This window comes from Physella acuta, unplaced genomic scaffold (assembly GCF_028476545.2).
Source record: "Physella acuta isolate Inbredline_101_S28 unplaced genomic scaffold, ASM2847654v3 ptg000865l, whole genome shotgun sequence".
In the NCBI taxonomy this organism is placed as follows: Eukaryota; Metazoa; Mollusca; class Gastropoda; family Physidae; genus Physella; species Physella acuta.
Genome location: NW_026732382.1, coordinates 121,384 through 193,472, shown reverse-complemented (window position 1 = coordinate 193,472; position 72,089 = coordinate 121,384). Strand labels below are relative to the sequence as shown.

The 72,089-nt window shown below is 37.9% G+C and overlaps 7 protein-coding genes across 10 annotated transcripts in view; 3 read left to right on the top strand and 4 right to left on the bottom strand.

Moving 5' to 3' along the window:
- Positions 1–2,184: 2,184 nt before the first annotated feature.
- On the bottom strand, positions 2,185–5,220 carry LOC131952318 (uncharacterized). Its single transcript, XM_059314928.1, has 3 exons — positions 5,111–5,220; positions 3,654–3,785; positions 2,185–2,561 (listed from the first exon to the last, which is right to left on the bottom strand). Exons 2-3 carry the CDS (start codon positions 3,778–3,780, stop codon positions 2,359–2,361), a joined length of 330 nt encoding a protein of 109 aa, XP_059170911.1. The 5' UTR covers positions 3,781–3,785; positions 5,111–5,220; the 3' UTR covers positions 2,185–2,358.
- Positions 5,221–17,207: 11,987 nt separating this feature from the next.
- Positions 17,208–21,499, top strand: LOC131952314 (uncharacterized). Its single transcript, XM_059314923.1, has 3 exons — positions 17,208–17,352; positions 17,906–18,745; positions 20,784–21,499. The coding sequence occupies exons 2-3, from the start codon at positions 17,919–17,921 to the stop codon at positions 20,884–20,886; spliced, it is 930 nt and encodes a 309-aa protein (XP_059170906.1). The 5' UTR covers positions 17,208–17,352; positions 17,906–17,918; the 3' UTR covers positions 20,887–21,499.
- Positions 21,500–24,063: 2,564 nt separating this feature from the next.
- Positions 24,064–27,997, top strand: LOC131952312 (fibrinogen-like protein A). The gene is made up of 5 exons (XM_059314921.1): positions 24,064–24,202; positions 25,290–25,366; positions 25,683–25,802; positions 27,124–27,240; positions 27,555–27,997. The coding sequence occupies exons 1-5, from the start codon at positions 24,124–24,126 to the stop codon at positions 27,915–27,917; spliced, it is 756 nt and encodes a 251-aa protein (XP_059170904.1). The 5' UTR covers positions 24,064–24,123; the 3' UTR covers positions 27,918–27,997.
- A 3,495-nt stretch (positions 27,998–31,492) lies between these two features.
- On the top strand, positions 31,493–53,148 carry LOC131952310 (uncharacterized). 2 transcript variants are annotated; one of them, XM_059314917.1, is made up of 4 exons: positions 31,493–31,534; positions 43,339–43,529; positions 49,638–49,764; positions 50,351–53,148. In XM_059314917.1, the coding sequence occupies exon 4, from the start codon at positions 50,366–50,368 to the stop codon at positions 52,532–52,534; it is 2,169 nt and encodes a 722-aa protein (XP_059170900.1). In that variant the 5' UTR covers positions 31,493–31,534; positions 43,339–43,529; positions 49,638–49,764; positions 50,351–50,365; the 3' UTR covers positions 52,535–53,148. The 2 variants fall into 2 exon arrangements, with proteins under 2 accessions (XP_059170900.1, XP_059170901.1); XM_059314918.1 differs by lacking the exons at positions 31,493–31,534; positions 43,339–43,529 and having other exon boundaries at positions 49,596–49,764.
- LOC131952311 (kelch-like protein 40b) lies at positions 34,157–35,041 on the bottom strand. Its single transcript, XM_059314920.1, has one exon. It carries the CDS (start codon positions 35,039–35,041, stop codon positions 34,157–34,159), a length of 885 nt encoding a protein of 294 aa, XP_059170903.1.
- Positions 53,149–54,748: 1,600 nt separating the features above from the next.
- LOC131952320 (uncharacterized) lies at positions 54,749–60,798 on the bottom strand. Its single transcript, XM_059314930.1, has 2 exons — positions 60,741–60,798; positions 54,749–58,575 (listed from the first exon to the last, which is right to left on the bottom strand). The coding sequence occupies exon 2, from the start codon at positions 58,562–58,564 to the stop codon at positions 56,708–56,710; it is 1,857 nt and encodes a 618-aa protein (XP_059170913.1). The 5' UTR covers positions 58,565–58,575; positions 60,741–60,798; the 3' UTR covers positions 54,749–56,707.
- An 8,820-nt stretch (positions 60,799–69,618) lies between these two features.
- LOC131952315 (4'-phosphopantetheine phosphatase) overlaps positions 69,619–72,089 on the bottom strand; it is an 18,129-nt gene continuing 15,658 nt past the window's right edge. For all 3 annotated transcript variants that reach the window (XM_059314924.1, XM_059314925.1, XM_059314926.1), the window contains 2 exons: positions 71,498–71,667; positions 69,619–70,490 (listed from right to left, as the gene is read on the bottom strand). In XM_059314924.1, the coding sequence (XP_059170907.1) occupies positions 70,235–70,490; positions 71,498–71,667 (426 nt within the window). In that variant the 3' untranslated portion in view covers positions 69,619–70,234. The remainder of the gene's footprint in view (positions 70,491–71,497; positions 71,668–72,089) is intronic.

The window sequence follows — 72,089 nt, the reverse complement described above, 5'->3', positions numbered from 1 at the left end:
CAAAGACACACAACCACAGACTGCTATGGAAACAGTAACATCAACACACCACAGCAAGACGCATCAAATCACAAAGACACACAACCACAGACTGCTATGGAAACAGTAACATCAACACACCACAGCAAGACGCATCAAATCACAAAGACACACAACCACAGACTGCTATGGAAACAGCGAACACCAGCACACCACAGCAAGACGCCTCTAACCCTAAAAAAATTCGTGTCGCTTGTTTAGAATGTTGAACAGAAGGGCACATAACCCAACATGTCTCAATGTTTTATCCTACTCATTGCCCTACAACGTAGGTAGATTTGTTTCTCAATGCTCGTACCCATCTGTTATTTAAATAACTCACAAATAAACCACATAAACATACATTACAGGCGTAAAAACGTACGTACATTATTAATTTGGCTAAAAACAAAATGACTTAAACACGTGAAGGTTTTTGCCGATTTTTTACCACCCACCCCAACCCCAACGCACTGTGTGTTAACTAAGCGGTTACCATTTTAGAAGGGGATGTAACTAGGCTTGGCTTATTGTGTCGATTATTTTAATGGAGTTACTTCGCTTGACATAGAAAAAAAGCTTTGTAAACTGTTCACAACGATAAACATGTTAACAGGGGTTGTACTAAAATGATCCTAAAATAATGGGGTCGGGGGAGGGGGGGGGGGGGTCGGACTTGTATGGCGATATATTCCAATAGAGGGGGGGGGCAGGTTTAGAGAGTGTGACGTCACACTTCCATTTTAAAAATATTTTTACAGTTACTTAACATTTTTAGATTAGCTCTTTTGTAAATTATGTAAATATATCAATATATCAAACTTTCACCCAGCTCAATGATTTAAATCTTTTGGATACGCCGTTTAAGATAAAAAAAATTAAATGCAGGTGTAAGGCAAAAATGTGAGCGGGTGGTGACGGCATATTGTAATGAAGGAACTTCTCAATGAGTGAACCATCAAAACCTTATCGTGTGAGTTCAATATGGAAGTATTCCAAACTCACAAGAACAGCAGGACACGTCAGTGGATTCTCAACTGACAAGAGTTGTCTCAACCGACAAGAGTCGTCTCAACTGTCAGGAGTCGTCTCAACTGTCAGGAGTCGTCTCAACTGTCAGGAAATGTCTCAACTGTCAGGAGTTGTCTCAACTGTCAGGAGTTGTCTCAACTGTCAGGAGTTGTCTCAACTGTCAAGAGTTGTCTCAACTGTCAGGAGTTGTCTCAACTGTCAGGAGTTGTCTCAACTGTCAGGAGTCGTCTCAACTGTCAGGAGTCGTCTCAACTGTCAGGAGTCGTCTCAACTGTCAGGAAATGTCTCAACTGTCAGGAGTTGTCTCAACTGTCAGGAGTTGTCTCAACTGTCAGGAGTTGTCTCAACTGTCAGGAGTCGTCTCAACTGTCAGGAGTTGTCTCAACTGTCAGGAGTTGTCTCAACTGTCAGGAGTTGTCTCAACTGTCAGGAGTTGTCTCAACTGTCAGGAGTTGTCTCAACTGTCAGGAGTTGTCTCAACTGTCAGGAGTTGTCTCAACTGTCAGGAGTTGTCTCAACTGTCAGGAGTTGTCTCAACTGTCAGAAGTCGTCTCAACTGTCAGGAGTCGTCTCAACTGTCAGGAGTTGTCTCAACTGTCAGGAGTTGTCTCAACTGTCAGGAGTTGTCTCAACTGTCAGGAGTTGTCTCAACTGTCAGGAGTTGTCTCAACTGACAGGAGTTGTCTCAACTGACACGAGTTGTCTCAACTGTCAAGAGTTGTCTCAACTGAGCAGGACACAACACCAACTACTTCTCAAGAACCTGGAGACAGGGTGAGAACTTCAGCACTCGCTGACCCCTGTAAGGCTCACTCTTGCAGTGACCGCTGTTTGAGATACATTTACGCGAGAGCTTAATTTTTTTTAAAATGATGTACAGGGCACTATCTTTTCATATCAAATTTCGCTTTCAATTATCAGATTCAACTCCGCAACGGTTAAAGGTCATTGAATGTTTAAGCGCTTCACCACCCAACTTCAATTAATTAATTTTCGTCCTATTTATTTTATGTGTATCTGAGTGTTTAAGCTTTTTTCCTGTCGAAGATGGATTTAAGTAGAGGGTTTTGTTTTAGGAATGTGATTTGTTTGCCAATAGAATTAGATTAAAAATAAAATAGGAACTAAAATAAAAATGGTGGCCGTAGAACGTTTTTATTAATCAGACCACATGGGTGAACGTGCAATTAAAAACTGAACATCACTGTTGTCCTTGACTGGTAGTGTTACATACTGGTGGTGTCACAAGCTGGTGGTCTCACAACTCTATATTGTAAGCGTCGATCAGCTGACCTCGCCCACCTGTCCTTAAGCGTCGAGCACCTGTCCTCGGCCACCTGAGCGGATGGCGTTATACCTCTGCCAGCGTGAGTACCTGCTGCCCCTGTTGGTCTGCTGCTGGGGCTGGTCGCTGGCGTGTGGGCTGGCCACAAAGTGCTGGGCGGTAGCCCGGCGGAGTCTGGTCAACAGGATGTCATCGGTCAACTTCTCATCGCCTCTGAAGCTTGGGTCTGAAATTATGGGATAGAATTTGTCAGGTCAGCAGAATGACGTCACTTATTGAGCACGTGCCTGAAATTATGGGATAAGATTTGTGGGTTGTTTTTTTTTTAACTGCTGAGGGTTTAGCATTAGGGTTAGACTCCAGTCAAGTCATTCCGATCGGGTTACTAATTATAAACTGCCTGGTGATTAGGGTTTAAATTTAACTGGGCATTTAGTTAGGGTAAAGGAATTTAGGTAACTTGAAGACCCCGGAATTAATAACGTAATAGCTTAGATTACACAACTTACTAGCGTAAATTACACCATGTAATACCGTATATTATACCACACAATAGTGTAGATTACATCACACAACAGTGTAGATTACACCACATAACAGTGTAGATTACACCACACAATAGTGTAGATTACACCACACAATAGTGTAGATTACATCACACAACAGTGTAGATTACACCACACAACAGTGTAGATTACATCACACAACAGTGTAGATTACACCACACAACAGTGTAGATTACACCACACAACAGTGTAGATTACATCACACAACAGTGTACATTACACCACACAATAGTGTAGATTACATCACACAATAGTGTAGATTACACCACACAATAGTGTAGATTACAGCACATAATACCGTATATTATACCACACAATAGTGTAGATTACACCACACAACAGTGTAGATTACACAACACAACAGTGTAGATTACACCACACAACAGTGTAGATTACACCACACAACAGTGTAGATTACACCACATAACAGTGTAGATTACACCACACAATAGTGTAGATTACACCACACAATAGTGTAGATTACAGCACACAACAGTGTAGATTACACCAAACAATAGTGTAAATTTCACCACGTCATAGTGTAGATTACTCCGCGTCATAGTGTAGATTACACCACACAATAGTGTAGATTACACCACACAATAGTGTAGATTACACCACACAATAGTGTCGGTTACACCAAGTTATTTGAAACAATGCATATCATGAAGCAGTTATCTGATGTCACAGTACCTTCTCTAAACAATGCCAGACATACAAAATGTTTACAACTACAGAAGTTCCAGACTTACCCGAGTCTAGAGTCTCCGGTATGTCAATGTCAAAGTATTCTCCCTCTATCTTGACCATAGTTGACCTCACTGTATGAATGAGCAGGGTCATGGACAGACAGACGATAAGGCAACTTTTGGGAAACATTTTCTCTGTGGAACAAAACAGTGAAATCATATAACAATTTTTTTTTCAATACCTTAAACATTTCGATTATTTCAAGAACTCTACCAGAATTTTTTTTTAACCTGGCATTATTTTTGTTTTTAAATATTAGCAAATCTTCGTGTACAGAGGCGTTGGGTGTGGACAGCAAGGTGTGACACCCCACCTAGAGCTGCCACTTCACTTGGCTTTTTACAGAAAGTCAAATCTAGATCAACTCTCTAGCGTTTACTATTACAAATACGATTAGGACATTCGGATTTTTTATGACAAACTACATTGATATTTTTATTTCCAATCTCTTTAGGATATAAGTATCACTATCGTAAAGACTCCTATTTAACCTAACGATCCATTGGGCAGATGAAGTTCATATCTTTTTGAACTCGGCAGAGACAGCGTGGCCAACACTATGCCCAGCCAACTTTAATTTCCCTAACATGATTTAGGTACCCATTAGAGCTGGGGGGACTCAATGACGTTCTACTGACTTGAACCTGGATTTGAACTCTAGACTTCTGGATCGGCATTCTAGCGCTCTATCGCTAAGCCACGTCCGTAGTTATCACTATATTTGATTTAATATATTCAATACTGCAGGAGAACTATCTTTTTCGCTTTTTCAGCTTGAACTTAGTTCAATGAACTTAAACCTTTTCGTAAGCGATCAACGCTATTAATATTAATTAAAGGCAACAAATCGTCAGTCCAATTTGTGAATAAATAAATTGTGTAATGTTTCATTAAAGTAATCAGCTTAACTATAATGGATAAATCTGGATTCGATTGAACCTGTGACAGTTGGTACCATGTTTTGGTACCATGTTAGGTGAGGTACCATTATGATCAAGATGCTAAGTATTGTTGAAACATTGACCGGTAACACAGTTTTTTAAAATATTGAACCGGAGTAACAGATGATCATCTTAAAAGTGGACTAAAGGGTATAGAAACAACAATATAAAGCGACGATGTATCCCAAGTATACCCAAGTTTTTAAATTAACTACATTTCTGTTAGTTACGTTGTATTATTGAAATATCATTCTAATATATATATATATATATATATATATATATATATATATATATATATATATATATATATATATATATATATATATAATATTATATATGTGTAGTATATTTATAATGTAAAAGCATTAACTAGAACTTCAGTGGATTGAGTTATCCCCTCGATATAAACAATCTGTACGTTATACGGGAATCACGTGAACAAACTGCCTTAGGCTAGTTAAAAAAGGAACGTAGCTAAATATTAAGAAACTTGGTACAAACTTGAAAAAACTCACCGAATGAGGTTCTACTGTCTTCGTGGTCAGACAACAAAGGCTCTGTGCTATCGTCTCAACTCTGCTCCCTTTTTATAGGATAGCTGTATCATGTTTTTTTTTGTGTGAACCAACATAATCCCGACCCCCTAACAGAAATACCACACACACACACGTGAACACACACACACACACATGAACACAACTCACACACTTTCGCTTGGATCAAATGCAAATCGAGCTAAGGCCTTTAACCTGATCATGATCCCTGCCATTTCAAGCAGACAAAATAATTGTTTCATTAGAGCCTTGGCTTTAAGATATTTTAATATTTAACACAAAGTTTCATGTCGATATTACGATTGACATTTCTACGTTATTTCTCAATCAAATGCAGTTTTATTCCGGCGTTACCTCTCAATAGTATTCAGTGCAATACTGAAAAGCTTGATAAGTATCAACATTTAATCTCACGAAATGTGTAAATATTTAGTTTGTATTAAATATTACTTGTTACAGCTTTTAATTTACTGTTATAGTCTTGTTAAATTTGGGTTAAGGTTATGGTTTGGTTACATAAGTAGTTTATCATTTGGTTACATTAGGGGTCTAAGTTTATTGATCCGTTACAAAAGGGGTGGTAATTTTTCTACCTTCTTGCAAAAAGAACTATGCTTATCACATACGAAGGTACATAACTCCAATAATAGATTATTTAAGGGCTCCTAGATTTGTCGCACTTAATTGCAGCTTGTAAGGACTTTAGTTAAATCCCAAGTAACCTTTTGGAACAAAAAATAATGTGAGAGAGCTTGGGTAGAGGCTATAGTAGATTTAGGTTAAGGTAAAGTCTTAGGTATTGTGAGGCTAAAAATAAAACGTGTTAAGTCTAAAGGCGGTGAGTGCGTGAGTGCGTGTGTATGTGTTTGTGGGTGTGTGTGTCTGTTGGGTTTTATATGTCGAATTAGCACTTTAAAGAACTATGGCGTACTACTATAAATCACGGGCTTATTGTGTAATGCTAAACATCATGGGATAATTATGTGATGCTATACAATTTGGGATTATTGCGTGGTGCTATAAATCAAGGGATTATTGTGTAGTGCTATTTCTAGTGGGATTAATGTGTAGTGCTATTCCTCGTGGGATTAATGTGTAGTGCTATTCCTCGTGGGATTAATGTGTAGTGCTATTCCTCGTGGGATTAATGTGTAGTGCCATTCCTCGTGGTATTAATATGTAGTGCTATTCCTCGTGGGATTAATGTGTAGTGCTATTCCTCGTGGGATTAATGTGTAGTGCTATTCCTCGTGGGATTAATGTGTAGTGCTATTCCTCGTGGGATTAATGTGTAGTGCCATTCCTCGTGGTATTAATATGTAGTGCTATTCCTCGTGGGATTAATGTGTAGTGCTATTCCTCGTGGGATTAATGTGTAGTGCTATTCCTCGTGGGATTAATGTGTAGTGCTATTCCTCGTGGGATTAATGTGTAGTGCCATTCCTCGTGGTATTAATATGTAGTGCTATTCCTCGTGGGATTAATGTGTAGTGCTATTCCTCGTGGGATTAATGTGTAGTGCCATTCCTCGTGGTATTAATATGTAGTGCCATTCCTCGTGGTATTAATATGTAGTGCTATTCCTCGTGGGATTAATGTGTAGTGCTATTCCTCGTGGGATTAATGTGTAGTGCCATTCCTCGTGGTATTAATATGTAGTGCCATTCCTCGTGGTATTAATATGTAGTGCTATTCCTCGTGGGATTAATGTGTAGTGCTATTCCTCGTGGGCTTATTGTGTAGTGCTATTCCTCGTGGTATTAATGTAATGTTCAATATATCATGGGTTAAATGTGTACTGCTAAAAATCATGAGGTTATTGACCTTTGATGCTGATGTTTTTGTTGCAGTTGAAAATTTCAGGCCTTCAAGTCTCTGCTCGCTTCTACGTTATTAGTTTCTGTATCCACAATACCCATATTTTAAAAATGAATTTCATATTCAATCGTAAACGTTGCTGCTTTAATTAGTAACTAATATGACGTCATAAATGACATAGTTGCCACCCAAACGTCACTCAAATGTCACACAAATGTCAGAGACTAATCCTGTAATTCTCTGATTGTCATTTTTGGGCATGTTGATCAGCGACCTCAACAATTTTAAAGCTGATCCTAATCTCATTTATGTGAAGGGAGCTAACTGGTGGCACTAAAATAAACTAACGACAGAGATTAAAATAAGACACGCATTTTGTCCACATTCATTTCATTGTTGTAGTTTTTTTTTTTTTTTTTTTTTTTTTTTTTCCTCCTCGTGAATTGGCGCAATTTTTGTAACACGTGAGTTTGGCGCCTTGTGTTATGGAAGAAGTTTACTGAGTAGGTTAGTTAGAATTAGGTTTAATGGTAATAAACTAGGGTTAGGTTTTTGTGGTAAGGACTTAATCAATGGTCAGCTGTAATGGTGGGGTGGCGTGGTGGAGCTGTAGAAAGCCAGATTTCTTAACATTGAGCTTAGATCAGTCTACACTGGCTCTACTTTACACTTCATGTGTATACGTGGCCAACTATTTTCATAGAACTAGCCATTCTTCTACTGGCCACAACTATTCTAAAGGCATTGAACTGGTCATAGAACAAGCCAAACAATTAGTTCAGACATAGAACTTGCCAAACAGTTAGTTGAGACATAGAACTTGCCAAACAGTTAGTTGAGACATAGAACTTGCCAAACAGTTAGTTGAGACATAGAACTTGCCAAACAGTTAGTTGAGACATAGAACTTGCCAAACAGTTAGTTGAGACAGAGAACTAGACAACAGTTAGTTGAGACAGAGAACTAGACAAACAGTTCAGGCATAGAACATAGAACTTGCCAAACAGTTAGTTGAGACAGAGAACTAGACAACAGTTAGTTGAGACAGAGAACTAGACAAACAGTTAGTTGAGACAGAGAACTAGACAACAGTTAGTTGAGACAGAGAACTAGACAACAGTTAGTTGAGACAGAGAACTAGACAAACAGTTAGTTGAGACAGAGAACTAGACAACAGTTAGTTGAGACAGAGAACTAGACAACAGTTAGTTGAGACAGAGAACTAGACAAACAGTTCAGGCATAGAACATAGAACTTGCCAAACAGTTAGTTGAGACAGAGAACTAGACAAACAGTTAGTTGAGACAGAGAACTAGACAACAGTTAGTTGAGACAGAGAACTAGACAACAGTTAGTTGAGACAGAGAACTAGACAAACAGTTAGTTGAGACAGAGAACTAGACAACAGTTAGTTGAGACAGAGAACTAGACAAACAGTTAGTTGAGACAGAGAACTAGACAACAGTTAGTTGAGACAGAGAACTAGACAACAGTTCATGCACAAAACATACAACTGGCCAAACAGTTAGTTGAGACATAGAACTTGCCAAACAGTTAGTTGAGACAGAGAACTAGACAACAGTTCAGGCACAAAACATACAACTGGCCACCCTACACCTACAGAGCAGAGTTCACATAAAATCAATAATTCTAATGATCCTCTAGTTCTACCTAAAAATAGCCAGACGCGCTATTTTTAACTTTTTTGACAGTGTCCCGTGATCTGTTAGCACGTCAGGTCACATAAAAATAGGTCTGGTTGTTTTGTTTTGTTGTTGTCTATTGCCCATTGTTGTTTTTGCTGTTGTCTATTGCCCATTGTTGACTGTGTTGTTGTCTATTGCCCATTGTTGACTGTGTTGTTGTCTATTGCCCATTGTTGTTTTTGCTGTTGTCTATTGCCCATTGTTGACTGTGTTGTTGTCTATTGTCCATTGTTGACTGTGTTGTTGTCTATTGCCCATTGTTGATTGTGTTGTTTATGTTGCTTTGCGCGTTTCTTGACCTCAGCATATGAAGGGAAGGTGTGGTCAGCACATTGTACAGCCGCCTTTACTCTCCCTGGCATGGTAGGTACCTATCACAGTTACATGGACACAGGGACGTTCTACTGACTTGGCCCCGGATTCAAACTCGAATTTCCGAGTTAACAGCCTAGCGCTCTACCGCTTAAGCCACGACGTCTCATACTTACTATGTACGGTTATAATAAGCTTAGTTGGCTTTTGATAGCTACTTTGGATATGACATGCTAGGCCCCGATAAGGTAAATGAAAAAACAATGTTAAAAATAAATTGGATGTTGTGGGCAGAGAAAATTTTTAATGTTTTACCACTGGTATGGTTTATAAACGTTAAGATAAGGGTTACTCATTCTATTGAGGATGTATATAGGCCTAGATAATTATATTTATATATATATATATATATATATATATATATATATATATATATATATATATATATATATATATATATATATATATATATATATATACACATATATATATATATATATATATATATATATATATATATATATATATATACATATATATATATATATATATACATATATATATATATATACATATATATATATATATATATATATATATATATATATATATATATATATATATGTATATATATATATATATGTTACCTAGGCAAGTTGCATACCCTGCTCGCTGCGCCAAATGTAACGAGACTTATCCTGCTCGCAGAGCCAAATGTAACGAGTCCCCCGAGTCTATCCTGCCGACAACGCCAAATGTAACGAGTCTCTGGCTACCCTGGCGACAACGCCAAATGTGACCTTCCCGAGTCTAACCACTCATTCCACACAACATTGACCACAGCATAGATACTCGAAGATGCAGGTTCATTATTGATCCTTTTATTACATGAATCAAAGAATGCTTCACAATAATATAATGAATCAAGAGAGATGTTTCACAATAATAGTCTGAATCAACGGACCCCCAACAGTCCTCACTAGGCTTCATCTAACTGAATACACATGTCTAACGTCCTTCCTTAACACAATATAACCAACTTGATACTGCCACACAGACTCACTGATCGAAAGCGAGCGAGAGAGAGAGACTGACTGACTGCGAGTCTGACTGACTGCCTCAGAGACTGACTGACTGACCGCCCGACTGACTGAGAGAGACTGACTTTCTGAGAGACCGACTTTCTGAGAGACTGACTGAGAGAGACCTCGAGCTCAGCCGTCGCCTCCCTTATATCCCCTTCATAATCGTACTCATATTCGGTCCTATCATAATCGTATTTGTAATCGATTCTAATCGTTACATCAGACTTTTAATTACGCCGCTTCTGTCGTACAGTCCGATTTTAATAAGCCACCTGCATCCTGTCACATCAAAGTTGACAGACCGTCCCTCGTATCGCTTCCCGAGATACTACGCCTTGGCATCAGCCAACACCTGCACTGTGACGTCAGACTGTAACACGTTATGTCTCTTGGTAACTTCCCCTAGTTACATCCACCCCTGCCTTTTTTTGTGTGTTATCAACCACAAACAACGCTTGGCAGGTGCAGTCCTTCAAAGTCCATCGCACCACCGTAAAAAAAAAATCCATTGTTCCACTCACTGTCAATGTCGTCACATTCGTATAAGATTGACAGTTATCCCTATTTCACATATCCAATGTGTCTACATCATCTTCCTCAGACACAAAACAGTTCTAGAATTCACATCCACCTTTTTTCGTCTGGTGCCTTCACCAGTTCACTTTTATGACTTTTTGAACAGTCTGTTCTCATACCAGCGCGACCATGAAAGAATTGATGGTTGCTGACAAAAAATTTCGTATTCTTTCTGTTTCTCAAACTTCTCCGCGGACCACTTATCTGATGGTCTATTGTCTCTCTGCCTTTGGAGGGACCGGGATCCTCCTTGTTGCCGGTATCCTCCCCTTGTGTGTCGCTGTTGTTCTGTTGATGGTGACATGGTTCCGGGATGGGTATGAGAATTTCCGTTATAGTTTCCGGTTCCCTAATTGTCTTGGGTTTCCTTGTGTGTAACTGCTCTCCTTGACTATGACAATATTTCTTTAATTGAGCAATATTCGCCCACCGATCCGGTTTGGTGTGATCGATGGGTCTTATCTTAAAGGGGCCACCTGCTACTTTAGGCATCTCCACGACTTGCCATATCTCCTGTCCCCAGAGATCGTGGATTTTGTTTCTGCCTAACGGGTGGCTACGCAGTAATACCCTGTCGTTCAGTTTGAGTGGCGGGTCCTTTGTCTGTACCGGCGGTTCCCTTCGCCGTGCTTCATGTTCTAGTCTTTCCTGTACTACCCTGTACATTTCTCTAATTCGTCTCATATGTTCATTCACATATTCCAGTACAGTGTATGAGCCAGTCATACTCTCCTTTTTTCCTAGGAACAAGTCAAGGGGGAGTCGAGCCTCCCGTCCGAACAGCAACATGTATGGCGAAAAGCCGGTTGTGGCATGGGGTGTGCAGTTGTATAGATATACCAACTCTGGGAGAAAATCAGGCCAACGTTTTTTCTGTTCAGGTTCTAGAGTACGCAGCAAATCATGCATGCTGCGGTTGAACCGCTCGCACTGTCCGTTTCCTTTCGGATTAAATGTGGTTGTTCTAGATTTGTTGATCCCGTAGTGGCTGCACAGTTGGTTAATTACTTCTGACTCAAAGGCCCTTCCTTGGTCAGAGTGTAATTGTCTTGGTATGCCATATTTGATGAACCAATGTTCTATTAAGACCTTTGCCACTGTTTTGGCAGTCTGATCTCGTGTGGGCACCGCCACAGTCCATTTGGTGACAACATCAGTCATTACCAACACATGTTCCGTCCCATCCGATGATTGCTCCAACGACGTAAAGTCCATAGCCACAATATCTAGTGGTTTTGTCGCTAATAGGTGTCCCGATGGCTGTCTCATTTTGACAACTGGCATTTTCGCATGCTGACACCTCACACAAGCCTCACAATGGCGTTTGACCTCCATTTCCATATTGGGCCAGTAACACCTCCGTCGTAATATTTTGTGCGTCCTGTCCTGACCCTGGTGTCCTGCCCTGTCATGTGCCAACCTTAGCACTTCTTCTCGTAATTGTCCAGGCACCACCACCTGGTGTATTGTCCCATCAATTTGGTCATGAATTCTCCGCATGAGAACACCATCCTTTATACTGAGACGGTCCCACTGACTCAGTATTTTCTTTGTTTCTCGACCAAATTGTTCTCTTTCCCTTCTTCCTGGGAATTTTTGTTCCTGGACGTGTTTCAACAGCGGCTGTAAGCCACTATCCGTTCTCTGGGCATTTCTTATCTCTTTGTGATTAAGGCAACTAAAATCACCAATGTCCATATGTCCGGGCTCTGTGGAAATGTGCTCCACCCCGGTCTGTCCGTTCTGCCTCACTTGCACCCCGTGAGGGATATCTGTTGACGCTCTGACCTCACATATTCCTGTCAGCGTTTCTTCCTCATCGCCCGGTCTCTCGTAAGGATTCCTTGATAAGGCGTCCGCATTGCCATTGGACCGCCCCGGGCGATATTTTATCTCCAGGTCAAAGAGTGCCAATTCTGCTGCCCATCGCTGTTCGATGGATCCCAACTTTGCTGTCTTTAGGTGACTCAAGGGGTTATTGTCAGTGTATACCACACATTTAGCACCTAATAGATAGTCCCTGAATTTTTCCGTCACAGCCCATTTTAATGTCAAAAGTTCTAGTTTCATGGCGCTGTAATTTGTCATGTTCTTCTCTGATTCCTTCAGAGCTCGACTGGCATAAGCAATAACCCTGAAACCTTGCTTTTGTTGTTGTGATAGCACAGCTCCCAGACCTTTAGAGCTGGCGTCAATTTCTAGCCGAAATGGTTTGTCAAAGTCTGCGTATCCCAATATCGGCGCCTCTGTCAAAGCCTTTTTCAGTAGCTTAAACGAGTTCAGGCATTCCTCAGTCCATAATTCACCTATCAGTTGTGTTTTACCTTTCTTTTTCTCCTTACTGTGTTTCTTTGTCATTTTGTTTACCAAGTCATGCAATGGTGCGGCAATTTTTGCAAAACCAGGCACAAATTTTCTATAATAGGAAGCAAAGCCCAAGAATGATCTGACCTCTACCGTAGTTGTTGGCTGTTTCCATTCTTTAACAGCTGCAATTTTATCTGGGTCAGTGGCGATGCCATCCGACGAAATCACGTAACCCAAAAAATGTACCGATTTCAGACCGAAGCAGCATTTGTCTGGGTTCAGCTTTACTCCTATCTCCCTAAGACGGAGAAACACTTGTTCTAATCTTTCTAGATGGTCCTCCCAAGTTTTTGAATAAACTAGTATATCATCCAAGTACACCAACATTATTTGAAATAGAAAGTCACTCATAGCACTCTGCATTACTCGCTGGAATGTAGCAGGTGCATTAGTTAGACCAAACGGCATACGGGTCCACTCGTACAGTCCCAGTGGAGAAATAAATGCAGTCTTATGTTGATCGTTGGGGTGCATGGCCACTTGGTGGTAGCCACTAGCCAAATCCAAGGTAGAAAAAAATCTTGCTCCCCCCAACGCATCAAGACATTCATCAATACGAGGCAAGGGGAATGCATCCCTTCTTGTGATATTGTTCAATTTCCGGTAATCACAACACAGTCTTATCTCCCCTGACTTCTTTTTTACCACTACTATCGGTGCCGCATACGGGCTCGTGCTGGTTGTAATAATTCCCTTTTTTAGTAGATCGTTCAGGTGAGCTTTCACCGCAGAGTAGTGACTCGGTGGTAATCTTCGATAAGGTTGCGCCACCGGCTTGTCTTGTAGTAAGGGTATCTGGTGTTTTATTACTTCCGTGTAACCCAAATCACCCTCGTACGAGGCAAATATATCCCTGTACTTATTCAACAATTCATTTAGTTTTGGGTCCTCAGTTTCCGGGAATGTATATGATCGGCCATCCTCTTTCTTCACCTCGGCCGTCACATTGACCGACCTAATTGTTACTTCATTACTGCTGGTATTGCTCAGTTCGATGCACTGTGCCGACCTTTGTACCTCGACGTTCTGTGGTACTCCTACCAGAGTATTAGGCGGTATAAAAATTTCCTCATCCAAAACATTTGCCACTAATCCTTGAACTAGTCCATTTTCCGCTGATGTGTATGTCCGCAGTAACACGACGCCTGCCCTCAGTGCGGCGCCACATGGTTCTATCATCACATCACCATTCACACTTCTATCACCAATTTGTAATGTGATTGCCTTGACCGTGTTTGCCGGGACTGATATCCTTCCTCTGGTCTTGGCAAACCTGGCCAACTTGGATCCCCGACCTGGTGTGGTCGATCCGACCATATTTGTAAGAAATTCTGGCAACTGGCCAAGAATATTCATGCCCAACAGGCAAGGTATATTTGACACATTTGTCTCTAGGTTGTGTTTCGTAACGAACACCCCAACCTGCTTCAACCTATGTCCCGCCACCACGACATCCGCCAGAAAATAACCACAGTATGGAATGGTTAGTCCATTAGCTGCCGTCAGGCGCATGCATGTGTCAGACCTCAACCTATGGTCTTTTCCTTTCATCCATTTGGTGTAAAAATTTTCCGTGATTGTCGTCACCTGGGAGCCTGTATCCACAATTGCCTTCACCGCGATGTCCCCAATCGTAATCACCATTTCGGGACAGACTCCCATCATTTTGCTTCTTGGGCCATAACCTCGCCCCTCTGTAGCCTGGCCCTGCCTTACAGAGGACGACCGTTTCCCTGGCAGTACCGTGCCATATGTCCGGGTTGTGAACAGGACAAGCAAATTGGTCGACCGTCAGCCGTCCACCGGAGTGATGGACCGGCGGGTCGCGGCCGTCCAACCTGTCTCTGTTTTGTCCCGTTATTTTCCTGATTCTCAGCTGTTGACCTGCTTTCCAACCTCTCCAATCTTTGGTCAACCTTATCCAGGTGGGCCAACAGTTGAGCCGTCATGGTTTCCACCGTGCCGGTCCCCGTGGGTGGGGATTGTTTCTGTTCCGGCACAGAGACTTTGTCCACCGAACAGTTCGATTGGTCCTCATCCTCGGACCTGCGGATCGCTGAGTTCCTAACCTGAAGGAAGGTCAACTGCGGGTCTTTGTGGACCTCCTCTTTCAACTCTCTCCTTAAGATCGGGGTTGCTAGCCCCTCGATGAACTGGTCCCTCAGTAGGCGTACATCAATGTCAGGTGTTTTGCCCTTTACCGAATCAAAGGCCCTGTTTATTCGGTGTGAATACTCCATCACACTCTCCGCCATTCTCTGCTTTAAGCCTACGAACCCCGTTAGCAGTTGCGATCCCGACCGTCTCTCCCCAAAGGTCTCCATAATTAGATCCAGCACCTTATCTGGATCTGATTGAACGGTTTTATCGTGGCATTTGACCTCTGCCCTAACCGTCTCTCCTATACTGCCCATCAGCAGTCTTAATCTTTCCTCTGGTGACATGTTTCTCGAGGCCCAGGCCGCTTTGACCTCCTCACTGAACCTGTTGGTTAAAGTTGGATCACCGTCCCCGTAAAATTTGTTAATGTGGGACTCTCTGGGCAGGACCACAATATGGGTCTGCTTCTCGTCCAGAGTAGACATTTTATTCCTTTAGTAAAAAAAAAAAGAGTTCTTTCTTACCGTGTGTGTATGAAAAAAATTTTCCTCGTTCCTCAATTTTCACTGTTCCTGAATGTCCGAATTCACACACACACTAAACACAGTTATGAACTAGGTTGACTATGGGTGCCTCAAGCGGCAAGTCTCGTTGAATTCATCCTGATCGCAGCGCCAATTGTTACCTAGGCAAGTTGCATACCCTGCTCGCTGCGCCAAATGTAACGAGACTTATCCTGCTCGCAGAGCCAAATGTAACGAGTCCCCCGAGTCTATCCTGCCGACAACGCCAAATGTAACGAGTCTCTGGCTACCCTGGCGACAACGCCAAATGTGACCTTCCCGAGTCTAACCACTCATTCCACACAACATTGACCACAGCATAGATACTCGAAGATGCAGGTTCATTATTGATCCTTTTATTACATGAATCAAAGAATGCTTCACAATAATATAATGAATCAAGAGGGATGTTTCACAATAATAGTCTGAATCAACGGACCCCCAACAGTCCTCACTAGGCTTCATCTAACTGAATACACATGTCTAACGTCCTTCCTTAACACAATATAACCAACTTGATACTGCCACACAGACTCACTGATCGAAAGCGAGCGAGAGAGAGAGACTGACTGACTGCGAGTCTGACTGACTGCCTCAGAGACTGACTGACTGACCGCCCGACTGACTGAGAGAGACTGACTTTCTGAGAGACCGACTTTCTGAGAGACTGACTGAGAGAGACCTCGAGCTCAGCCGTCGCCTCCCTTATATCCCCTTCATAATCGTACTCATATTCGGTCCTATCATAATCGTAATTGTAATCGATTCTAATCGTTACATCAGACTGTTAATTACGCCGCTTCTGTCGTACAGTCCGATTTTAATAAGCCACCTGCATCCTGTCACATCAAAGTTGACAGACCGTCCCTCGTATCGCTTCCCGAGATACTACGCCTTGGCATCAGCCAACACCTGCACTGTGACGTCAGACTGTAACACGTTATGTCTCTTGGTAACTTCCCCTAGTTACATATATATATATATATATATATATATATATATATATATATATATATATATATATGTATATATATATATACATGTAGGCTATATATATGTATATATATATATATATATATATATATATATATATATATATATATATATATATATATATATATATATATATATATATATATATATATATATATATATATATATATACATACATATATAGGCTATATATGTCTGTGTGTTTGTCTGTTTGAGTGTTTGTAATAGTGTGTGTGTCTGCATGTTTTGTGAACGTTTTATATATAAGCACATCAGTGTATGTGTGTGTGTGCGTGTGTGTGTGTGTGTGTGTGTACGCAAGTCCGTGTGTGACCACTGGTGGGCACATAAATCTTTGCCATCCCCCCCCTTCACCACAAGCTACTCTACTATTGGAATAATCCATTGAATAATTAACCCGGTAACAGCGAAGCTTTGTCTTTGTTTATTAGGTCACGTTGACCACTTGGAGGTGACCTACATCTGAATGTACCGGTCCGATTTCACTCCCCTTACAACAGGTGAAGACAAGCAGACACTTCCGGAAAGCGGTTGTACCCATGAGATTCAGACGAGAAGGCCCAATGACATTTATAATCCGCGTATTGTTTCGTGTTTGTTGATTGTATTGTGTAACTTTTTAAACCAGGAGTTTCGATAAGAAAGACTGTTCTTGTTTAGAGGTAAGACTAAAACAAGGAATCACATGAGAAATGTGCGACATTTATTGAAAATGTAGAAATTTTCTGTTTTGCTTTTGATGCACCTGTTTCAGATGTATAATTGTATATATCTGTTTAAGTAGAGTTACTGTGAAATTCCGAAAAGTTAACAAGATATTTAGAATAATCGACAGAAAATAAAGCTTAGTTTACAAAAAAGAAATAATGTTAAATAGTCATAGAATTAACAAAAAAAAGTACAGTTGACAGAAAAGTTAAGAAGTAATAAAATTTATAAAAATTTATAATAAATTAATCAGAAAACTAATAAAATTAATCAAAATAAAGTTTGTTTTTTATAAATTGCGTTACGCGCGTCTGTGAGTTTAAAACTACCTTTTGTGAGGACCGGACAGACATATCAAATGTATGTCAAATTGTGGAACCTCATTTATATACAAACCAAAAACGTATGCTTTAAACGTTCAGCTTAGGAAAAATAAAACTACATTTGCAATTTTCTTATAATAGACTGATGTAATAAATTACTGATGATCGACTTAATTTTGTACAGGTTTAAAGACAAGATGGAGATTCATATATATATGTTCACAATCCTGTATGTCGCGATGATCGTCCTTGGCCTTTCTACTAACGTTTACCTGGCAAAGGTCATTTGGAAGTCTGGCACTGTGTGGAAAAAGATGAGAAACAAGATCCTCATGTCCCTCTGCGTCCTTCACCTACTGCAGACAACTGTGTCCATCCCTCTACGGATTGTAAACTACCTACTTCCTGTCTTCGTGCAGGAACCGGAAATGGATTTGCTGAGCTCAATTCACCTTCACCTTGAACGAATACCTAGCATGGTGGAGAGCGTGAGTCTTCTCGTCCTGATGGTCACCTACACGTGCAACATCTCCAACTGCCAGTGTGTTGTTGAGTACAGCTCCCTCGACCGTCGGTTTGTCGCCGGTCTTTGCGTCGCTCTGCCCTGGATCTTCTCGCTCTACGCCGTGCCCAGCATCATCCGGCACTTTGAAGTCTCGGCAAACGGCTACAGCGTCATGGAACGTAATTCCTCCTTAACGAAACAGGACTCCGTCATATCGGACTCCAGTTTCACGGAGCAATACTCCAGCTCGATGTTCATGGACGCCAGCTATTGGTTGAGCCGTCTAGAACTCGTGACTCTGCTGATCTGCGCAGCTTTGCTGTGTACCGCTGTTCAACTGAGGCGGAACGAGATGAAGTTTCTGGAGGGGCTACAACAGCACCATCCATTCTACGCCTCGCTGCGGCGGGAGGTGGACAGCCCTGTGCCGTATGCTGTTGTCGTTGCTGTCTCCGTGGCCCACGTGCTTGTGTGGGTGATTTGCATTCACCTGAAGTCTGACACATTGTCGACACAAACGTGAGTAATCGCTCGAGCTCTTGATCGTATGTTATTTTTTGTGAGTTACCTCCTTTGAATTATATATATATATATCATTGTTATGACTCTTGAGTGTGTACAGTGTAATGGGTCTTTGACAAATTCCCGAAAGACACTTTCCCGAATGCAACAAATGCCCAAATAGAAATATTTCCCCCATTCGAGCAAGTGACTATTTGCGCAAGTGTCTTTCGGGAAAACATTCGGCAATTGTGTGTAATGCGTGTGTGTAGTTGCGGCAGTAATTGAGACGTATTGCTCAGACGTATTGTCAACTATTGTTGTACACAGGCCTTTTAATTGTTTAAGTTGTTCTCATAGCTTTTCATGGTGTGTTCTATGTACAAATAGTTTAATTTAACATTGAATAAATTACCCAATTATCACATTTTGTGGTCGATGATAGAGCTATGATTAATAACGCGAAGGTCTCGAGTTCGGATCCCGAGCTTGACGTCTCTGAGTCCACCAAGCTGAAATGAGTACCTGACTCAATTTGGAAAAATAAAAGGGGGCTGGTCATTGAAACTCTACTTCATCTATCCAACGTGTGGGCACAACGCAAAAATATATTTTGTAAATATTACAAATTCTCCCTCGGCAGAAAGCACACAGATATATATACCCGCCCCTCCTTGCAACGTGCTGATTCCCACACCATGCTTTACTCAAACCCCAACCACTCAAACCCCAACCACTCAAACCCCAACCGCTCAATCCCCAACCACTCAATCCCCAACCACTCAAACTCCAACCACTCCAACCCCAACCACTCAAACCCCAACCTCTCAAACCCCAACCACTCAATCCCCAACCACTCAAACTCCAACCACTCCAACCCCAACCACTCAAACCCGAACCTCTCAAACCCCAACCACTCAAACCCCAACCACTCAAACCCCAACCACGCAAACCCCAACCTCTCAAACCTCAACCACTCAAACCACAACCACTCAAACCTCAACCACTCAATCCCCAACCACTCAAACCCCAACCACTCAAACCCCAACCACTCAAACCCCAACCACTCAAACCTCAACCACTCAAACCCCAACCACGCAAACCTCAACCACTCAAACCCTAACCACTCAAACCTCAACCATATAAACCCATCCAATCAAACCACAACCACTCAAACCCCAACCACGCAAACCCCAACCTCTCAAACCTCAACCACTCAAACCACAACCACTCAAACCTCAACCACTCAATCCCCAACCACTCAAACCCCAACCACTCAAACCCCAACCACTCAAACCCCAACCACTCAATCCCCAACCACTCAAACCCCAACCACTCAAACCCCAACCACTCAAACCCCAACCACTCAAACCCCAACCACTCAAACCTCAACCACTCAAACCCCAACCACTCAAACCCCAACCTCTCAAACCCCAACCTCTCAAACCTCAACCACTCAAACCCCAACCACTCAAACCCCAACCACGCAAACCTCAACCACTCAAACCCTAACCACTCAAACCTCAACCATATAAACCCATCCAATCAAACCCCAATCACTCAAACCCCAACCACTCAAACCCCAACCACTCAAACCCCAACCACTCAAACCCCAACCACTCAATCCCCAACCTCTCAAACCCCAACCACTCAAACCCCAACCACTCAATCCCCAACCACTCAAACCCCAACCACTCAAACCCGAACCTCTCAAACCCCAAACACTCAAACCCTTACCACTCAAACCCCAACCACTCAAACCCGAACCTCTCAAACCCCAACCACTCAATCCCCAACCACTCAAACCCCAACCACTCAAACCCCAACCATATAAACCCATCCAATCAAACCCCAACCTCTCAAACCCCAAACACTCAAACCCCAACCTCTCAAACCCCAAACACTCAAACCCTTACCACTCAAACCCCAACCACTCAAACCCCAACCACTCAAACCCCAACCACTCAAACCCCAACCACTCAAACCCTAACCACTCAAACCACAACCGCTCAAACCCCAACCAGTTACATAATGAGATCTTATGTTTTCTCCGCAGATCTATAGTGAAGATGGTCACCTACCTGCTCTCTGATGCTCGAGTTGTTGCCCCTGTTGTATGGCTGTTTCACAATCACGTGAGAGACGTTGTTCCTTCATGACCTGGAGCCTGCTGCTGTTTGCTGTCGTTACTGTCACTAGACAGTACACCACTTATAACTTGCTGACACCTTTATGACACCTGACATGACACCACTTTTAGACTGCTGGTACTGCTGACAACCACATGTATGTACCTGTGACAGAATTTAAAAATTGTAATAGTAAAATATTCACACATCACATAAGCTGCAACCATTGTTTTAACGTTGTACTGTTCAACTGGTGTAGCGAGTCCCCTGACGAAGTGCAATCATTCTAGAAACTAAAAATTAACTATAATAATTGTAAAATTATATATGTATGTATAAATATTTAGTAATGAATAACTAACAGTCTGTTTTAGCTGTTTTCAGTCATTTAATTTCCAAAAAAAAATTAATTGATGAATAAAAATTACGATTGCTTTCTACACTTTTAATCTATGTGACCTAGGACGAATCCAGACCAAATATTTCAGTTCTCATAATTAGCTTTACCGTTCTCTGGTAACTAATATGCCATGTATCTGTGTTCAGATAATATTGAGTGTACTGAGATTATATAAAAATTGATTGGAGGTCTAGAGAAGACTACAAATATTTTTGTAAAAATTAGGTGAAAATGCTGCGTATGCATGAAACAATAAAAGTAAATGAATACGATCTTGTGATGCTGTTGTGTTTGAGAATAACGTTGTTCGAGTCTCGAGGTTCGAATCATTGAAATGATCTATACCTCGTGAATGTGCAACATGGCTCTTCATGCGCTGGCTAATGATTAGCGTCTGATAGAAATTACATGCTACAACATGCTAGAACATGCTAGAACATTATAGAACATGGATCTACATTCTTGTCCATTTAACACCCTTTTGCCGTCTGAACAATTTATAAGGACGTATTTTATTTCCGCCCACGCATTTTACAACTTTTTATTTTGAAACTTTATTTCTTGGCAAAAATGCATTTCAAACGATCAACCTTATACAAAAGACTTGTAAACGTCTTGCTGAGTTGTGCGGGCCAGTCTTCAATGGCCACTTCCTGCTAAGTTTCCGTTTATTTGTTTTATATATCTCAGACATCTTTACCTGGGCTAGAGAAATGTGGGGTTTATGCTTCAAGGCTGCGGTTTTTGCACAACACTACAATAAAAGCTCTAAATAAAAGTTTAAAGAGTTCGCCCTTGAGGCTAGTGTTTAGAAACCCCACTCCGACGTCACACGCAAATAAATCACGTGATAGAGTGGGGGGGGGGGGAAGGCTGTAAACAAAAGTTTGTTGTGGTGAACTTTGTCAACGGGGAAACTGCTTGTGTTTTTAACTGTTAATCGATCATTATGAGCAGGATAAGCAACTATACGTGTAGTTTATGTAGCAGGCTATAAAAATATACGTGTACTTTATGAAGCAGGGAATAAGCCTCTACGTTCAACCTGTGAAGCAGGCTATAAAACTATACGCATAAACTATATAGGCTACCAGGGAATAAAATTATACGTGTAGCCTACGTAGCATTGAATAAAACTTTACGTGTAGCCTACGTAACATTGAAAAAACTATACGTGTAGCCTACGTAGCATTGAATAAAACTTTACGTGTAGCCTACGTAGCATTGAATAAAACTATACGTGTTGACTACGTAGCATTGAATAAAACTATACGAGTAGCCTACGTAGCATTGAATAAAACATTACGTGTAGCCTACGTAGCATTGAATAAAACTATACGTGTAGCCTACGTAGCATTGAATAAAACTATACGTGTTGACTACGTAGCATTGAATAAAACTATACGAGTAGCCTACGTAGCATTGAATAAAACATTACGTGTAGCCTACGTAGCATTGAATAAAACTATACGTGTAGCCTACGTAGCATTGAATAAAACTATACGTGTAGCCTACGTAGCATTGAATAAAACTATACATGTAGTCTATTTATCGGGAATATAATTCTATTATATGAGTGTAGGCTGTGTATCATTATATCGTTTAGTATTATATCATTATATCATCTATTATTATATCATTATATCATCTATTATTAGCAGACAGCCACATTAATGTCATTGTAAGAATCAGTGCATTACTAACAGTGTGCTTTTGTAAGCATCAGGATTGAACGTAACTATGTAACAAACGGTTTATGAAATATATATATATATATATATATATACATATATATATATATATATATATATATATATATATATATATATGGGGCAAATACATACTCATATGTATATGTATATCATTATATATATATATACATATATATATATATATATATATATATATATATATATATATATATATATATATATATATATATATATATATATATATATATATGGATAGATGTATTAACTGTATAAACAGATTTTTATATGATCAATCGTTTTTGCATTTTAATTTTTATAAGACGGACAATTTTATTGGCCAATAAAGATCTCAAAAAGTACTTTAATGATTTAAAAAAACGACCTGATATTATAATTTGGTGCTCGTTCTTTCAATGTGTGTGATCTAACAACTTGCCACATCTATTTCATTACAAAAAAAAGGGCTGGCAAAGATTGGCCATGTTTTTACCTTACAAAACGTTGAAGGCACTCAACATGAAAGTAACAACCACTGATATGTCCATACGTCGTTGGTTTTAAGATAAGTTGTTAATACTTCAGCTAGAGACGTGAAGTGTAATAGATGAAATTAGTGTATCTACATCTAATCGATTGGATGGATTTTACAGCTCAATTATAATGACCGTGGGGTAACAGATGAACTCTACTTCACCTGCCCCGTATAACGCAATGTTCGAAAAAGGAACTTGTACTTTTTTACCCATTTCCCCTATTTATATAAATTTATAAATAGAAGGAGACAGAAATATATTGTTTACATTAGCTATATGGAAATGTTAAAGCCTTGATTTCCACGACAGTTCAGTATACCAACAGTAACAGAAGCTAATTTATTAAGTTTTTAATTAAGCAACTTATTTTGACAAGTTATGGCATACAAACAACTACTTTTTTTTAGAATAAATATGTTCTTGCATTATTGTGTGTACCAGAACACTTCGATCTAGAACTAATTTTACATCACCTCCAAGAATAGATCTTGGTAAATTAAAACCTAATCTTCTCTGCCCTATTAAGACCATCTGTCTCCATTAATCTGTATGGAAGGTCGAGTGGCATAGCCGTATATCGAGACGTCCCACACCATTTCCTCACGGGCAGGCTAAAGACAACATGTTTTTTACGGCTGTTTTGTCTGCTTTACTCAGCATCACTCTACTGTCTCTCTGCCCATGCGCAGAGCACCAGGATGGTGAGTCATTGTTTTCTGTTGCCTAGGTCTGCTCTCTGTAATTCTGGAATAAATGTCATGGGCCAAACGGTCTGGAACAATATGACGTGGAACATGTCTAGCACCGACTTTACCAGCAGACAAACCCGGGGGTCTTCCAAAATAATTATTTCTTCTCCCCTAATACATCCAACCACTGTGTTTGGATGTGAAGAGAAGTTAAGTTTATGATCCGCCAACCGTCTCGAACTTGTGTACAAATCTCGTAATTTTACACGTGTAAGGAATTCAAAGGTAGGGGACAATTGATCTCAGGCAAAAATTCCGAGACAAAATATCTTAACGACAAAGGATCTAAGACAAAATATCTAAGACACAAAATATCTCAACGACAAATGATCTCTAAAATATCCGAGACAAAATATCGCAAGGACAAATGATGTCAAAACAAAATATCTCAAAAACATTCCAAATATTGTGGATATCTCGTCATGACTAATTGTGTCACAGTTCTTTGTCACGAGAGATCATTTGTCCTTGACATCATTTGTCCTTGACATCATTTGTCCTTGACATCATTTGTCCTGAGATATTTTGTCCTTAGATCATTTACTTTAAGATATTTTATTCTTACATCATCGACCTTGACATATTTTGTCCGAATATCATTGACCTTGAGATATTTTGTCCTGCGATCATTAACCTTGATATATTTAGTCTTGAATCATTTGTTTTGGAATAATTTGTCTTGAGATCATTAACCTTGAGATATTTAGTATTGAATCATTTGTTTTGGAATAATTTGTTCTGAGATAATTAACCTTGAGATATTTAGTCTTGAATCATTTGTTTTTGGAATAATTTGTCCTGAGATCATTAACCTTGAGATATTTAGTCTTGAATCATTTGTATTTAGGATAATTTGTCCTGAGATCATTAACCTTGAGATGTTTAGTATTGAATCATTTGTTTTGGAACAATTTGTTGTAAGATCATTAACATTGAGATGTTGAGTCTTGAATTATTTGGTCTGAGATAATTTGTCCGGTCCATCTGTTTCTTTAATTACTGGATTTGACTAATATTTATTTTGTCATTCTAACCACAGATTATTTGGACAAGAGGCAAAGTTACATCCACAACGCTCCGAGATGTTCTGCGCGACGCTGTTTATCTGCCCCTGAGGTAACTGTCCGTTACGTCACGTTGTATATACGTTGTATATAAGTTGTATTTTTTACTTTCTCGTACGCGAAGTATATAGGAAGTTTTGTAATCATGCAAACAACCGAAATCGAGATTTTCACAAAATCGAGATTTTCACAAAATCGAGATTTTCACAGTGAACGAGTGAAGGGGGATGAATGGTGGTAAATGTTTGTATCTGTTACCCTATTCCTTTCGTCCCTGTTCAGTTCTCGTGCTGTGAGTTGTTATAGTGCGTTTGCGTACGTGCGCGTGTTGTAGTTTATTTTTTAGAAAAATCTGCGTTTCCTTACAGCCAGTCTGCTTGAAGTCAAAAATGTTTCCCTGCTATGCTGATGTGGAACCGATGAGAGCCTTAGGGAAAACCTTCCTCTGTGATACCAAAACCGATCAAGGGGGTTGGATTTTCATCCAGGTATTTTTTTTCAGATTAACGATGTTTTAAAAGTGGGTCTCTATCTCTCTCTCTCTCTCTCTCTCTCTCTCTCTCTCACTCTCTCTCTCTGTATATATATATATATATATATATATATATATATATATATATATATATATATATATATATATATATATATATATACATATGTCTAGCCATTATTTGCTGTGTGCAATATTAAATGTTAGTTAACCCAAAGCCTGATCATTCTGCTTCTCTCGCCAAAATATACTTCATTAACAACTTCATTAACACCTGCATAATTACATGATCAGATGATCTGGACTTTGCCCAGGCCCAGTGAAGTAGAAGAACTCACAATTTTTATATCCGACTATATTATGCGAACAAAATGGCGAAAACTCCATTACTACAAGACTTCATTTCAATCGACCAAAGTTTTTCTAAGACGAACTTTCGGAAAAATCATTAAAGGGCTAATCTCAAATTTAAATATTTTTTTTCCGTTGGGCGACTTCTTAAAACTAAATCCAGATCTTAAACTAATTGTTAATTTACGAAGGATATAAAACAAAAAAATAAGAAAAAACTGACCCCAGGAAGCATGATATCAACCCCTGACAATTAACGCCCCCCCCCCTTCCGATCTTTCCCTCATTAAACATCATACATATTTTAGCGACCACTGCTTTTGTTACAGACTAAAAATATATGTATTTAATTATCTTGATTTGCTCAAATTTGTTATAATCATCCATATAGTACTGTTTTGTGTGTTAGGACATGTCTCTTACTTATTAAAGAAACTCGCTATGTCAAAAATTCTTTTTTTTTTAAATTTAGCCTTTAAAACACAATTTTTGGGGAGATAGGCAAAAACAAATGGTAGCTGCAGTGAGGTTAATGCAATTAGTAATCAAACAGATAGTGTTAGTTACCTCACAAGTTAAAGACAGTTACAAGTACTATGGACGTTTCGACCCAAGGTCTTCGTCAGCACACAACAGGCACAATAGTTAATGGGGACACCAGACGTCGGCATACTTGTGTGTGTGTGTGTGTGTGAGACTCCAAGTGCGTATGTGTGGTGTACATGTAAAAAACTCCCTGCCGTTTTCCAGTGTAGATGTAGTGTAGCATATTTACTACAAGAAAAAACCAATGTTTTTATTTTGATATGTGACAGAAATAAAATTTATACAGCACTGAACGATACACACTTTATTAGTTTTTACGTTATGACCACGTTATGTTCCATCTTCTTAAAAAAATAATAATGATTTCTCTTTAAAGTAAAAAAAAGAGGTGAAAATACATCTTTATAATTGAATTCTTTTAGCGTCGAACCGTCGGTGATATAAGTTTCGATCAAACCTGGGCCCGATACAAGGCAGGATTCGGCTCTTTGAGCGGGGACTTCTGGATCGGAAACGATTTCTTATACGGTCTAACGTCGGTAGGTATTACAACGTCTGCTTTTATAGCACGATATAGAGCTTCAGATTTGTGGAGAATGATAATCAGCACCGTTGAAAAAAGCGCATGTTAAATCAATTTGCAACACATAGTTTGTTAAACGCATTCACGCTCAAAAGAATGTACAACTTGTTTGACGATTTTCTTCATCGTTTGACTAAACTCTAAAGCAAACTTAAAGATTTCTATTTTTTTGACTTGCTTGTTAATTTAAAAAAGTTAATAAAATCAATATACTTATAACACACAAATGTGAATAAACAAATCGATTCACTTAACCGCTGATTTATACAGGCGCACAACTATGAACTGAGAATCGACATGAACTATAATGGCCGACCATACCATGCCGTGTACGGGACGTTCTATGTTGGGAGCGAGGCTGCCCATTACACCCTTCAAGTCAGTCAGTACTCAGGAAACGCCGGGGACTCTATGAGTATCCACAACAACCAGAGATTCACCACCACTGACCGACCCACTACCAATGGCTGCACCGCTAGCTACAAGGCGGGATGGTGGTTTGCTGATTGCTACAGAGCTTTCTTGAACGGAAAATGGGAAGAGGAAGCTAGTTTCGATGGAATTCACTGGGAAAGTCTTGGGGACGATCCACTACAGAGGGTCGAGATGAGGATACGCAGAAAGGGTGCATAGTCTGTGTTCATAGTCTGTGTTCATAGCCTGTGTTCATAGTCTGTGTGAATAGTCTGTGTTCATAGTCTGTGTTCGTAGTCTGTGTTCATAGTCTGTGTTCATAGTCTGCGTTCATAGTCTGTGTTCATAGTCTTTGTTCATAGTCTGTGTTCATAGCCTTTGTTCATAGTCTGTGTTCATAGTCTGTGTTCATAGCCTTTGTTCATAGTCTGTGTTCATAGTCTGTGTTCATAGTCTGTGTTCATAGTCTGTGTTCATAGTCTGTGTTCATAGTCTGTGTTCATAGTCTGTGTTCATAGTCTGTGTTCATAGTCTGTGTTCATTGTCTGTGTTCATAGTCTGTGTTCATAGTCTCTGTTCAAGGTCTTTGTTCATAGTCTGTGTTCATAGTCTGTGTTCATTGTCTGTGTTCATAGTCTGTGATCATAGTCTGTGTTCATAGTCTGTGTTCATAGTCTGTGTTCATAGTCTGTGTTCAAAGGCTGTGTTCATAGTCTGTGTTCATTGTCTGTGTTCATAGTATGTGTTCATAGTCTGTGTTCAAGGTCTTTGTTCATAGTCTGTGTTCATAGTCTGTGTTCATTGTCTGTGTTCATAGTCTGTGATCATAGTCTGTGTTCATAGTCTGTGTTCATAGTCTGTGTTCATAGTCTGTGTTCATAGTCTGTGTTCATAGTCTGTGTTCATAGTTTGTGTTCAAAGTCTGTGTTCATAGTCTGTGTTCATAGTCTGTGTTCATAGTCTGTGTTTATAGTCTGTGTTCATAGTCTGTGTTCATAGTCTGTGTTCATTGTCTGTGTTTATAGTCTGTGTGCGCAGTCTCTATTCATATTCTGTTCAAACTCTGTGCATTTGAAATGCCAGAATTACACCTCACATCCTATTTTTGAATTGTTAAGAACATCTGAAGCATTGAGAGCTAGCCTAAAGCCAATACAAATGTATCAAAACATATAGATACCTATTGAGAGTTAGACTAAGACCAATACAAGTGAAATAAAACGTATCGATGCCCATTGAGAGTTAGACTAAGATCAATACAAGTGAAATAAAACGTATCGATGCCTATTGAGAGTTAGACTAAGACCAATACAAGTGAAATAAAACATATCGATACCTATTGAGAGTTAGACTAAGACCAATACAAGTGAAATAAAACATATCAATACCTATTGAGAGTTAGACTAAGACCAATACAAGTGAAATAAAACGTATCGATGCCTATTCTGGAGTTTAAAGTTATTTTGTACTCACAAGAAACGGGCTGACCAGTAAAAAAAAAAGTTAAAGTAATTTCAGACGAGCTAAAGGGGGGTCGGCGTGGTTGAGTCGGTAAAGCTCAAGGTTTCTAAACCGAAAAGTCTCGAGTTCGAACCCTTGGGCAGATGAGGCTCGTTAGCTGGGGACAGCCACTCAAACAACTGCTGCCTTGTAGTTTGTACTCGGTTGGACAAAGGCTATGGAAGCAAATCCAAAAAGAAAAGCAGGCTGAAATCGGAGTCAACGGCCTCAATGGCGCATAACCAGTTGACACGTATCCTTAATTGTGATGGAGGCGTGGTCGAGTCGGCAAAAGCTCATGGTTGATAAATTCGAAAAAGTCTCGAGTTCTAACCTTCTGGCAGATAAGGCTCGATCCCTTCCAACACTAAAAATTAAGAACGAAGATGAAGAAGAAGACGAGCTTAAAAAAACGTTACTCTTTAAGCTATCCTTTAAAAAATGTCGATCTACGCACGTAATTCTCTAAACAAATGTAGATGTACGCACGTAAATCTCTAAACAAATGTAGATCTACGCACGTAAATCTCTAAACAAATGTAGATCTACGCACGTAAATCTCTAAACAAATGTAAATCCACGCACGTAAATCTCTAAACAAATGAAGACGTAATTACGGGATTTAAAATTTACTTCAAATAGAAGAAAAACTGTTTAAGAGTGCATCAAACTTTATTCTATACATTGAAGCAAATTAATGAACCTGTGTCTCTGTTCTGATTGCTCCATTTCCAGAGAAATCTGTCTGTGTTGTACGTCACACTTTTAGCACATAACTATACCATGAATATAAAATTATTTTTATTCTTATTTCTTTAAAAAAATAAAATACTAAATTACTAATTAACTCATTAACTAGGATAAAAGTGAAAATGCTAAACTATAATGGGCTAGCAAGGGAATAGGTGAAAACTGGTAAAAGATCTATTCGGTGAGGGTCGAAATTATTATTCCAAAATAACACCTCAGTGTTATGATTAATTTTACAACATTAAACTAAACGTGACACAAAACGTGGAATAATTCGTAGCCTACACATAAATCAAGGAATACAATTTAGCTTATCCCTAACACTTTGGAAAATCAATTTCATTTATTTTTCTAAATCTTCGTATATAATTAATATAAACATTAAAGACATGTCTATAAACTGCAAAATTAATAACATCAGTTTATCCTTACACATTTTTCTCACGCACTCTTCCCTTTCTTATTACCTGCTAAAAACCATATGCATTTTTTTAATCCCCTATCCTTGCCAAACTTTGATGAGTCCCTAACTATTTTGATATCATTTATCCCCACAAAAAGCGTACTCCAACTCAGCCAAATGCGCGGGATAAGAAAACCACATAACGAAAACAACATCAATTAAATTTAAGGCTTCAAGATTTTTTTAAAATTTTTAAATTCAGTTACTAAATTTCAGTCTCGTTAAATATAAAAAAAAACGCACAGAAATATGGATTTCAATCATGTATTAACCTTTACAAATAAAGAAATTTGTAATTATTTTATGTGCTATAACACGTTGGAATTAATAAACGTTTTATATTCAAATGTTTTAGCATTATCTTTCTAAATAAATCAGATTCACATTCGTCTAATTTTACCAAATGAAGAAAACTAAACACATCAACTGTTCAGAATTGTTTTTAGACTATTAAGACGTTTTGTATTATAAGGTTTGGTTATGACTCGACTTATATCACAATACGTTTGGCTGTGAATCGATTGATATCAAAAGTTGTTTGGTTGTGAATCTATTTATATCAAAAGATGATTGGTTATGACTCGTTATGATGGTTTAAATAAGGTTTGGTCAATAATTGTGTTGGTTTATCCAACGTTGAAATCACTCAACAAGTAAAGCAATAAAAAAACTAACAAAGAGGATTGGGGAACTGATGTAAAGAAAGCCACACAGTCAAGACTAGCCTTAGGGTATCAGAAAACAACCCATTAAGCCTAGCCTTAGGGTATCAGAAAACAACCCATTAAGCCAAGCCTTAGGGTATCAGAAAACAACTCATCAAGCCTAGCCTTAGGGTATCAGAAAACAACCCATCAAGCCTAGCCTTAGGGTATCAGAAAACAACCCATCAAGACCAGCCTTAGGGTATTAGAAAAAACCCACCGGTCCCTTACAATTTAGTTTAAGCCAATCTTCCACAATGACAACTAAATTGGATGTGAGCTTTTGTAATCAATTAATCGATTTCGACTGGATGTGTTCATAAATAGTCATGTGAACGACTGCATCCTTGAGTTCTGCACGCGATAATCAGCTGAATCAACTTCTGAAAGGTTTTTGCAAGCTCATTAAAAAAAAATTTGTAAGTGATAGCAGCAATTCAACACAGAAACGTTCAAAAAAATGTTCAATGCAATTTAATTTAATTATTATATTAGTTTTATTTTAAAAATTACTTCTCGTTGAAAATAGGTTATAAACAGAAACATTTCAGGATTTTGTATATTAGATTTTTATTACGTGAATAACATTTCTTTCATTTCAATAGCCCGATTACATAACAAAACGATAAAGTTAATGATTTGATTATATTAGAAAGATGTTTTAAGTTTCAAGCTAAACATATGCTATACAAAAAGTATATGTTCAGATTTATCTAACAAAATAAAATTAAACCTCGGATTCAGAAGTATTTTAATAATAAGTACAAAAATGTGAAATGGGAGATACATTGATGCTCGAAATCCATTAAACATTTTTAAAAAACACAACACAGCTTCGTCAAAAAAAAAGTAATTTTTATTGTAAAAGTAGTAAAACATTGAAGCTCATAGAGATCATTTTCTCTTTAAACGTTTCTGGAACATTTTGATACATTTGTACATCCATTTTATAATATTTTTTTTTTATTTTAAAATACTTATCAATGTTGTATCAAGGTTTTATCAATGTTGCATCTAGTACTAATGTAGCAGTAAATTGTATCTTTCGAAAGTTTAGCTTATATGTACCTGTATGGCTAAAGCAGATCATTCAGTTGAAAACCTGCATTTCAGCGTTCGGGTTAAAGAATAAGTCAGCGAAGTAAGGCGTTTTACAACAGCCTTTCTAATTTAGGGTACACGGCCTAAGGCAACAAGATTTCAGACAACAACGTAATATTTTCGGCCCCATCAGTTATTGGATTTCTTCTGTAGCAACGTAGAAGCATTCCATTATATAACTTTTGCCTGTGTATTCAATATGTAAATAATTAAATACAAATATTAGGTATCCAAAACCGTCCAAAAAGTCGTTTACAGTTCAGCAATTGTTGTGTTTTTTATATTTAAAAATAGATGTTTTTACTTTACTTAATCCTCATCACTCCCTGCGGAGTATAGGGCAACAACAAATCTCCGACATTCCATACTTTAGTTCATGCCAGGTCTTGCCAGTAGCCTGCACTTCTTCTTCCATCTCTCTCCTCCATGTTCCCAGTGGTCTTCCTCTCTTTCGCTTTCCAGGCGGAAATAGATTTAATTTTCCAGTTTCGAATTATTGTTTTTCCTTAAAGCACGCTGAAATTTTCATTCAAATACACACTAGCACTATATGGTTACAATATTTAAAAATATACGACATCTAGAAATCCATTAACGTGTATAGAATGTAAAAACGTTAAATTAAACGCTAAAGAGAATTACATTCAATAGTTATGAATATTATGTTTTTAAAACGCGTAAGTATCATCAGAATTTTTTGTGTGTACATTTTCATGATTTTACGAAAGCTATTTAACACACTACATTTATTCTAATACAAAATTGTACTTAAAAATCAAAGGCCAGCCATGTAATATGATGACTATGGTGCGTGTGATTTAGTTCTAATTGACGCGTCGCGCTCCAAACACAAAAACGTCTTTCGAAATTGCCGTGTTTGAGAGAACAGCTGGAACAAATCTCGAACAGTGACCTGGCGAGCCTTGTACACTTATTTTACTGAACAAAGACGTTTTTTCTGGCCACATTTTGTCAGCTGGTTTCACACTGGGATCTTCTCCAAAAATGAACAGCTCGTCATTGTAAGTAACAGCCCCATAAAGGTTGTATGTGAAATCCCAAAGCTTTGACAAAAAGACAAAGTCAATGAAACCTAACTCAGTGGTGACAATTTTCCACAGGTCTCCATTGTTCTTTAGTAGGTAACTGTCCTCGTCTTTCTTGAAGCAGGTCATCTTCGACCCAGAACCTTCGAGATTATTTAACCTAGTCCACGTTTGGTTCACGGTATCAAAACTGTGAACCGCCGTCTCATCTGCGTCACTTTTGGTCTCCGTGTGAAAAATCAGAAGGTTGTTTTCATATGCAAATACAAAATTAATATTTGTTATTGATGGGAAATCAAGTATATCATCAACTGATTGTGTTAGGATATTATATACTCTCATGTTTTTATTTACTGTATTGTAAACATATATTGATGCATCTACAGAAACAAGGAAAAAGGTATGTTCTTGATCATCAAACGCAAAACTAGTTTCTTGTTCTTCTTCATATAATTGCGGTGAGTTTAAGGTCACCATTTGAATCCATTTATCTTTCATCAATGCCATTAGCTGGACAACTTTACTGTTAACTCCATCAAGCCCCGCGGCATAAAGAACGTTGTTACAAAAAATTACTTCAGCGTTTTTTAAAGGTGCTGCAGCGTACCGAAGACTGTATTTTTCAAGATTGTTAAGTGAAACGGCTTTTACTGTTTTATTGTTCTCTATGTAGACTCCTACATTGATGAGACTACTGCAGGCCCTGTGTGTAGCACCACTCGGCCACTGTCCTGAGCTGTGACTTAACGTCTGGTAAATTGAAGTGTTGTAGACCATCTCTCTGGCTATCTTGTTAGTGCTGATCAATGGGTCAAGAAAGACTTTCTTCAGGAAATGTGAACTGACCAAACATAGCCTGGCTGATTTCAACAAGGTAATCATGAACCTTGATCTCTATTGGTATTGAGACTGCTCTTCAAGATAGTGGTCAGAATTTTCCGAATTCTCTCTATCTGCTGAATCTAAAGTTGGGTCTGCGTCAGTCTTCAAACGTTCCAGGTCAAATTCCAGTGAAGTATCCTCTGTAGAGGTTCTGGTGAAGCCATCGTCACTCTGGATTGCTTTATCTTCTGTACCTCTAGTGGCAACAATTATCTCGTCATCTGGTTTTGTCTTCCTGGTTATTCTAGCCGGTTGAACCACGTCGTTTGATTTTATTAAACAGCTCTTTGTTGGGTCGAATTTGACCCAATTCAAGATGTACTCAAGAACAAAATCCTCAGTTTTCACAACTAGATCCGGACTTCTAACCACTTCAACGATTTCATCTTTTGTCAGCCTTAAAACCGTTTCACTTTTCCTGCAAGAGTTAAAATTTGCAATCATAAAAGAAATTGTTTTTCTCAAAACATCAAAAGAATCTAACATTTTGGAGTTTTTGTAAATTTCCTCAAACGTATCCAATGACAGAATCTTCAGGACAAATTTTTCGCATTCTTCGATCAAATATTTGATCTGAAGCTGATTGGCCGCGTGCCACAGATCGAAGACATTTCTATCATCGATCACATCCTTACATGTGTACGCGACTTTCAAAACAAGCTCAAAAGTTTCTCTGGAAATATCTTGCAGCTCAACACTTTTTGTTTCCGTTTCTCTCATCCCGGATCTAAAAAGTCCACGGAAAAACTGGGATGACGCCGCCAAAACAAACCTGTGGCACCGGAACTCTCTCTCCCCGACCTTCACCGTGAAGTCCAGCAGCTCTTCGTCTTTGTCGTGCCACAGAGTCTCGATGCCGTCAATCACACCTTTGGAGAATTCTTTGTTCAGCTCCATGTTTTCTTCTTAAATATTTGCTTGTTTCAGTCACACTAATTGGATGCAGAATAAAAAAAAAGCTTTAAATTGTGGCTCTCGACAATATGACATAGTAACCTTTATCCAATGGATAAATTTGGTCCACTAGTATACTACTTAATCTCGCCGTTGTGTGATTATTTAAACATTTATTTCTTATGATTCTGAGATTAGTAAATATGCTATTTGGCTTAAGATATATATATATATATATATATGTGTGTAACTAGGGGAAGTTACCAGACATAAGAACGCGGTACAGCGCTGTCAACTTTGACACGACTGATGCAATAACACAGGTGGTGGCTGATAACGATCAGAAAGCCAAGGCGTAGTATCTCGGGAAGCGATACGATAAGAACGGTCTGTCAACTTTGATGTGACAGGATGCAGATGGCTTATTAAATCGGACTGTACAACAGAAGCGGCGTAATTAACATTCTGATGTAACGATTACGATTACGATTATGATAGGACCGAATATGAGTACGATTATGAAGGGGATATATAGGAGGGCGACGGCTGGGTTCTCTCTCGCTCGCTCGCTCTCGATCAGTCAGTCAGTGTAGCAGTATCAAGTTGGTTATTGAACGGGTTAGCCGTATTGTGTTAAGAAGGACGATAGACATGTGTATTCAGTTAGATGAAGCCTAGTGAGGACTGTTGGGGGTCAGTTGATTCAGACTATTATTGTGAAACATCTCTCTTGATTCATTATATTATTGTGAAGCATTCTTTGATTCATGTAATAAAAGGATCAATAATGAACCTGCATCTTCGAGTATCTATGCTGTGGTCAATGTTGTGTGGAATGAGTGGTTAGACTCGGGAAGGTCACATTTGGCGTTGTCGGCAGGGTAGCCAGAGACTCGTTACATTTGGCGTTGTCGGCAGGATAGACTCGGGGACTCGTTACATTTGGCGCTGCGGACAGGATGAATTCAACGAGACTTGCCGCTTTAGGCACCCATAGTCAACCTAGTTCATAACTGTGTTTAGTGTGTGTGTGAATTCGGACATTCAGGAACAGTGAAAATTGAGGAACGAGGAAAAATTTTTCATACACACACGGTAAGAAAGAACTCTTTTTTTTTACTAAAGGAATAAAATGTCTACTCTGGACGAGAAGCAGACCCATATTGTGGTCCTGCCCAGAGAGTCCCACATTAACAAATTTTACGGGGACGGTGATCCAACTTTAACCAACAGGTTCAGTGAGGAGGTCAAAGCGGCCTGGGCCTCGAGATACATGTCACCAGAGGAAAGATTAAGACTGCTGATGGGCAGTATAGGAGAGATGGTTAGGGCAGAGGTCAAATGCCACGATAAAACCGTCCAATCAGATCCAGATAAGGTGCTGGATCTAATTATGGAGACCTTTGGGGAGAGACGGTCGGGATCGCAACTGCTATCGGGGTTCGTAGGCTTAAAGCAGAGAATGGCGGAGAGTGTGATGGAGTATTCACACCGAATAAACAGGGCCTTTGATTCGGTAAAGGGCAAAACACCTGACATTGATGTACGCCTACTGAGGGACCAGTTCATCGAGGGGCTAGCAACCCCGATCTTAAGGAGAGAGTTGAAAGAGGAGGTCCACAAAGACCCGCAGTTGACCTTCCTTCAGGTCAGGAACTCAGCGATCCGCAGGTCCGAGGATGAGGACCAATCGAACTGTTCGGTGGACAAAGTCTCTGTGCCGGAACAGAAACAATCCCCACCCACGGGGACCGGCACGGTGGAAACCATGATGGCTCAACTGTTGGCCCACCTGGATAAGGTTGACCAAAGATTGGAGAGGTTAGAAAGCAGGTCAACAGCTGAGAATCAGGAAAAGAACGGGACAAAACAGAGACAGGTTGGACGGCCGCGACCCGCCGGTCCATCGCTCCGGTGGACGGCCGACGGTCGACCAATTTGCTTGTCCTGTTCACAACCCGGACATATGGCACGGTACTGCCAGGGAAACGGTCGTCCTCTGTAAGGCAGGGCCAGGCTACAGAGGGGCGAGGTTATGGCCCAAGAAGCAAAATGATGGGAGTCTGTCCCGAAATGGTGATTACGATTGGGGACATCGCGGTGAAGGCAATTGTGGATACAGGCTCCCAGGTGACGACAATTACGGAAAATTTTTACACCAAATGGATGAAAGGAAAAGACCATAGGTTGAGGTCTGACACATGCATGCGCCTGACGGCAGCTAATGGACTAACTATTCCATACTGTGGTTATTTTCTGGCGGATGTCGTGGTGGCGGGACATAGGTTGAAGCAGGTTGGGGTGTTCGTCACGAAACACAACCTAGAGACAAATGTGTCAAATATACCTTGCCTGTTGGGCATGAATATTCTTGGCCAGTTGCCAGAATTTCTTACAAATATTGTCGGATCGACCACACCAGGTCGGGGATCCAAGTTGGCCAGGTTTGCCAAGACCAGAGGAAGGATATCAGTCCCGGCAAACACGGTCAAGGCAATCACATTACAAATTGGTGATAGAAGCGTGAATGGTGATGTGATGATAGAACCATGTGGCGCCGCACTGAGGGCAGGCGTCGTGTTACTGCGGACATACACATCAGCGGAAAATGGACTAGTTCAAGGATTAGTGGCAAATGTTTTGGATGAGGAAATTTTTATACCGCCTAATACTCTGGTAGGAGTACCACAGAACGTCGAGGTACAAAGGTCGGCACAGTGCATCGAACTGAGCAATACCAGCAGTAATGAAGTAACAATTAGGTCGGTCAATGTGACGGCCGAGGTGAAGAAAGAGGATGGCCGATCATATACATTCCCGGAAACTGAGGACCCAAAACTAAATGAATTGTTGAATAAGTACAGGGATATATTTGCCTCGTACGAGGGTGATTTGGGTTACACGGAAGTAATAAAACACCAGATACCCTTACTACAAGACAAGCCGGTGGCGCAACCCTATCGAAGATTACCACCAAGTCACTACTCTGCGGTGAAGGCACACCTGAACGATCTACTAAAAAAGGGAATTATTACAACCAGCACGAGCCCGTATGCGGCACCGATAGTAGTGGTAAAAAAGAAGTCAGGGGAGATAAGACTGTGTTGTGATTACCGGAAATTGAACAATATCACAAGAAGGGATGCATTCCCCTTGCCTCGTATTGATGAATGTCTTGATGCGTTGGGGGGAGCAAGATTTTTTTCTACCTTGGATTTGGCTAGTGGCTACCACCAAGTGGCCATGCACCCCAACGATCAACATAAAACTGCATTTATTTCTCCACTGGGACTGTACGAGTGGACCCGTATGCCGTTTGGTCTAACTAATGCACCTGCTACATTCCAGCGAGTAATGCAGAGTGCTATGAGTGACTTTCTATTTCAAATAATGTTGGTGTACTTGGATGATATACTAGTTTACTCAAAAACTTGGGAGGACCATCTAAAAAGATTAGAACAAGTGTTTCTCCGTCTTAGGGAGATAGGAGTAAAGCTGAACCCAGACAAATGCTGCTTCGGTCTGAAATCGGTACATTTTTTGGGTTATGTGATTTCGTCGGATGGCATCGCCACTGACCCAGATAAAATTGCAGCTGTTAAAGAATGGAAACAGCCAACAACTACGGTAGAGGTCAGATCATTCTTGGGCTTTGCTTCCTATTATAGAAAATTTGTGCCTGGTTTTGCAAAAATTGCCGCACCATTGCATGACTTGGTAAACAAAATGACAAAGAAACACAGTAAGGAGAAAAAGAAAGGTAAAACACAACTGATAGGTGAATTATGGACTGATGAATGCCTGAACTCGTTTAAGCTATTGAAAAAGGCTTTGACAGAGGCGCCGATATTAGGATACGCAGACTTTGACAAACCATTTCGGCTAGAAATTGACGCCAGCTCTAAAGGTCTGGGAGCTGTGCTATCACAACAACAAAAGCAAGGCTTCAGGGTTATTGCTTATGCCAGTCGAGCTCTGAAGGAATCAGAGAAGAACATGACAAATTACAGCGCCATGAAACTAGAACTTTTGACATTAAAATGGGCTGTGACGGAAAAATTCAGGGACTATCTATTAGGTGCTAAATGTGTGGTATACACTGACAATAACCCCTTGAGTCACCTAAAGACAGCAAAATTGGGATCCATCGAACAGCGATGGGCAGCAGAATTGGCATTCTTTGACCTGGAGATAAAATTTCGCCCGGGGCGGTCCAATGGCAATGCGGACGCCTTATCAAGGAATCCTTACGAGAGACCGGGCGATGAGGAAGAAACGCTGACAGGAATATGTGAGGTCAGAGCGTCAACAGATATCCCTCACGGGGTGCAAGTGAGGCAGAACGGACAGACCGGGGTGGAGCACATTTCCACAGAGCCCGGACATATGGACATTGGTGATTTTAGTTGCCTTAATCACAAAGAGATACGAGATGCCCAGAGAACGGATAGTGGCTTACAGCCGCTGTTGAAACACGTCCAGGAACAAAAATTCCCAGGAAGAAGGGAAAGAGAACAATTTGGTCGAGAAACAAAGAAAATACTGAGTCAGTGGGACCGTCTCAGTATAAAGGATGGTGTTCTCATGCGGAGAATTCATGACCAAATTGATGGGACAATACACCAGGTGGTGGTGCCTGGACAGTTACGAGAAGAAGTGCTAAGGTTGGCACATGACAGGGCAGGACACCAGGGTCAGGACAGGACGCACAAAATATTACGACGGAGGTGTTACTGGCCCAATATGGAAATGGAGGTCAAACGCCATTGTGAGGCTTGTGTGAGGTGTCAGCATGCGAAAATGCCAGTTGTCAAAATGAGACAGCCATCGGGACACCTATTAGCGACAAAACCACTAGAGATTGTGGCTATGGACTTTACGTCGTTGGAGCAATCATCGGATGGGACGGAACATGTGTTGGTAATGACTGATGTTTTCACCAAATGGACTGTGGCGGTGCCCACACGAGATCAGACTGCCAAAACAGTGGCAAAGGTCTTAATAGAACATTGGTTCATCAAATATGGCATACCAAGACAATTACACTCTGACCAAGGAAGGGCCTTCGAGTCAGAAGTAATTAACCAACTGTGCAGCCACTACGGGATCAACAAATCTAGAACAACCACATTTAATCCGAAAGGAAACGGACAGTGCGAGCGGTTCAACCGCAGCATGCATGATTTGCTGCGTACCCTAGAACCTGAACAGAAAAAACGTTGGCCTGATTTTCTCCCAGAGTTGGTATATCTATACAACTGCACCCCCCATGCCACAACCGGCTTTTCGCCACACATGTTGCTGTTCGGACGGGAGGCTCGACTCCCCCTTGACTTGTTCCTAGGAAAAAAGGAGAGTATGACTGGCTCATACACTGCACTGGAATATGTGAATGAACATATGAGACGAATTAGAGAAATGTACAGGGTAGTACAGGAAAGACTAGAACATGAAGCACGGCGAAGGGAACCGCCGGTACAGACAAAGGACCCGCCACTCAAACTGAACGACAGGGTATTACTGCGTAGCCACCCGTTAGGCAGAAACAAAATCCACGACCTCTGGGGACAGGAGATATGGCAAGTCGTGGAGATGCCTAAAGTAGCAGGTGGCCCCTTTAAGATAAGACCCATCGATCACACCAAACCGGATCGGTGGGCGAATATTGCTCAATTAAAGAAATATTGGCATAGTCAAGAAGAGCAGTTACACACAAGGAAACCCAAGACAATTAGGGAACCGGAAACTATAACGGAAATTCTCATACCCATCCCGGAACCATGTCACCATCAACAGAACATCAGCGACACACAAGGGGAGGATACCGGCAACAAGGAGGATCCCGGTCCCTCCAGAAGCAGAGAGACAATAGACCATCAGATAAGTGGTCCGCGGAGAAGTTTGAGAAACAGAAAGAATACGAAATTTTTTGTCAGCAACCATCAATTCTTTCATGGTCGCGCTGGTATGAGAACAGACTGTTCAAAAAGTCATAAAAGTGAACTGGTGAAGGCACCAGACGAAAAAAGGTGGATGTGAATTCTAGAACTGTTTTGTGTCTGAGGAAGATGATGTAGACACATTTGATATGTGAAATAGGGATAACGGTCAATCTTATACGAGTGTGACGACATTGACAGGGAGTGGAACAATAAATTTTTTTTACGGTGGTGCGATTGACTTTGAAGGACTGCACCTGCCAAGCGTTGTTTGTGGTTGATAACACACAAAAAAAGGCAGGGGTGGATGTAACGAGGGGAAGTTACCAGACATAAGAACGCGGTACAGCGCTGTCAACTTTGACACGACTGATGCAATAACACAGGTGGTGGCTGATAACGATCAGAAAGCCAAGGCGTAGTATCTCGGGAAGCGATACGATAAGAACGGTCTGTCAACTTTGATGTGACAGGATGCAGATGGCTTATTAAATCGGACTGTACAACAGAAGCGGCGTAATTAACATTCTGATGTAACGATTACGATTACGATTATGATAGGACCGAATATGAGTACGATTATGAAGGGGATATATAGGAGGGCGACGGCTGGGTTCTCTCTCGCTCGCTCGCTCTCGATCAGTCAGTCAGTGTAGCAGTATCAAGTTGGTTATTGAACGGGTTAGCCGTATTGTGTTAAGAAGGACGATAGACATGTGTATTCAGTTAGATGAAGCCTAGTGAGGACTGTTGGGGGTCAGTTGATTCAGACTATTATTGTGAAACATCTCTCTTGATTCATTATATTATTGTGAAGCATTCTTTGATTCATGTAATAAAAGGATCAATAATGAACCTGCATCTTCGAGTATCTATGCTGTGGTCAATGTTGTGTGGAATGAGTGGTTAGACTCGGGAAGGTCACATTTGGCGTTGTCGGCAGGGTAGCCAGAGACTCGTTACATTTGGCGTTGTCGGCAGGATAGACTCGGGGACTCGTTACATATATATATATATATATATATATATATATATATATATATATATATATATATATATATATATATATATATATATATATATATATATATATATATATATATACATTCATATATATATATATATATATACCTCTGTAGGTGAGCTTAGTTTTAAACTGAAAGTTTTTTTGTGATCCAAATTAATTACGATCGCTCAAAAGGAATTATTTTATACAACAGTTCCGAATTTTAACACGTTTTTCTTAACTCAGCTTCGCGTTTGTTTGTTTGTTTGGATGTTTGTTGTTAAAATTGACATCGAAAATTAGCCCACTTCTGATTGCTCTAGAGACCTGAAATTTGGCATGCATGCTACTTTCGCCTAACAATTTCAGATGCAATCATAAAAACTAGCAATTAGTGACCGTAATTAGCTTAATTTAATTACGCCCCAAGGACCATAAAATTGAGGACATGATTTCTAAAGATACCGACAAGACTTGAGGCCTATTGACACAGTTACTTCGGCCCCAATCGATGTGAGCTCGCTGGCCGTGATCGTATAGTGGTTAGTACTTCGCGTTGTGGCCGCGACAACCCAAGTTCGAATCCTGGTCGCTCAAGATTTTTTTAGTCCGTGTATTTATAAACACTTTTTTAAAAACCACGTTTTTCATGTGTAGCAACGGACTAAAAAGGAGAAAATAAAATACTTAAAAAAAACTTTTTAAAAAACCACGTTTTTTATGTGTAGCAACGGACTAAAAAGGAGAACGGACACGGTAACACATTGTTAACGGTGACACGGTTGGTACGCTGGGCATGCTAAAATACACATAAACACGTTTTTCCTTAACTCAGCTTCGCGTTTATTTGTTTGTTTATGGGAGATTTGATCACGTGATTCGTGAGTAGATCTCCACGCCAGCAACGTAAATTACACCCTTTCTCTGTTTAAAGCGTATCGGTCGCTCAAGATTTTTTTAGTCCGTGTATTTAAAAACACTTAGTCAAGTCATACTTAATCAAGTGATTAGATAAAGTAGAAAATAAACTATATAAAAAACTTTTTAAAAACCACGTTTTTCATGTGTAGCAACGGACTAAAAAAGAGAAAATAAAATACTTAAAAAAAAACTTTTTAAAAAACCACGTTTTTCTTGTGGACTAAAAAGTAGAAAATAACTATTTACATACATTTGATGACAAAAAACGTGGGTCGGGCAGATGGGTCGGGAAATTTGATGGTGAACGTACCCACGTTTTTTGTCATCAAATGTATGTAAATAGTTATTTTCTACTTTTTAGTCCACAAGAAAAACGTGGTTTTTTAAAAAGTTTTTTTTTAAGTATTTTATTCGTTCATGTCTTCTCCAACTAGGTGTTTGATGTAACTAGTGGAAACCCATGGCGACCCATCGTAAGCAAATGAAGTCACTTTAAAGAATCGTTCACTTTCTTTTCGGGTTCTTAGAAAATTATGAAAAACTCAATTGAGAAAAACTTAAGTGAGAAATGTGACGTGTGACTAATTTTGGACAGAAGATAACATTGTAACATCGGTTTAGAAAGGTAAGGGGGTAATTTTTTTTCGAGACAACTTGAGCTGATAGGAGTGATTTTTTACCTACGAGCCTTCAGGGCGTTTGTATATTAGTAGTACATTTTCAAGATTTGTGCGTTTTGGTGAGCAGTATTTCGACCTGTTTCTCGTGCCATGTAACCTCTTGGACTGTGTTATTGTGACTGTGTCTACTGCCTGAGTGAGCGTGTATAGACCTAATGTAGGTATTGTGTTTATAGTATACTATAGCCGCAAGTTGCGGTCTAGATATGTTAAGTAGTTTAACTATAGTTATAATACTTGTTGGAAATATTTTGTTATACTGGCCGTAACCCGTTATACTGTATTATTTTATAACGAGACTGCTAGTTTAATAAGCCTCGGTACCCGTGTATTTAATGTAGCCTTACAAGTGGTATTGTATATACAACTAGCCGTCCCGGCCAGGCCCTGCTCTGGCTTCTGTGAAAAACCTTTCTGTTAAAGACCATTACCTGTGTGTTTAGTAATCATCATAAACCCGGCATTGCACACCCAAACCAAAACCAAAACAACAAAACGCAAACATAACGCTAACACAATTACAAATACAAACGAAAACAAAAACAAAAACCTAACAACTAACCCAACCACAACCACAAACACCAATACGAACACAAAGAAAAAAACAAACGAAAAAGCAAACGAAAACAAACCAAATCCAAATGCAAAACCAACCACAAACCCAAAGAAAAAAACACAAACGAAAAAACAAACGAAAACAAACCAAATACAAACGCAAAACCAACCACAAATACAAACACAAACGCAAAGAAAATAAAACACAAACGAAAACGAAAAAAGAAAGAACAAAAACGAACCAAATCAAAACGCAACCACTAACGCAAACCCAACCTAAACACAAAGAAAACACTAACGCGAACATAAACGCACAGTGCTCAGAGTCTAGCCCGGGGCGGAATCGCCTGTTTCAGCTTAGTAAACGACTATAGTACCCCAACTTATTCATAGTCTTTTGCACTCACTTTAATGAACGTAGGCGCGAAACCGAACACGGGAGGCCCGGGACCCCAAATAGCACCCTATCTGGGCGCCAGAGGACGCACCATGACGTCACCGCCTGATTGAACTTAGTAAACGACTATAGTACATAACTTATTCATAGTCTTTTGAACTCACGCGAACGTATATACCATAGCGTACACCGGAAGGCCCGGGGCGCCAAATAGCACCCTGTCGGGGTGCCGGAGGACGCCCGGATTTGATTCACTTAAAGACTATAGTAACCTTTCTTACCCATAGTCTATCGCACTGTTAAAAACAAAACTATGCAGCATAGCGCTCACATGATAGCCCAGGGTGCCAAATCGAACCGTGCAAGGGCGCCGGCGGACGCGCCTGTTTCAATTTAGTGAACAAAAATGATAATACTCCAAGCTTATCCGTAAATGGAAAGAAATAAACATATAGGATGTGTAGGACCTGGCTTATTAAATGTTATTGATTCAAAAAAAAAATATTGAACAGTATGTTCAGTGTATAGAATAAATAAAAGGCAGTGTTAAAAATACCTAACGACATTGCACTTAATCAATCCCCGCTAATTATGTAATTATTTTTTTTTCTTAACACCAAAAACAAAGTAATAAAATGTAAATTCTTTCTTCTTAAGAATTTTTTTTATTAAAGGGAAGTAACTGTGCAGTCAATACATTTCCGACACAATTTTAGAAATTTTATAAACGTCGATACACTTTTTTAAAAATTTTATGTCGTGTTCATAATTGAAAATTATTCTTCTAAGTAAATAGAATGAAAATTGTTTTTAAAGACTTTCAATGGTAATTTTTTGACTCGTAAGTTTAGACTATGAGCACGATAAAAAATCTAACACTTAAATCCATAGAACTGTCAACGACAAACTTTTTTGCCACACGTTACAGAACTGAGCTTTATATATTAGACTAGCCGTCCCGGCCAGGCCCTGCTCTGGCTTCTGTGAAAAACCTTTCTGTTAAAGACGATTACCTGTGTGTTTAGTAATCATCATAAACCCGGCATTGCACACCCAAACCAAAACCAAAACAACAAAACGCAAACATAACGCTAACACAATTACAAATACAAACGAAAACAAAAACCTAACAACTAACCCAACCACAACCACAAACACCAATACGAACACAAAGAAAAAAACAAACGAAAAAGCAAACGAAAACAAACCAAATCCAAATGCAAAACCAACCACAAACCCAAAGAAAAAAACACAAACGAAAAAACAAACGAAAACAAACCAAATACAAACGCAAAACCAACCACAAACACAAATACAAACACAAACGCAAAGAAGATAAAACACAAACGAAAACGAAAAAAGAAAGAACAAAAACGAACCAAATCAAAACGCAACCACTAACGCAAACCCAACCTAAACACAAAGAAAACACTAACGCGAACATAAACGCACAGTGCTCAGAGTCTAGCCCGGGGCGGAATTGCCTGTTTCAGCCTAATAAACGACTATAGTACCCCAACTTATTCATAGTCTTTTGCACTCACTTTAATGAACGTAGGCGCGAAACCGAACACGGGAGGCCCGGGACCCCAAAAAGCACCCTGTCTGGGCGCCAGAGGACGCACCATGACGTCACCGCCTGATTCAACTTAGTAAACGACTATAGTACATAACTTATTCATAGTCTTTTGAACTCACGCGAACGTAGATACCATAGCGTACACCGGAAGGCCCGGGGCGCCAAATAGCACCCTGTCGGGGTGCCGGAGGAATTGATTCACTTAAAGACTATAGTAACCTTTCTTACCCAAAGTCTATCGCACTGTTAAAAACAAAATTATGCAGCACGTGATAGCCCAGGGTGCCAAATCGAAACGTGCAAGGGCGCCGGCGGACGCGCCTGTTTCAATTTAGTGAACAAAAATGATAATACTCCAAGCTTATCCGTAAATGGAAAGAAATAAACATATAGTATTTGTAGGACCTGGCTTATTAAATGTTATTGATTTTAAAAAAAAATAAAAATTATTGAACAGTATGTTCAGTGTATAGAATAAATAAAAGGCAGTGTTAAAAATACCTAACGACATTGCACTTAATCAATCCCCGCTAATTATGTAATTATTTTTTTTTTCTTAACACCAAAAACAAAGTAATAAAATGTAAATTCTTTCTTCTTAAGAATTTTTTTAATTAAAGGGAAGTAACTGTGCAGTCAATACATTTCCGACACAATTTTAGAAATTTTATAAACGTCGATACACTTTTTAAAAATTGTATGTCGTGCTCATAATTGAAAATTATTCTTCTAAGTAAATAGAATGAAAATTGTTTTTAAAGACTTTCAATGGTAATTTTTTGACTCGTACATTTAGACTGTGAGCACGATAAAAAATCTAACATTTAAATCCATAGAAGTGTCAACGACAAACTTTTTTGCCACACGTTACAGAACTGAGCTTTATATATTAGATTATGTAACTTTTTTTTCGTTTACATCATTTTAATGCTATATGAATTTCTAAGAAAGTTTTTATTAAATTGTGTATGAAATTCTGTATGACGTTCTTTAAGACTTTTTGTATGAAGTTCTGCCTGAAGTTTACGACGTTCTTTAGTCAACTAGGTGTTTGTGTTTGCGTTTCTGTTTGGTCTGTGTTTGTGTTTTGGTGTGGTTGGCTGTGGTTAGGGTTAATTCAAAAGTAATGTATTTCATCATTTTTATGATACATGAATTTCTAAGAAAGTTTTTATTTTAGTCTATGTTTGTGTTTTGGTGTGGTTGGCTGTGGTTAGAGTTAATTCAAAAGTAATGTATTTCATAAAGCCGGGCATTGGCGAGTATATAATGCGTAATAATCGCATAAATCAAAGTCGTTTACAGAGGTCGTTTTCACAGAGGCCAGTGCAGGGCCTGGTCGGGACGGCTATATATATATATATATATATATATATATATATATATATATATATATATATATATATATATATATATAAATATATATACATATATATATATATACATATATATATATATATATATATATATATATATATATATATATATATATATATATATATATATATGTGTGTGTATCTATCAATAAGTAAGCCTATATATATATATATATGATATATATATATATATATATATATATATATATATATATATAAGTATATATATATATATATATATATATATATATATATATATATATATATATATATATATATGTATATATATATATGTGTAAATGTATGTATAAGTATATATATATATATATATATATATATGTATATATATATATGTATATAGGTATATATGTATATATTTATATTATATATATATATAAATATAAATATATAAACATATATATATATATATGTATATATATGTATATATATACATTTATATATATGTATATATATATGAATATATGTATTATATATATATGTATATTACATATGTATATAAATGTATATATATATGTATATATCGGTTTTAGTGTGTATCTTCAAGAATTCTGTATTTTTATATAGGCCTAAGTAATGTGGATTATTAGTTTCTAAATTTACTGGATCATTGTGTTAGCCTTTAAAATATTTCTTTTATGTTGATTTAGACCTGTAATTTCATCTTGCACCACTAACTATTCCTCTATTTCAATGTTGCTAAAATGAAAACTACGTTAAAATATTACATCAGTGGTTTCCAAGATTTGTGTAAATAATTCTTATTATTGAATCGGCATAGTCACTTCACAAACATATTTGTTCATGGACTTACCTTGAAGACTTCAAGAATAAAATAATTACGGCTTTTTCGAGATAGCACTGTGCTTGAAAGTGAAATCATTTTTTAACTGAAAATAGTCTCTAATCGAAACTGAAACTGCTTGCCGTATCGAGGTGTTGTTGTTATTTTTATTTTTTTTCAAAGTTTATTTTAAATAGAATAATTCAAAGGTTTTTCATTTTGTTATTGCTTACTAAACTTCATTCTACCACATTGTAAGTATGCGTTGTGAGGATTACCTTTATTTAATCAATTAAATTATCTTAAGCACAACCGGGGATTCCCTTCCTAATGTATGCGATACAGAGAAACTCGTTGTTTTCATTCGTACATCGGTAACACAAACAAGAGTCTAAGCAACAATTGATTTATGTATTGATTTTATAGGTTTACTGCCCTTTTCATGCGTGATACTTGTTCATCTTTGGACGTGGTTATGGACTAACCCTGTTTCAATTTTCTTTAATTTCTAATCAAGCATTTTTTTTCCAATTTTTACAGACTATAAAAATGCAATTCTAAATAGATCTAGTTGATAATAAAACAAGTATTAAAAAATTCATGATATTAGGCTTTACTTTGTTAAAATGCACACATATTAAGAAAATATATAGTGCGGCACTTCATGGTTTCACCCCCCCCCCCCCACCCTACCCACACCTAAGGGGAGAAAAGTATATGTATATATACATATATATATATATATATATATATATATATATATATATATATATATATATATATATATATATATATATATATATATATATATATATGGGGGTGCTTATGTGTGTGTGTATGTATTGTCTAGAGCCTAGATCAGGGGTCTCCAAACTTTTCAGTCCGAGGGCCGCATTAAATATCAAATTTCAGTTCGGTGGCCAGTTTCTTCAAAGCTTGTCTTTGATTTTTATGGGCAAAGTTCCTCAGCCATCACCAACTAACGGTTTTTCCGTGGACAAAAAGATCTCCGCGGGCCGGATGAGAGGACATCGCGGGCCGCATCCAGCCCGCGGGCCGTAGTTTGGAGACCCCTGGTCTAGATGGTCAATTTGTAGTTATAAGACTTTTAATTTTAAACTCTAATTATTCACTGTACAGTCAAAAATCATTTTTCTTCTATATATTTTGCAATTTTTAGTCTTGGTGTCACCCCCCCCCCCCCTAAATGGTATCACCCGGTGCAGTCCGCACCCCCACAACCCCCTCGCGACGTCTTCTGTCTACTGGATACAAACATAAATAATCCCCCGTACTATGGCCAAGATAAACTAAATGTCAAAGAGGATCTCTTACATCTACCAGGATTTTACAAGTAACCTATTTATAGAGTTCTTCCTGGAAAATGGATTCCTGGCAATTCGTATGTATAGGCTATAGCAGCAGTGTTAAGTAAGTTTTAGTTTTCATTCGTAAAACCCCTCAAGCTAAGGTAAGTCTATGTACATTTCGTTAACTTTTTATGGTTATCAAATAGTCGACTTGCTCAGTATTAAACTAGTATTTTTTTCATTGAGTTAATGCATGTAAAATCCTAAAACTTCAATCATTAAAAATATAGTTAGATCTAGATCGTTTTGTTGGCTAAGTAGGCCTAGTATATTTACATAACTTTACATTGATACCATCTGTGTGAAGCACTGCTTCTTGGGATTCGCCATATTCACTAATTATTTTAAGTATGACATAATCAAACTTCAATCATCAAATTTAGGGTTATGTTTGGAGTTATGTATTGTTTGTAGTTATAATTACTATACTCAATACTCTACATCCTTCTTATCTGTAAGTGTTGTAACGACTATGAATAAGGTGATTTATCCTGGGAACTAATTAAACGGTATACCTTATGAGCAGTAAAACGTTGACATAGGGTTAAATAATACCACAAGATTATTTTTTCTTTATACTTTTCATAGGTCATATTTTACCCAGCCTTTAACCTAACGACACATATTTTCCTGAACTCAAAAGTTCGACGATTGTTAGAATAATCAATCAATCCAATTTGTCCACAGAACTTCTATTTAATAATGGAGAAAAATATGGTCTTTGCGGACGACATGATGAGATGTATCTCCTCATTATGGCAGGATAATGATGAAACATACTTTGATTTTGTTGTGCAAGTTGGTTTAAAAAAATTCAAATGCCACAGGTTTATTCTCGGTGCATGCTCACAGTTTTTTCTTGGTTTGTTCAGGTCAGGAATGCAAGAAACTGAAAACAATTGTGTGGAAATAAAAGAGATTGGAAGTGACATTTTTGAACTAATTCTTAGAGCTATTTATACATCTCAAAATATTATTGATGAAATTAACATCTACAAAATATGGCAGGCTACTAATCAGTTGCAAATCAAGTTTTTAATCGATGCATGCGAATCTTTTGTTTTAAGGCACTTATCTTTAAATACTTATGCGGAAACATATACTACAGCAAAATTATTAGATTCCCTAGATGTTTTAGAAAACTGTGTGAATTTTATAATAAAGAACTTTGACAATTGCAAAAATAGCGAAACACTTTTAAGACTGACCAATGAAGAGATTATGAAACTTGTAGAAAGTCCAGATCTTGTAGCAGAGAATGAAGACTCAGTCCTGACTTACATTTTAAACTGGATCAACTTTGACCCTGATGCATGTGTTGAAAATCTAGGTGATGCAGTGATGGCCGGAGTTGAAAATGAGATTATAACAAAATTTACAAAACCTTCAGTGGTAAAAGACACCATTTTAAAGACCAAAATGTCTGAAGATAAAGCTATTCAAAGTGATTTTAAAAACAATAGCTTTCAAGAAAATAGCAATGACTTTCCTCAATACGAAACTAAAAATCATATTGCAAATGTTAAGGAAGAAGAACAGGAGGATACATCTTTAGATTTCGGTGAATGCAAAGAAGAAAAGTGTACTAGAATAAAAATGCTAATACCATTACTTAAGGTAGCTAGAATAAATCTAGTCAGTTCAAGTTCTTTAAGATGGATTAGTAAAAATAAGGCAATTAAAGGTAATGATATAGCAACTGAAATAGTTTTCAACGCATCCCTTTATCATTCTCTTGGCGGAGATCATGGTCAGTGGCCTAATGGCGCCAATCACAGAAGGTGTAGCCCGTGGATAAATCTTGGTGTTCGTGTCAATCAAAATAATGAGGTCATAGGAATATCTTTTCGGGACAAACAGCGCTTTAAACTCCCACAAAATACAGAACTTCAACATCCAGTTCAAATTACTTCTTATAAAAATAAACTTTACATGGTTGGGCAAAATGTTTTTAACTTGTATGTTCTCAAGAACAAAACATGGCTAAACATAGGCTCAGCACAGAAAAAACAAAAGGGACCTTCAGTAGTCAGTATAGAACCTGCTCTATCAAGACAAGCACCTACATTTAATTTTGGAGCTGGATCCACAAGTTTTTCCAAACCATTAGTTTCATCTCCGCAACTATCAAATTTAATGCCACAGTTATCAACATCCGTTGATGCATTTAAAAAAACATTGATTGTTACTGTAGAGCAATACATATATCTGTTTTGTTGCACAGATAAAAAAATATATAGAATGAATTCGCAATTACCAGGAGATTGTTTAACTTATGAAACCAAATACCCTACTTCAGAATTGATTGATTATGCCTCTTCATACGACAACAAAATCCTTGTTTTTTACACACTAACAAAATCAACTGTAGATGAAACAGCTGTACACTGCTATGACATTGTAAACAAAACCTGGATCAGGCTGAATAATTTGGAAGGTTCAGCAAAAAACATGATCTGTTTCTCTGATGAAAATAATTTCTTCATTCTAAAGAGTAATGGAGACTTGTGGAAAACAGATTCATCAAACCATGACATGATTGACTTTACATTCATCACTAAACTCTGGGATTTTGAATACAAGCTTCATGGGGCAGTCACTTACTACGATGAGCTCTTTATTTATGGAGAAGATCTTTTGGTTAAACCAATTGACAAAATCTGGCCAACTTCATGTGCATTGTTTACAAAAATACATGTACTGGGACAAGCAGGTCAAAGCTCTAATTTTATTCCTTGCATCCTCCCCAAAAGTTTGCTGGTCCTGGACTGTGCACTGAATTTTGAAGGGTGTACTGTAGAGCCCGAAAATGTATCCAGAGAAGAGGATGCCACTGGTGAAGACTGGAACAAACTCTTACTTAATCATTGAAGTAAAACACGTGTTTGTGTGTATCTACTTATAAGATTGGAGTAGCTGTAACATGAATTTAAAATACATTTTCATAATTTTATCATTATATAGTTAACTTAAACTGTGTATGCAACAATTTGTATGTTAAAAAATTCCCTTCTTTTACAACAACAAAAATCATCATTATCCATGTCTCTGTGGACCGACTCTACTGGAGCATGTGGAGGAAACACACCTCTCGGTCGTACTCGGTATCAGGTAATTGACATTCTGTCATCTTCTGATCTTTTAAAAGTTTGTTTCGACCTAACTTCTTTCATATTTCCATGGGGTTTCCAACCTAAAGCCTCTCTGCTGAAGTTGCTAGTTGGTTTAAGCAAAATGCGTCCATTCCATCCTTGTTTGCTTTTTTTACTTCTTTAGAAATAAGGTTAAGTGCTTATGGGATTAGTGTTCTCTGTGAGCAATATGTTTGACTAATTTGTTGTACTATTTTAATAGTATATCAATCACTTGATGCCACAATTGAAATAAAACGTGTGCACTTTGCTTATATGTATAAATGCCTACTCATATAATTTGTTTTATGATTTTTCACTTATCTGTTTCTAAATTCTCAAATTGCTTAATCTTCTTGGCAGAGTTTCTTCCAGGCATCCCCCCCCCCCCCCCCACCCCGAACGAAATGAAATTTATATATTTTATATAGAAAATATATACTTTTAACAGTGTCCGCCCCCCCCCCCCCCCCGAAGAAAGTTTACCGCCCCCCCCCCCCCCCCCGGAGAAAAAAAGTCTGGAAGAAACACTGCTTCTTGGTTGTTTTGATACTAATAATAGTAATAATATAATGCTTTGTAGATATAGATTGATTTAGTTTTCTTGTAAAGTGTACTTATTATTTTTTACTGAATTTAAAGTGTCGGCTCCATATTTTTCTAATTAAATAAAAGTTCTTAAAAATCTTTATTTTCATAACAGTAATCTGATACTTGATTTTTGTTATACTATAATTTTTAAAAATGTATAATTGTTATTGAAATGCTAGAACTCATTCTTACTTTTATAAGTTTTACATGTTTAGTAAAAATACATAATTCAAGTTATTTAATAAACAATTTCCATCAGTGTATTGGCAAGCTTAATGAATATTTTAATCTATAATTATAAGTAATGTCTTTTTCTTGTCTTAATTTTCCATACTTTCAAGAATCATTTCACTACTAGACCACTGTGATTAGGCTCTTGCCTTAGTTTTTTCATTTTAAAAAATACAAGTATAATTTATACAGTTACAATAAAATATGCACAGAATATTCAATTTCTTTTTTCTTATAAGCCTAATATATAAAAGCCCCTCTGCGCACTTCTCTCTCTCTCTCTCTCTCTCTGTCTGTCCGCAAAATATTTTCGCCGGACATCACATCAGAAACTGCAGCGATATATGAAGAACTTTATACGGACTTTTGTTGAAAATAATATGTTAGATGTTTTAAATATATAACCACAATTTTATTTAAAGCAGAAAAATAAAAAATTAAGGCGTATTCGAGTATAGAAAAACAATTTTAATTATGCAACCGGAAAAGTGTTTAAACTTGGGACAAGAACGCATTTAATAATGACGTCGCTTATTGTTTACACTAAAAAAAAGAGCACGAAACTGATGACGTCATTTTCCGAGTTTAGAATAAAAAGAAATGAACTATTTTATTCAATTATGATTTAGAGCTATGTACGTTATGAAATGTATACAATACGATTTTCTCGGCCTAAACTTAAAAAAATTATTTTATCTATTTGCATTCTAGATCTAGATAATATTTATCTAGATATTCTAGATCATCTAGATCTAGATATTCTAGATCATCTAGATCTAGAGATTCTAGATCATCTAGATCATCTAGATAATCTAGATCATCTAGATCTACGGAAAAACTAGACTTACACAGATGTAGACCATACCTAGATCTAGAATCTATTCTAATAATACATTTCTATACTAAAGTATTTAAGGCCTTAATTACTTTATTGAAATCTTTGTTTATCTATGCAATTTGCTAATCTCTATAATATATAAAGCTTAGTTGTCGGGTGCCCGATAGGGCACTTCTCGGCGCCGCAGGCACTTCAAATTTGGCAGGATTTTGCCTTGGGGCGACAGAACAAGGGGGCCGGATGGCCGAAAAGTCTACGATGAGGGGGTCAAAACTGACCTCGACTGACTGGCGCCTTATATGGGCGAATTTTTTAAGCATTCATATTTTCAATGTTTTCGAAAGCCTAAGCGAAGCTGGGAAGCATGCATAGTGTTTACCTAACGACTATTATGCTGCAATTCCAGTTTGAAGAAAACAAATCGAATAATACAAAAGTTTAATTGTAAAAAAATGCATAGTTTACAAAAAAAATGGCAATAAAGTTATAAAGAAAATCATTCACATTAAAAATGACATATGCAAAATTATTGGTGTATTTTCTACTTCATGGTTTTTCGGCACAGACAATAACTTAGTTAATTAGATATGTCAATGTGTTAATATTTTTAAATATTTTACTTTAATTATTCGTCTTTCTTTGTGGACTTTTGAAAACGTAACCAATCACTAATTTTGATAAAAATAAAAACATTTTTAATTTAATGTGTTTTTTTATGTTTGAAAGACAATAATCTGATAGCAGAAAATAAATTGACTGGTTACTATAATACTGGATTTATAGGATGCAAAGTAAGGATGAGATCCAGGGTAGAAATAGACGTGTGTTGCAACCTTATGGGTCTAGTCTAATCAAAAAGTCTTTCGTTACACTAAATGAAACACTGGAGGCTGTTGCTTTATGTCGTGATTGTTGATTGACGTACACATACTTTCAATTCAAAGTCCAAGCTAACGAGACAGTTTAACAGGATTTGGATATTTTAATTGGTGGGGGAGAGTACGGGTGAAAATAAGAAGTGAAGAAGTGAATGAATACCTGATAGGTATATGTGAGATGAATGAGTGTCATGAGTAGGTTCATCATACTGAGGCTAAAATTAGAGAGAGAAAAACAATTGAAAATTGTCATACGTTTTTATCTGATTAAGTGAAGTGAACCTTAAATAGTTTGATCAAGCAAATTAAAAATAAAGTTTAACAAACATATTGAAAAATAAATTAGTAAAGCTCATGTAATTTACTAATAGAAATCCTAAAACAGTTACATTTCGATTTTTAAATAATCTTAGTATCGAATCATCTAAACATTTTGACACATGAACATTTTGGCTTCAAGAATCACTTGACAAGCTCAGCAAATGGGCCCAAAAATTGGGCGTCGAATGGGATATAAGAAAAACAGCATAAAAAAGCATGCTTGTGACAGAAAATGCGTAATCTCTACTTCACAAACAAACCACGTAAAAAAAGTTCTATCCTAGAAGCCAATGTTTTAAAAGGAGATACTTTTAAACATAGTAAAACAACCAATCTGAAAAGTTACTTTCAATCGTGTCAGAAATGTATGCCTTCCTTTGACACGACAGAAACATGACGATTAATATCGAGGATTAATGAGTAAAGCAGCATACAAGCTAATTGCAATACCCCTGCTACTACTGTATTTGATTATAGACGGAAGGCTCAATTGAAGGAAATACAAACAATGCCGGGTTGGTATTTCTTATAGAATGGTCAAAGATTAAAAGTTTAGAAAAGTTGAATCCTACAGACAGCCTGGGCGACTTGTAGAGTAGACAGACAAGCGAGAGAACAGTCGTATAAAAATTAATAATTGCAATGTTTAAAATACAATAAAAGTAAGCAGAAAATATTTTGCTTTGCTATAAATAATAGTAATCGTAAAACACATCTAGAAATGCTTGTTAAATTTGTTGCAACGATATTTCTCCAAAAGTTAACACACCAAACGACCTATAGAAAAGCGAGTAATACAAATGTAAGATGCCAACACGTCTAATCGTTAAGAATTGTCCTGGCAATGTTCAATAATGCCTGCAAGAAGACAGTGGATCCCAGACCACACTCGAAATCGAAAATATTTCTGACCGGTTTGTCAATACAAGAGGCATAAAAGACAACTGAACCTAAGGGAGTTTTTATCAAGTTACAGTGCTATCAGATATATTAAAAGTCAAAATAAGAAAAATGTGAAAATAATTTAAGATAAACAAAGTATCCTTGATTTACTCTAAAGACTTGTGCTTGCGCTGCCTTTAAGAAGTAAACTCTTACGTACAATACATGGTACAAACCTGGAGAACACGCCGACTTTTCCGTGCACGTGTATTTTTGTAAACTGCTCAGTTTTTTCTGGCCAGTTTTTATCGGCAGGTTTTACCTGCAGGTCCTCGCCCACAATAAACAGCTCACCTTTGTAGGTGATGGCGCCATAAATCTGGTATTTAAAGTCCCATAGTTTCGATAAGAAAACAAAATCTGGTTTGTTATTTGGTGTGGTAATAATTCGCCACAAGTCTCCATTGTTTTGAAGGATGTACGTGTTCTCTTCTGCACTGAAAACTGTCATGTTTTCTGCTGAACCTTCCAGGTTGTTTAACCGTGTCCAGGTTTTTGAAATGAGGTCAAAACTGTACACAGCTGTTTCAAGAATATTTTCTGTGATGGACTCTGTGAGGAAGACCAGAAATGTGTTCCTGTAACTAGCAACGTGATCGATTTTATTTTGAAAAGGATAATCAGTGACTAATTGGAGGCAATAATCTTGTTCAGTTTTGTAGAGTTTGTTTTCACTGGGGTTAAATATGTAGAGTGATTTCATAGCCGGGAGGAGAAACAATGCGTTTGGTTCATAAATGTTAATCCCGCTTAATACAGTTTCCCAGTTATCGCCCTTAAAACGGTAAATACGTTTATTACTTTGCTCAAACCCGTGTATCGCTGTGTTAAAACATGAAATTTCATATCTAATCACACACGAACTGCAAGAAAATCGATACCAAAGTTGATCAATAAAGGAAAATATTCGGATAGTCTGTGTTCCTTCTATACAAATCCCAACGTTGACGAGATCACTGCAGCGTCTGTGGACAGCTCTATCTGGCCACTGTCCTTGGGAATCTTCCATCGTCTGGTAAATGGACGACATAAAGATCATCTTTCTGGCCTCGTCATTAGATCTTAAAATCACGTGATTAAACATCATTTGAAGACAGTGAGCACTCACTAAACACAGTCTGGCAGCTTTTAACAGCGGCACGAGATGTTTAAGTCTTTCTTTGGGAAAACTTTGATCATTGCTTTCACTTTCTAAAACTTGTATCATACATTTGTCGTCATCCGCGGTAGCACATGATATACCTTTGCTTTCTAAATGTGTATTTGTTTTTGAAAAGCTAGAATCATCTAGTTCTTGTTCTGTTTTCTTCTTTGTGATGATTTTGGTTGTTTCATCAACCAGTGCACTAGACATTGTACTAGAAGGCTGATACTGCACCCAGTTGAGGATGTACTCAACAACAAAATCTTCTGACTGAACTACAAGCTCTTGGCTTTCCACGATACTTAAGGCGTTATTTATAGACATATTGAGAAGAGTTTCACTCTTTTGGCATGCGCGAAAGTTCAGTTTTATAAAGTCAAAGACTGCATTTAATACCTTTTTCGAATCAAGCATTGTTGCATTATCGTAAATTTTCTCATAGGTGTTCAAAGACAGAATGTTCAGAACGAATTTCTCGCACTCCGCTATTAGGTAATCTATCTGTAGTAGGTTTACTGTGTGCCAAATTTCATAAATGTTTTCGTTATTTAAAACATCCTGGCTCTTATAAATAGCCTTGAGAACAAGCTCAAATGTCTGGCTTGAAATATTTCTTAGCTTTACCGAGTTCTGCTCAGATTCCTGCATACCTGAGCGAAACAAGGCACGAAAAAACTCCGAAACTGCTCCCAGAATGAAGCGATGACACCGGTACTGAGAATCCTCTACACAGACGGTGAAGTCAGAGAAATTGTCGTCCACGTTTTCCCAAAACTTCCCAATGCAAACAGAGAGACCAGCAGAAAATTCTGACTTGAGGGCCATGGAGGAAATTTCTGAAAAGATATTTAAAAAATTTAAATAGAAAACAATACTTTTAAAATACGTTTACACACGTAACTCTTGGAGTTTTTATGACAAACTTTGTTCACGAGATGTAAAAATCTTGAGTTCCTCTCTTGAGCTGCAGCGGGAACCTAAACGCTGATGTTTGCATGATGATGTGTCTTTACTACAAAGCGCGTTCGCTTCAGTGTTAAACACGCTATCCCTTCATATGCCGAGATCACAGAAACAGATGAACTCTACTTCACTAGCCCTATGGACCGTCACGTTCGAAAAGGGAACTTTTTTTTCCAGTGTCATATTTACGTTTTTATACATAGGACATTCCCATTCTACCTTAGCTGCCTCCTCTTTATCGCTTAAAAGAGTTGTAATTGGAACATCGTTCTTGAAGCAAGTGTTAGACTATGAATTTAACGTTTACTTGTCTGATTGTAATCAATTAAATATACACAACTGCAAAATTTAATGAATCACCTTTTTCTCACATTACTAGCCTCGGCCAATTTCACTCACCTAAAACGATAGATTACCTAAAATAATATAGCGTTGTATGTTGAGTACGCTTTGCAAATATGACAAACGCACCTTCCCCCCACCCCCACTCTCCCACTCCTAAATACCGTTTAAATACACAGTAACAGAAAAATTCCACCGAAATTTCATTTACAAACAGCTGTCAACACAATTTAGTTTGTACTAGACTACCCGTTATCCTCGGATAACTGTGGGTTTCGGGGCTCATCCATAAATAACATTACGTTTGTTTGACAAATTGTATCTTTTCCCTCCCATCCCTACTGTCACTTATCGTCATAAAAAGACCAGACCCCACAATAAAATAGACGGAAGTTTTTGTCTTTTAAAAACACAGATTTCGGCTGAGCATGGGTCTGACCACACTATCCCTTCATATGCTGAGGACACAGAAACAGGTGAACTCTACTTCACATGCCCTTTGTTCCACCAAGTCCCGATAGCCAACTTTATCATTCACATCTTTAAAAAAAAGGAAAAATAAAATTAACTTTGACATGATGTGTCTGGTACCCGTACCACCTTCACGGCAACTATTACACTGTCATCTCAGCTATCAAAACACTTGCGATTCGGTGCAGAATTAGTGGGGTACTTTACTTAGACTTAGATCTAAGAGTCAGTGTTAAAAAACTTGAGTTACGTAAATAGGCCCCATTATTTTAAATTAAATTACATGCCGAATTAGCCAATTCCATAACTTAACAAACAAAAATGTATATAAAATAATAAAGGCCTAAAATAGTTTAGTATAGAAAATCATTATTGGCATAGATTCTAGATCTAGATAGAGTTTTGTTGCATGTGTGACTCAGTTCGTTGTATTCCATGTCAATGAATGCGCAAGCCATGCAACAAAATGTTAGACACAAATAGAGCCCTGGTCTATTGGGTCGGTTGTTTCCCTTCAATCTGCTTACACGACAGTTTAGTCAGTTTGTTTTATCTAAGTTTAGACTTTTAGCTTCGTCCAGGCCTACTAAAGCAATGTGGTGTTTGGCGTTTGTAAGTACATTTGATTTTTGAAGGATCAAAACTCTGCAGTAAACTTGAATCGCAACTAAATACTATGTAATTAGTTAGGCAACATTTAATACCAACTCTCGATTTCCTATCTCGGACACAAGTCTGTCTTATGTCCACCATGCGGTTATGGTTTGCTAAATCAGGTTAGTAAAAGCAAAGGCGGCAAGGCATAGATCTAGTTCTGATCACGCCGTAGTAAAATAGATTAAATTTATTTCTTCTGCCCTATACATAATCTGATCCGTAAAGTAAACTTAATTAAATTTTTATGTTTTATTTGATACTAAAACTAACACTCCTGCAAAGTGGCTTCATATACCTGTAAAAACGGAAAAGCTTGTAATTTGTTTACCTCGCCAAACTACATCACATAACGATTATGACTTGTCAATTTAGGACAAAGCTAGTATTACGTTTTCAGGTTTAATTTACTTTACACTAGGGTTAGAGATGGGATTGTTTTTTAGAGATAAGACAGCAATACATTATATCGCAAAATTCGTTTCAAGAGATAGGTAGGTAGGCCTATTTAGAGCTTTCTAAAATACAAGTTTTGTAAATTTGACATGTTTGAAAATTTAAAGCAACTTACCTTCACGCTTTTCAGCAGTCACAAACCAGGATTTGACATTCAATGCTCAAAGAACGAGACGGATGTAACTAAAACTTGGAATGGAGTTGCAAATGTGGGGCAAAGTATACGGGGGCCGGAAAAATATGGATTTATAAAAGCATGTTTTGAAAAAAAAAAACTTAAATATTTTGTGTTTACTTTAGCTTTTCTTTTTTTTTTCATGAACTTAACATTCCTGTAAATTATAGCTACTTTGAAATTAATAGCGTAATAATTGCACTCCAATATATAGTTGTTAAGTGTCAGATCTTCCTGATATAACTTGTAAAGCTAAACATTTTCAAGCGTGTCGCCGTGCTCTAAGTGTGTGTGTTATTTGAGGTCCCAGTGCGTGTGTGTAATATGTTAACGGATACAATTGTGTGGGCTATAAAAAGTCTTTGTATGTGGGCTATGTATGTTGTCTAACTGAGAGTTATTAACCATACAAGGATGTGGGTTATGTAGAAATACATATGTTGGAACTGAACTGCTCATTTATCCACTAAGTATTTTACTGGCCTTATATATTGAAACCAAAGTTATATCAAAACCAAAGCATTAACAGATTGTAGTCCACAATGACATAACTGCAACAACTCAATGATGTAACAAAAATTATATAGCTCTAGGCCTCTTTAACTATTATCGATATATTTCTATTGAGTTGATCTAACATATGCTAACTAAAGATGATGATGATGTAAAATTGTGCTATTTAAAGTGATTTTTTAAAATTAGGTTCAAGGAATTAAGTTCTGAATCTGTGCACAGACCAACAGGCGTAATTGATAAAAACACACATTCAAAGAATTAGTAATTAGCCTACTGGACCAATACAAGAAAGCAGCTGTTTCTACTTGTCTACTGGACTAATACAAGAAAGCAGCTGTTTCAACTTGTCTACTGGACCAATACAAGAAAGCAGCTGTTTCAACTTGTCTACTGGACTAATACAAGAAAGCAGCTGTTTCTACTTGTCTACTGGACTAATACAAGAAAGCAGCTGTTTCTACTTGTCTACTGGACTAATACAAGAAAGCAGCTGTTTCTACCTGCCGACTGGACCAATACAAGAAAGCAACTGTTTCTACCTGCCTACTGGACCAATACAAGAAAGCACTGTTTCTACCTGCCTACTGGACCAATACAAGAAAGCAGCTGTTTCTACCTGCCGACTGGACCAATATAAGAAAGCAGCTGTTTCTACCTGCCGACTGGACCAATACAAGAAAGCACTGTTTCTACCTGCCGACTGGACCAATATAAGAAAGCAGCTGTTTGTACGTGCCGACTGAACCAATACAAGAAAGCAGCTGTTTGTACGTGCCGACTGGACCAATACAAGAAAGCAGCTGTTTCTACCCACCTACCGGACCAATACAAGAAAGCAACTGTTTCTATGTTGTCCCCCGCCAGGGATGCAAACATCAGAAAGGAGAAAGACTTGATTCATAGACAATGTTCTTCCACTTCTTGGTCTGTGGTCAGCTATTAGGGGGGGGGGCGGGGGGTGAGGACCGCACTGGGTGACACCATTTAGGGTGTGACACCAAAGCAAAAAATAGCAAAATATATAGAGAAAACGGTGAGAGGGGGGTGCAAATCGAAAGTTTGGTTTGAAGGTGGGGGGGGGGTGCAAATAAAAAATTTGTCCCCGGGAAGGGTCGCTGCGCCTCTGGGGAATGACACCATAAAGTGCTACACCGGGTGACACCCGACCTGCCTACGCCACTGGTCTATCGCACTGTTTAAAGCGAAATTATGCACCATAGTGCTCACAGGTTAGCCCAGGGCGCCAAATCGAACCCTGTTGGGGCGCCGGCGGACGCGCCTGTTTCAATTTAGTGAACAATTATAATACTCCAAGCTTATCCGTAAACGGAAAAAAACATTTAGGACACGAAGGACCTGGTTTGTTAACTGTTATTGATTAAAAATAATCAGAAGAAGTTAGTTCAGTGTATGGAATAAATAAAAAGCAGTATAAAAAAATTTTTAAACTCATAAATTTAGACCATGAGTACTTTAATAATCTAACACTTGAATTCATGGAAGTATCGTTTTTTTTTCGTGTTTTCTTATATTCCTTAGTAATCCACGACAAACATTTTACAAACATACACACATACAGAATTGAACTTTATATTGGGTATATAGACCAATCCTTGTCTACATTGAATGAGTGTTTATATTCTCCTACTGACTAAATAAAATGCCATTATGTGAAATAGTTTTCTTTTTACAATGCTCAGAAAACAGTGGTGCGCTTATTGTTTTTGTTAGTGTTGTGTGTATATTTAGTTGCTTTTTTGTATATTTATTTGGTGTGATACATTTTTGTGTTGTTGGCCTAGATTTTGTGTTTTGTTTTTTTGTTTTTCTTCAGAGTAGCATAGCAAAGATAGTTAGTGTGTAGGCCTATATGAAATCAGAAAGGGAGGTCGGCGAAATACTGACTTCATTTATGAAGGGGTGTAGCAGAATGGGGTGCCGATTACTTGTAACACCTTATGGACATAGTGTTGTGAAATAGTATTTGAAGGATACAACAATTAAACGATGTGAACAAATGTGTTCGTAATGACTACTTTGGTGGGGGATTATAGTGTGTGAGTAAGTTTTGGTGTAGCGTGGGATACTGTCCAGCGCTTCCAGTATTTCTACCAGGCTTTTTTCTCCGGCGGGGGGGGGGGGGGGGTACTTCAAATTTTCGGGGGGAGGGCGGTCACTGTTAAAATATATATGTTCCGTATAATTTTCATTTCGTTTAGGGGGGGGGGCGGTACTCCGCCCCCCCCCCCCTCTCCCCCGAAGAGATGCCTGGAAGAAACTCTTAGCGCTTCTTTCAGCGATTATTCGGAAATGCATGAAAGCAACTCTGGATGCGATATGGTGTGGTTCGGATGTTGTCAGATGGAGAGGATCTCGGTGTGGTTCGGGAAGTATTTTAGGGTTTGGTGCAGTGTGTATGACGTATTGTGCGGTGTGTTTTTATACTCACCCCTTTAATTCCTTTTAAGGGGGCAGTATCACCCAGAAATTTGAAAATTGACGAAAAAATTTGCCAAAAAAAAACTATTATACATACACACATAAATCTTTTACCATAATAGTAAATAGCAAGGAGCTATAAAACAGCACATAAAAGAAAGTTAACGTATGATGCAAACATTTTTTATAAATAATTTTACCAAAAAATGTTTACTAAGTAATTTTTGGCTGCGGTTTTCCAACATTTAGGCCCTTCCTTCTGAAAATACTCTTGGAGATGCATAACAGGGTTGCCTATGTCCGGGGCTAGGAGATATCCATTGTGACAAATTTTGAAAATTTTAGAATTTTTCAAAGTCAGACCAAATTAATTGAACTTTGAAATTTCCTAAAAAATTTATCTCTCAATAGAACACTATTATTTTAGTCCCGGACATAGCAAATAACGCAAGGAAAGTTTATACCAAATTTTAAGTACTTTACTTATGGTTTCAAAAAAATGTTTACAAAAAATTAAAAATGTGATAAAATATTAACAAAATAATTTTTTGACAATTTATTGCCATACATATACTCTACAATTTATATACTGTATTATAGCAGAAGAAACGTTACTATTGCTGTAAAAATTTGACATGTGTATGTCAAATAGTTTTTTTTTGTGATAGTTTTTGTTTCCCTCCCTTAGTCTGGGTGATACTGCCCCCTTAATAATTTATTTAGTCGATTTTATATCACAAGCTTTAAAAAGCAGTTGTGGTGTTTTTTCGTTCTGATCTTTTTTGTTTCCTGTCCAACAAAAAAGTAGAGAGGTTTTTAAAAGCACAGCACTGGTAAGCAGCTCATGGTCTAATTACTAAATTTTACTAAGATCTTCTACTACTAGATTTAGATCTAGACTAGATCTAGATCTAGATTCTAGTGACTGGATGTAGATTTAGATCAAGAATCACTATAGATCTAGACATTTAGTATAGACACCTACTCTATTCTATTGATCTGAATATTTTTTTTAATATTAATGATTAAATAATGGGATGATTTGGTAGCCTTTAAGTCATGTCTATAGATTCTAGTATCTATACTCTATTATAGGGCCTATACTAGTCTATAAACTATAATCTATAACTACTGCCACTAGGCCGACTAGGCCCTACTTAGCCTTGCCTTAGTGGAGGTCACGTACTATTACTATCAATTACTATGTATATATACTATAGTATACTGTATAGTAATACTAAATACTCGATAGACTCTAGGGACTGTGAAGAGTCACTCAGAGGCGTAGCGAGGGGGGGGGGGGGGGTGGGACATATGTCCCCAGGCGCCGACTTTAGGGGGCGCTAAAATGGGTTGGAAAAACAAATTGAAAGTTTGAGGGGGGGGGGGGGGAGGTGCAAATCAAAAGTTTGAGAAGGTGCAAATCGAAAGTTTGAGGGGGGAGGGTGCAAATCGAAGTTTGTCCCTGGGCACCGGGAAGGGTCGCTACGCCTCTGGAGTCACTAGGCCTAAATTCTCTAAACTATCTGGATCTAAATGTAATTTCACTTTGCCACAATTTATTAGTCGGTTAATTATTTAAGTCAAGTCAGTTACAGCAATCTAGACTTTTGTTCAGACCTAGAAACTAGATCTAGAAAATCTAGATTAAATGGTTATAGCTTTGTAGACTAGTTCCGGGGGTAGGAGAAAAGTAGAAGATAACTTTTGTTAACTAACTGTTATTTACTAGATTCTATCTAGTATCTAGAGAATGGGGTGAACACAACTGTAACATCCTTTTAGAGTTGAGTGAGGGGGGGGGGGTCTTGCTTTTTAAATGTCATTTTAGTATAAGGGTGAAGGGTAAAAAATATCTGCTCTAAATATTGGAATAATTTATGCAGCCGATCCTACACTATTCTCAACATTTATGAATGACCTATTAATAGCTTTTTAAAGGCTGCTATCAAGTTTGAGAGTTAATAAAAATGTTTTTACTATAATACTACTTATTAGGCTACATTTTAGCTATGTTTGACAATTAGAGACAGATTGTCTTATTTCGTAAACTCACTTGGCTTTTTTCTCTCCATAGAATTTGATTTTATGATGGAGAAAAATATGGTCTTTGCATATGACATGATGAAATGTATCTCATCTTTATGGAATGATAATAATGAAACATACTCTGATTTTGTTGTGCAAGTTGGTTTAAAAAAATTCAAATGCCACTGTTTTATTCTCGGTGCATGCTCACAGTTTTTTCATGGTTTGTTCAGGTCAGGAATGCAAGAAACTGAAAACAATTGTGTGGAAATAAAAGGGATTGAAAGTGACATTTTTGAACTAATTCTTAGAGCTATTTATAAATCTGAAAATGTTATTAATAAACACAATGTCTATAAAATATGGCAGCCTGCTAACCAGCTTCAGATTAAGTTTTTAATCGATGCATGTGAATCTTTTGTTTTAATGCACTTATCTTTAAATACATATGAGGAAACATTTTCTGCAGCAAAAACCTTAGATTCCCTAGATGTTTTAGAAAACTGTATGAATCTTATATTTAAAAACTTTAACAAATGCACAAATAGCGAAACACTTTTAAGACTGACCAATGAAGAGATTATGAAACTTGTAGAAAGTCCAGATCTTGTAGCAGAGAATGAAGACTCAGTCCTGACTTACATTTTAAACTGGATCAACTTTGACCCTGATGCATGTGTTGAAAATTTAGGTGATGTAGTGATGGCCGGAGTTGAAAATGAGATTATAACAAAATTTACAAAACCTTCAGCGGTAAAAGAAACTATTTTAAAAACCAACATGTCTGAAAACAATCCAACTCAAAGCAACTTTATAAATAAAAGTTTTATGGGAAAACACAGCAACAATCCTCTATTTGAAATAACAGGCAATTATTTCAGTCAAGAAGACACAGAGCCTACAACCAAATTTAGCGAAGGACAGGAAGGAAATAACAACAGATTAAAAATGTTAATACCATTACTTAAGGCAGCTAGAATAAATCTAGTCAGTTCAAGTTCTTTAAAATGGATTAGTAAAAACAAGGCAATTAAAGGTAATGAAATAGCACGCGAAATAATTGCCAACGCATCCCTTTATCATTCTCTTGGTGGAGATCATGGTCAGTGGCCTAATGGCGCCATTCACAGAAGGTGTAGCCCTTGGATAAATCTTGGTGTTCGTGTCAATCAAAATAATGAGGTCATAGGAATATCATTTCAGGACAAACAGCGCTTTAAACTCCCACAAAATGCAGAACTTCAACATCCAGTTCAAATTACTTCTTATAAAAATAAACTTTACATGGTGGGACAAAATGTTTTTAACTTGTATGTTCTCAAGAACAAAACATGGCTAAAATTAGATGAAAATGCTTTTGCTGCTTGTAAATCACCTGCAGCAAATACTCAGAGAGCTTCATATTTTAGATTAGCAAGACCTGTTTCAGCATCATCAACTTCCGTTCCACAATTATCAACTTCATATAGTTCATTAAAACGACCATTGATTGTTACTTTAGAGCAATACATCTATCTGTTTTGTTGCACGGATAGAAAAATATATAAAATGAATCCGCAATTACCAGGAGCTTGTTTAACTTATGAAACCAAATACCCAACTTCAGAATTGATTGATTATGCCTCTTCATACGACAACAAAATCCTTGTTTTTTACACACTAACAAAATCTGATGTAGATGAAACAGCTGTACACTGCTATGATATTGTAAACAAAACCTGGATCAGGCTGAATAATTTGGAAGGTTCAGCAAAAAACATGATCTGTTTCTCTGATGAAAATAATTTCTTCATTCTAAAGAGTAATGGAGACCTGTGGAAAACAGATTCACCGAACCATGACATGATTGACTTTACATTCATCACTAAACTCTGGGATTTTGAATACAAGCTTCATGGGGCAGTCACTTACTACGATGAGCTCTTTATTTATGGAGAAGTTCTTTTGGTTAAACCAATTGACAAAATCTGGCCAACTTCATGTGCATTGTTTACAAAAATACATGTACTGGGACAAGCAGGTCAAAGCTCTAATTTCATTCCTTGCATCCTCCCCAAAAGTTTGCTGGTCCTGGACTGTGTACTGAATTTTGAAGGGTGTACTGTAGAGCCCCAATGTGTACCTGAGTGAAGATGTTGTCTTTGTGAAGACTAAATGAAACACTTGACCAGTGGAATCAAATTTTTTTTTTAAATGTTTGGTTTTTCTTACCTCAAGTTACATGTTTAATGTTTTTTTTTTATAAATAATTATTACTTTAAATTTAAAATGTGCATAAACCTAAACATTATACTTTTCGCCTTATATTCTATAATTGATTGGCATATGCCTCTACTAATTTTCTATACTTTTGCCTCTACTAATTTTCTATACTTTAATGAATGAATTAATAACTATTTGGTTAGTCTCTTAAAGTATTTACATTTAAATAGGCTATCAGTACTTAAAAGCAAGTATTAAATTATTAGCTTCTAAATTATGCCATTAGTAAAAAAAAAAAATAATTTATAATTACTTTTCTTTAAAATAATTTTTTTATTTAATACATTGTGTGTTCCTCTTTAAACATTTCAGATTAACTAAATATGACTTAGTAAATCAACCTTTATGTTATGATTGGTTGCTGTAAATAAAATACTGAGGCCAGTGCATTACCACTTGTTTCTTTGATCTAGGATAGAACCATTATCCACCATTCTTGACTGTTTTGTTGGGTTTACTGTTTTATTTCATGTTTTTTTACTCCCGTTACACTAAAGAAATTATTCTTTATTTGCCCAGGCTGAATGGGTGTTATACTTCCTCCTAAGAGGTGCATGGTTTACACGGTATAGTTAAAATTAAAAGAAAACAACACATCATATTATCAATAAGTAATTTTTAATGAAAAAACTATTTTCATACAAATCTTTTTATTCACACCTGTTTAAAATACATGACAATAAAGAAAAACAATCACATTAAAAAATGTTCACAAAATAATTATGTATTTTCTACTTTATAATGAGAGTTTTACCACAAGAAAATAATGTCATGTTCTAAAAAATGAGTAAACATTGTCTATATTATATTTTTTTAAACATTTTTCTTGGGGGCAAATTTGATTGTTACCACAATGTCCAAAATACACTCAATAACATTTTAAAATAAAAATGTAATCTTTAAAATTTGATAAGACTAACATAGACAATAGTTGAAAGTGTCATGTAGTGCAAGAAAAAATCAATAGATTTTTAACAGCTTACTTCAGTAACTATCAACTCATCATAGACTAGGCCAACATTTTAGTAATACGCTACATTAACTGCAGGAATATAGGATTTGGGCCAATACTTTGGTAATATGCTACACAAACTGCAGGAATATAGGATTTGGGCCAATACTTTGGTAATATGCTACATCAACTGCAGGAATATAGGATTTGGGCCAATACTTTGGTAATATGCTACATCAACTGCAGGAATATAGGATTTGGGCCAATACTTTGGTAATATGCTACATCAACTGCAGGAATTTAGGATTTCCTTTCCTGTCTCAGCACACTTGATAAGCAGTGTTATTTTGATGTTATCTTGACTAGTTTGGATAATTTTGGTTGAGTTGAACTTTTTGAAAATAAAATATTGGTATATTTATCAACAACATAATCACATGCTTAAGTGCATAAATGTACATTTTACTTTTTTTTTAAACAAAAAACTGCATACAAAATTTACTGTTTGATAATAATGTATTTGAAACAAAGTTTACAAAAGCTCGGCATCAAACTATATTACTGCATGGAAAGTAAGGATAAGATTCAGTGTAGAAGAGGATGGGGCAGGGGGGGGGGGGGGGGGGCGCCTACCGTGCTGGGTGTCTCTAGCTGGATGTTTTCTACACTGATTAAAACAAACATTGATGACTCATTATGTCTTGTTGGGTAAAAATTAACATCAAATCAAATGTTGACTGATGGGAATGAATTTCTCTTAACTTAACATAAAAAAGAATCAAATTTTTGTTTTATTTTTTCCTCTAGAGATTAAAAATACAAAAGTCCAATTACATTTTAATAAAAAAAAAATATATTTGACCATTAAACCACCAGACTGCCATCAGACCATCAACACACACCACAAGCTGCACTGGAAACATACACTACACAATCAGTGGGGGTTATAGTTCAATCTTTCTTCCCTTAACAGTACTGTAACATAGAGATTACAGAAAAATTCAACCAACACAAGAAATATTTCACCACAACTAGAACATGGAATGCCAGGACAGCTTAATGACTGGGTTTGATGCAGTAACAACATGCAGAGTGGCGCAACAGCAATGACATGGTCAAAATCAGGACTGTTGGAATAGCCTGTACGTTCTGTTTAAGTTTAATATGAATTCATTTTTTTTTTAAGTAACTGATTTATTACTTCCTGAGGCTAGAATGTTCTAGAATTCTTCCATCGCTACCTCCGTGCAGTGCATGTGTTTAAACCTGTACCAGACGAGACTTTCCTCCCCTTCTCAAACTTGAACATGACGCTAAACATGTCCCCACCAAAACGGTTGGCCAACCACTTGTTTTTTATGACGGCCACCTTGAGGGCATCGCAGGCAAATGTGGCATCAAAGTTAGTGTGAACTGCCCGGCCCATGCCCTCTATAACAATGAGATCGGCCTCTTGTTCTTTGATTGTTGCTACCAAGTTTTCATCTATAAGTCTGGAGAAAGAAAGTTGTTTCATTAAAGTTTTCATCTATAAGTCTGGAGAAAGAAAGTTGTTTCATTAAAGTTTTCATCTATAAGTCTGGAGAAAGAAAGTTGTTTCATTAAAGTTTTCATCTATAAGTCTGGAGAAAGAAAGTTGTTTCATTAAAGTTTTCATCTATAAGTCTGGAGAAAGAAAGTTGTTTCATTAAAGTTTTCATCTATAAGTCTGAAGAAAGAAAGTTGTTTCATTAAAGTTTTCATCTATAAGTCTGGAGAAAGAAAGTTGTTTCATTAAAGTTTATAGAGCAAGCTGTCCAAATGTATTCTACAACACATAAAACATTATACATGAGAGCAACACCTTTTTGGTTAGGGTGGCTGAGGCCAAAACCTGTTGCAGGTAGGATGGTTGGCAACACATGTTAGGGCTGGGGTGGTTATCAACACCTGTTTGGGGGTGGGGTAGTTATCAACACCTGTTTGGGGTGGGGTAGTTGACAACACCTGTTTATGGTAGTTGACAACACATCTGTTTGAGGAGGGGTAGTTGACAACCCAACACCTGTTTGGAGTGGGGTAGTTGACAACACCTGTTTAGGGTAGTTGACAACACAACACCTGTTTGGGGTGGGGTAGTTGACAACCCAACACCTGTTTGGGGTGGTGTAGTTGACAACACACCTGTTTAGGGTAGTTGACAACCCAACACCTGTTTGGGGTGGTGTAGTTGACAACACACCTGTTTAGGGTAGTTGACAACCCAACACCTGTTTGGGGTGGGGTAGTTGACAACCCAACACCTGTTTGGGGTGGGGTAGTTGACAACCCAACACCTGTTTGGGGTGGGGTAGTTGACAATCCAACACCTGTTTGGGGTGGGGTGGTTGACAACCCAACACCTGTTTGGGGTGGGGTAGTTGACAACCCAACACCTGTTTGGGGTGGGGTAGTTGACAACCCAACACCTGTTTGTGGTGGGGTAGTTGACAACCCAACACCTGTTGTCAGACTGAAGTACCTGAGATCCAGACAAGGGGAAGCTTGTCCTGACTCCATGATTTTGAACCTGTCCTCCCTCATGGCATCACTGAGGATTGGACACACTTCACTGGCTTTCTTCACAATCCACAGCAGCTCTCCGTACACTACATCATTCAGGCTGGGGTGTGAGTTGGCACATAGAATCACCTGCGTGTACATACAAACTGTTCAATAGCTTATCACAAAATCACACCTCCATACACGTATAAACATTCACAAATCAATCACAACACTAAATCAGAGCAGTTGTCAAAATCATAAAAAAATCTCAGCATAACAATTGCATATGAATAATTTATTCAATGAAAAGCCAAAACTTTACAATTCTATTATTGTATTTGTAACTGATGCTGATCATCTTGTGAAACTTGATATATGCTTTTTTATCCATTTTTACAATCTTTTTAACAAATTATGCTGTTTTGTATACCGTAAAAAATTATATACCTCGTAATATACAGAAAAACAAAAAAAAAAAAAATTCCCTCCCAACTCACATGTGTCTTCCATCAACTGATGTCAGACAATATTTAACCTAAGTGCCACTTCTTACATTGAAGGTCTTTCCC

What these genes read in the sequence shown, in the direction of transcription:
- LOC131952318 (XM_059314928.1), bottom strand. Translation starts at nt 3,780, where the DNA reads ATGTTTCCCAAAAGTTGCCTTATCGTCTGTCTGTCCATGACCCTGCTC. An exon ending in ACCGGAGACTCTAGACTCGG is followed by an intron (nt 2,562 to 3,653) that starts GTAAGTCTGGAA and finishes CCATAATTTCAG; the next exon opens with ACCCAAGCTTCAGAGGCGAT.
- LOC131952314 (XM_059314923.1), top strand. Translation starts at nt 17,919, where the DNA reads ATGGAGATTCATATATATATGTTCACAATCCTGTATGTCGCGATGATC. An exon ending in GACACATTGTCGACACAAAC is followed by an intron (nt 18,746 to 20,783) that starts GTGAGTAATCGC and finishes TTTTCTCCGCAG; the next exon opens with ATCTATAGTGAAGATGGTCA.
- LOC131952312 (XM_059314921.1), top strand. Translation starts at nt 24,124, where the DNA reads ATGTTTTTTACGGCTGTTTTGTCTGCTTTACTCAGCATCACTCTACTG. An exon ending in GGGGTTGGATTTTCATCCAG is followed by an intron (nt 25,803 to 27,123) that starts GTATTTTTTTTC and finishes GAATTCTTTTAG; the next exon opens with CGTCGAACCGTCGGTGATAT. An exon ending in TCTTATACGGTCTAACGTCG is followed by an intron (nt 27,241 to 27,554) that starts GTAGGTATTACA and finishes TGATTTATACAG; the next exon opens with GCGCACAACTATGAACTGAG.
- LOC131952311 (XM_059314920.1), bottom strand. Translation starts at nt 35,041, where the DNA reads ATGGAGCTGAACAAAGAATTCTCCAAAGGTGTGATTGACGGCATCGAG.
- LOC131952310 (XM_059314917.1), top strand. Translation starts at nt 50,366, where the DNA reads ATGGAGAAAAATATGGTCTTTGCGGACGACATGATGAGATGTATCTCC.
- LOC131952320 (XM_059314930.1), bottom strand. Translation starts at nt 58,564, where the DNA reads ATGGCCCTCAAGTCAGAATTTTCTGCTGGTCTCTCTGTTTGCATTGGG.